Source organism: Pan paniscus, chromosome 18 (assembly GCF_029289425.2).
Source record: "Pan paniscus chromosome 18, NHGRI_mPanPan1-v2.0_pri, whole genome shotgun sequence".
Taxonomy (NCBI): Eukaryota; Metazoa; Chordata; class Mammalia; order Primates; family Hominidae; genus Pan; species Pan paniscus.
In genome coordinates, this window is record NC_073267.2 from 37,660,081 (window position 1) to 37,732,169 (window position 72,089).

The 72,089-nt window shown below is 43.7% G+C and overlaps 2 protein-coding genes and 1 non-coding gene across 4 annotated transcripts; all 3 read right to left on the reverse strand.

Moving 5' to 3' along the window:
- Positions 1-6,226: 6,226 nt before the first annotated feature.
- LOC129394284 (centrosomal protein 20-like) lies at positions 6,227-29,382 on the reverse strand. 2 transcript variants are annotated; one of them, XM_063597583.1, is made up of 6 exons: positions 27,293-29,382; positions 23,378-23,575; positions 22,317-22,388; positions 19,188-19,272; positions 12,875-13,011; positions 6,227-6,952 (listed from the first exon to the last, which is right to left on the reverse strand). In XM_063597583.1, the coding sequence occupies exons 1-6, from the start codon at positions 27,327-27,329 to the stop codon at positions 6,876-6,878; spliced, it is 606 nt and encodes a 201-aa protein (XP_063453653.1). In that variant the 5' UTR covers positions 27,330-29,382; the 3' UTR covers positions 6,227-6,875. The 2 variants fall into 2 exon arrangements, with proteins under 2 accessions (XP_063453653.1, XP_054956188.2); XM_055100213.2 differs by lacking the exon at positions 22,317-22,388 and having other exon boundaries at positions 6,837-6,952; positions 27,293-29,295.
- Positions 16,543-16,646, reverse strand: LOC129394355 (U6 spliceosomal RNA). Its single transcript, XR_008621558.1, has one exon. It is a non-coding gene; the product is annotated as a U6 spliceosomal RNA (small nuclear RNA).
- A 24,065-nt stretch (positions 29,383-53,447) lies between the features above and the next one.
- LOC117978603 (large ribosomal subunit protein eL15-like) lies at positions 53,448-60,675 on the reverse strand. Its single transcript, XM_055100214.2, is given in 1 exon segment — positions 53,448-60,675. A coding segment is annotated over 1 exon segment (600 nt). The 5' UTR covers positions 58,459-60,675; the 3' UTR covers positions 53,448-57,858.
- Positions 60,676-72,089: the final 11,414 nt, after the last annotated feature.

Genomic DNA, 72,089 nt, shown 5'->3' on the forward strand with positions numbered 1-72,089 from the left:
GGGAGGCTGAGGTAGGAGGATCTCTTGAGCTTGGAAGGTTGAGACTGCAGTGAACTATGATTGCACCAGTGTACTCTAGCCTGGGCGACAGAGCAAGATGTTGTCTGTAAAAAATAAGGTATGTACTTTAATTCCCTCCCTACCCCCATTTTATTATTGAGAATCTAGGTTTGGAGAGGTTAAATAACACAGCAGTGGTGGAACAGGAATTCCAACCCCAGTCTTTCTGACACAGGCCATAGTAGACAGAAGTCTGAGGTTTTAAACCCAGATCTCTTAAGCACCAACCAAGCACCTTTGGGATTGTCAGTAAACCTCTCTGAGCTCATTTTCTCCAGGAAAAACAAAGATGATCAGATTCTTTGCCTCAAGTACCTTTCTGATTGTTAAATATGACAGCACATGTGAAGGCCTTTATGAACCATCTCCGACCTCTCTAGTACCCTCTGGAAGCAGGCAGGGACAGTATGTTCACTTAAGAGTCATTCAATAGATATGTGTCCAATGCATGAAGTTCCGATGTTTGAATCTTCAGAAGTGCATTGTTATGATTCGATCAGATGCCTCTGTTTCATTTCTCATGGCTCAAAAGGTCAGTTCTTTTAAGATGGAGGAGGCAATAGTCTCTTTTTAAAATGTCACTTTGACTGAGTGCTGTCAAGTAATTTTCCTTGGCATATCTCTTTTTGTGACAGGCTGTTTAATGGGAGTTTCCATGAATCCATGAAACAAGACGGCCAAGGGGAAATTTCTCTCTTATAGTCTTTTTTTGCTGTTGGCTTAAAAAAGCCCCAAAGTGGCTGGGCATGCCTGTAATCCTAGCACTTTGAGAGGCTGCAGCGGAAGGATCGCTTGAGCCCAGGAGTTCAAGAACAGCCTAGGCAACATAGCAAGATGCCTGTCTCTACAAAATAATAATAATAATAATAATAATAATAATAATAATAATAATAATTACTCGAGCACAGCAGTGTGTGCCTGTAGTCCCAACTAGAGAGTGAAGTAGGAGGATTGTTTGAGCCCCAGAGTTTAAGGCTGCAGTGAACTGTGATCGTACCAGTGCACTCCAGCCTGGGCAACAGAGCAAGACCCTGTCTCAAAAAAACAAAACAAAACAAAACCATGAAGTGTGATCCCCTCCAATTTTTAGTAACATCGAAGATTGGGTCTGAGCATGGTTTACTCCTGCATGTGCCTCAAGATTTAATATTTTTTGGCCGGGCACAGTGGCTCACACCTGTAATCCCAGCACTTTGGGAGGCCAAGGTGGAGGGAACACTTGAGGTCAGGAGTTTGAGACCAGCCTGGCCAACATGGTAAAACCCTGTCACTACTAAAAATACAAAAACTAATCGGGTGTGATTGTGCACGCCTGTAGTCCCAGCTACTTGGGAGGCTGAGACAGGAGAATCACTTGAAGGGAGGTGGAGGTTGCAGTGAGCCAAGATCACACCATTGCACTCTAGCCTAGGCTAGAGAGAGAGGCTCCATCTCAAAAAAAAAAAAAAGATTTAATAATTTTAAAGTGTTATCAGCCTTGATCTACTTGACTCATATAGAATCAGGTAGATCTGGCCCAAGATCTGTGAATAAAGGAACATCGTTCCTGACCACAAGCAGGGCCATGCTCCAACTCTTGCACAAAAGCACTTTTGTTTCACTCATGGTGGCCCCCATGATGGACCTCACACTTCTCCCGATACTAGACTGCATTGCATAGTAACCTGCAATGCTCTTTCCTTCATCATCAGTTTCCCATTCTGATGTCACAATTTGGTTCATGACATTCCTGATAGATTCTCTATGTCTATCAGGAAGGGTCCTAAAACTCTCAATAAAAGTAGTTCTACAGTTTTTTAAAAATGAAACACACCGGGCACGGTTGCTCACGCCTGTAATCCCAGCACTTTGGGAGGCTGAGGCAGGTGGATCTCCTGAGGTCAGGAGTTTGAGACCAGCCTGGCCAACATGGTGAAACCCCATCTGTACTAAAAGTACAAAAATTAGCCAGGCATGGTGGCGGGCGCCTGATCCCAGCTACTCAGGAGGCTGAGGCGGGAGAATCGCTTGAACCTGAGAGGCAGAGGTCACAGTGAGCCAAGATCACGCCATTGCACTCTAGCCTGGGCGACAAAAGTGAAACTCCGTCTCAATAAAAAAACAAAAACAAACAAACAAACAGAAACAAAAACAAACACGCTCTTACCATATAATCCAGAAAATTCTTCTTAGGATTTGCCCAAAAGAGTTGAAAACTTTTGTCCATACAAAACCCTGCACACACATGAAGTTTATAACGGCTTTACTCACTATCGCCAAAACTTGGAAGCAGCCAAGATGTCCCTCAGTAGGTGAATGGATACATAACAATGGAATATTATTCAGTGCTAAAAACAAATGAGCTATCAAGGCATGAAAAGACGAAGGAAAATTACAGCTGGGCATTGTGGCTCACGCCTGTAATCCCAGCACTTTGGGAGGTCAAGGCAGATGGATCAGCTGAGGTCAGGGGTTCGAGTTCAGCCTGGCCAACATGGTGAAACCCTGTCTCTGCTAAAAATACAAAAATTAACCAGGTGTGGTGGTGGGCACCTGTAATCTGAGCTACTCAGGAGGCTGAGGCAGGAGAATCACTTGAATCAGGGAGATGGAGGTTGCTGTGAGCCGAGATCATACCACTGCACTCCAGCCTGGGTGACAGAGCGAGACTCTGTCTAAAAAAAAAAAAAAAAAAAAAAAAAAAAGACAGGAAGAAAACTTAAATGCTTGTTACTAAATGAAAGATGCTAATCTGAAAAGGCCATGTACTGTACAATTCCAACTATACAACATTCTGGAAAAGACAGGAATAGGTGGAGTAGAGAGGATTTTTTAGGGCAGTGACACTCCTCTGCATGATACTAAAATGGTGAATACATGTCACTAGACATCTGTCCAAAACCATGGAATGTGCAGGCAGTCCCCAACTTATAATGGTTAAACTTAACGATTTTTCAACTTTATGAAGGTGGGAAAATGGTGCATTCAGTGAAACCGTACTTTGAATACCAACAAAACCATGTTTTTTCACTTTCAATACAGCATTCAATAAATTACATGAGATGGTCAACACTTTATTATAAAATAGGATTTGTGTTTGATAATTTTGCCCAACGGTAGGCTAATCTAAGTGACCTGAACATGTTAAGTAGGCTAGGCTAAGCTATGATGCTCGGTAGGTGAGGTGTATTAAATACATTTTGGGCTGGGCATGGTGGCTCACATCTGTAATCCCAGTACTTCGTGAGGCTAAGATGGGCAGATCACTTGGATTCAGGAGTTCGAGACCAGCCTGGGCAACATAGTGAGATCCTGTCTCTACAAAAAATACAAAAATTCACCAGGTGTGGTGGCATGTGCCTATAGTCCCAGCTATTCAGGAGACTGAGGTGAAGGATCACTTGAGCCTTGGAGGCGGAGGTTGCAGTGAGCCCAGATCGCACAACTGCACTGTAGCCTGGGTGCTAGAGTGAGACCCTATCCAATAAATAAATAAATGCATTTTGACTTATTTTCAACTTGTGATAGTTTTGAGATGTAATCCCATGAGTCAAAGAGCATCTGTACAATACCAAGAGTGAACCCTAATGTAACTATGGACTTTTTGTGATAATAATGTGTCAAAATAGATCCACCCATTGGAATACATGTGCCACTCAATGCCGGATCTTGACAGTGGGAGAAGCTAGACATGCATGGGTGCAGGGGGCAGTCAGGAGCTCTGTGCTTCCAGTCCATTTAGCCATGAACCTAAAACTGCTCTAAAAAACGAGAGTCTACTTTTATAAAAGTAGTTTTGTTTTGTTTTGTTTTTCCAGAGAATAGTCTCACTCTGTCGCCCAGGCTGGAGTGCAATGGCGTGATCTCAGCTCACTGCAACCTCCGCCTCCTGGGTTCAAGCGATTCTCCTGCCTCAGCCTCCCCAGTAGCTGGGATTACAGGCACATGCCACCACGCCTGGCTAATTTTTGTATTTTTTGTAGAAATAGGGTTTTGCGATGTTTGCCAGGCTGCTCTCGATCTCCTGACCTCAGGTGATACGCCCGCCTTGGCCTCCCAAATTGCCAGGATTACAGGCGTGAGCCACCATGCCCCGCCTAAAGGTAGCTTTTATTTTTTATTTTTTGAGACGGAATTTCACTCGTTGCCCAGGCTGGAGTGCGATGGCTCGATCTTGGCTCACTGCAACCCCCGCCTCCACGGTTCAAGTGATTCTCCTGTCTCAGCCTCCTGAGTAACTGGGATTACAGGCACATGCCACCGCGCCTGGCTAATTTTTTAATTTTTAGTAGAGATGGGGTTTCATCATATTGGTCAGGCTGGTCTCAAACTCCTGACCTCAGGTGATCCGCCCGCTTCGGCCTCCCAAAGTGCTGGGATTACAGGCCTGAGTCACCAAGCCCGGCCAGCAGTTTTATTTCACTTTTATTTTAATAAGATTCCTGAACACCACACAATCCTCGAATCGTGGTTGTTACCAAAAAATCAAGTACCAAGTGGCTGGGAAGCATTGTCCCAAATGCCTTTAAAGGCATATTCTCACAAATGTTCATCTTTCATGTACACTTGGCTTTAAAAGAACACATCAAATTTTACATCATCATAAAGGTATGTGAGTGATACACAAATGTGTTCTTGCACATCATCATAAGGCTATTAGTTTGTTCTGTGCAAGCATATACGCTAAGCTTCCATTTATCTTCTTCAAAAGCCACCTCTGCTCCTGCTATGAGGTTTTAGATCACCCAAGTTGTACATTTCCTAAATCCCTCTTCAGTTCCCATTCCCATCCTGTTTTTGTGTAAATCCAAGTTTTCTCCTAAAACTTCTGTAGCATCTCTAGAAGATAAGTTCTCCCAACAATTCCAAGAAACCCACGAGTAAGGTACTTAACATAACACGTTTATGAGAAGGGTTGGCTTGTCCTCTGTGCTTTTCCTTCCTTCCTATAAACATGTACAGATGGCAGGAAAATACCCCCGCCTCCACCCCTCGACAGCGAAGCTTCTGAAGATCCCGACGGAAGGCCTGGCAGCCATCTCCAATCATTCTTCTGTTTTTGATGTGTGGCTTTTGATGAGAGAACAGTGATATGAACACCCTTTGCACCAAAGTGACTTGCTTATTTTTTTTATTAAATGATACATTGAAAGTATAAAAAGTTGCCGCAGTACAAACAAATTACAGAATAATGCATATAAAAGTGCTATGGACTACACGTGACAATTCTGTTTAACTTCCATCTTGATGATTTTATATCAGTATCCAAAATTATATACACCAGCATTTTTTCCCAATATAGTCTTACATGATTGCAATTCCTGAGGTAAACTAAGTGTCCGCTGCCAACATCCTTGGACGAAAACCAAGTCCCCCGGGAGAATTCAGATATTTATATTCACACATACAATACAACGGAATTCATCAATGTAATCAGATATTGCAGATTTAAAAATGGAAAATGGACTCTTGCAATACTTCTGCATCCATATATAATTTTACCAGCAGGGCCTCCCGAAATGTTGTGTAAGTATAGTTTAAATGGATTTCATTAATAAGTTTCTGCATTTAGATAAAAATTCTTGGCTAATCTGTAAGAAGTGAACACTGACTAGCATTGCCGAATAGAAAATCAAAAGTTTCAACAATTTGCAAAGCAGCACAGAATTGACACCCTAAAGAGGATGCCAATTTTGCTAACTACAGCTCTTACCACTCTTCTCCATGGAAAACCTTTAAGCTGAATGTTGTCAGTGTTTAGGTGCGCAGGCAAAATTTAATTCTGAATATACCATCGAACTTTTGCCAATCAGGAGCTGTCTATCATCATAGTCAGTTGTTTTCAATGAAATGAGCCTGTGGACACTACATTAAAAATACTTCTTTAATAAATATCGAAGTAGCGTATTAGAGATAGCACATACTATTTTTCTATCCCAAGAATAAAAATTGATGTTTGATAAGAGTTTCGGAGCCCAAACAAGTAGGGGGCTGGCCCTCTTCTGGCTCATCTGTGATTGCACAACCGAGGGCCACACGGAGATTAAACAATGCCATCTTTGAAAAATCCCTTTCTGGTATTTCTTCCAAAGCCTGTCTCTTCATGCTTACTTCACATTCTTTATCTAATAAAATAAACTCTTTGTTTTATTTACAGCAAAATTACTACAGCAAATTTACTTCTTCTCTACCTTTTAATTAAATCTTCCAGTAAGCCAAAGTCTAAGGAAAGAAAAAGTACATTGTTGCCTATTGAAAAGGTAATACAAAGCCCTTTCATTTCCTTACAAACTTTAAGGGCCTTTATAATACTTCCTAAATGGCTGGGCTCAGTGGCTCACACCTGTAATCCCAGCGCTTTGGGAGGCTGGGGCACACAGATCACCTGAGGTCAGGAGTTCAAGACCAGCCTGGCCAGCATGGTGAAACCCCATCTCTACTAAAAATACAAAAACTACTCCGGTGTGGTGGCACAGGCCTGTTTTCCCAGCTACTTGGGAGGCTGAGGCAGGAGAATCACTTGAATCCAGGAGGCGGAGATTGCAGTGAGCCGAGATCGTGCCACTGCACTCCAGTCTGGGTGACAGAGCGAGACTCCATCTCAAAAAAACAAAAAATACTTCGTAAAAACAATACTTTTTTTTTCCAAGTCAAATCCAATAAGCTAGATGACAAGAGTTAGCTTTTATTCACCAATGTAGTTAAACATGAGGGGTGTTTTGTAGAAACTCAAATTTCTACAAACATTAGTGGTGCATTTTGGTAACATTGGGACAATAAATAAGTTATTTAATTAATAATGCAATTTTAAGACGAAAGATACCCCAAACAAAGCATTATCTGTTGACTGCCTGAGAAACATGAAGATCTTCAATGTTAGTACTTTTCTGCTCCTCCTTTCTTAGGTGGTCATCTGAAATGCACAGAAACCAATGTTAATACTTATCCCAAGTCAAAACACACAGATAGGTAGACATAGCTACAAATATCTTAGGATGTTAGATATTTAATATTCTATGAGTACTTTAGATGGTTTAGGACAATGAAAAAAACCCATTATTTTTTAAACACTGTTGAAGAAATCAGAGGCCAAGTGTTGTGGCTCACGCCTGTAATCCCAGTACTTTGGGAGGCCGAGGTGGGTGGATCACCTGAGGTCAAGAGTTATAGACTAGTCTGGCCAACATGGTGAAACCCCGTGTCTCCTCAAAATACAAAAATTAGCCGGGCATGGTGGCAGGCGCCTGTAATCCCAGCTACTCGGGAGGCTGAGGCAGGAGAATTGCTTGAACCCGGGAGGCAGAAGTTGCAGTGAGCCAAGATCGTGCCATTTCACTCCAGCCTGGGCAACAAGAGTGAAACTCGGTCTCAAAAAAAAAAAAAAAAAAGAAAGAAAGAAATCAGAAATGTCTGGCATTAGGGACTCTAATTATTCAAAAGAGTTTCTTGACTTTTTTTTTTGAGTAGAGTACAACCTGCAGTAAACCCATGCATAAGTAGTTACAAACCTCTCTCTTACATGTAAGGAATGAAATTTGCAACAAAGGACAAGGTGTTCAATCAGCATTTTGAGGGTTGCCAAAGCTCTTCAATTACAACACAATGAAAACCACTTCAAATAGGATCACCTGAGGTCAGGAGATAGAGACCCTGTCTCTACTAAAAATATAAAAATTAGCCAGGCGTGGTGGCGGGCACCTACAATCCCAGCTACTTGGGAGGCTGAGGGCAGGAGAATCGCTTGAACTCAGAAGTGGAGGTTGCAGTGAGCCGAGATCGTGCCACTGCACTCCAGCCTGGGCGACAGAGCAAGACTCTTGTCTCGAGAAGAAAAAAAAAGAACCTAGAGACTTAATATCCTAATGCAACAAAAATGTAATGCAAAAACTAGATTCTTGAGAATATATGAACCCCAAACACTTTCTACAACTGACAAAACATCTTTCTTGCAACAATTTTGATAATAGGAAAAAAATATATACATAAATTTAGATAAGCTGCTAGAAAATGCAATTTTATCACTGGGTTTTCTAATTCTACAATGTGATTATACACACGCTTTATTAGTTCTCAGCTGCTTATTCTCAGTGCCAATACTACTTTAAGGGTCTGGCAAACAGATGGAAATCTCTCTCCCTTTATTTTAGGTAACTTTGCTGGACAGAAAAAAATTAACAATTTCCTCAGAAGGCAACAATTTTAGGTCTTCTAGAAAAGTGTTATAAAAAATGAAGTCTAGTATGCTTGATAGATGTGCAATAAAGTTAAGCTGATGACTGTCCCTATTATAAAAATCTGGTCTTTCATTTACAATAAAAATCTTCGCCAGGAATGTAGTCCCAGCTACTTGGGAGGCTGAGGTGGGAGGATCACCTGGGCCTGTGAGGTCAAGGCTGCAGAGAGCCATGATTGTGTCACTGCACTCCAGCCTGGGAGACAGAGTGAGACCCCATCTCTTAAAAAAAAAAAAAAAGAAAAAAATGTGTGTGTGTGTATGTATATATAAAGTTGAATAGCAAAAACTACTTTGCCTTCAAGATTACAAGCACTAACAGCAGCAGTACAAATGCACTGGCTGTCATTTCAAAGGTGGGTGTGCCTACATAAACCCTCTTCATTTTTTTTCAGCACTGAAAACTTGGATGAGAGAAGCACTTTTTCATCTTGGCATGCTTTGGACTTACTTCTTTCTTTCCTTTTTTTTTTTTTTTTTTTGAGACAGAGTCTCGCTCTGTCGCCCAGGCTGGAGTGTAGTGGCGCAATCTCGGCTCACTGCAACCTCCACCTCCTGGGTTCAAGCGATTTTCCTGCCTCGGCCTCCCGAGTAGCTGGGACTACAGGTGTACACCACCACGCCCAGCTAATTTTTGTATTTTCAGTAGAGACAGGGTTTCACCATGTTGGCTAGGCTGGTCTCGAACTCCTGACCTCAGGTGATCTGCCCACCTAGGCCTCCCAAGGTGCTGGGATTACAGGGGTGAGCTGCCGTGGCCTGGCCTGAACTTATTTTCAAGTAAAAGCCAATTTAGTTTCAGGGTTTGATATTTCTGTTGAATGAGCTTCTGTGGAGACAAGGTGCTGTGATGTAGAGAATAAGGATTTTAGTATCTTCATAACCTTTTCAATGCTGTCAAATAAGAGTTACGGAGACAGTGAGCTAGAGTTGAGGAAGTAAATGGAAAGCTTAAGTGTGTTACTGAAACATGATGCAATTCTGGCTGACAACTTTCAAGGCACTACACAAAGAGGTTGTGTCAATAAAATTTTTGATGACCAAGAAAATAATTTGCAAAATCACTGTTCTTCCCCGATTCATTCAGCAGTCATCCTCATTTCTGAGCTGTCTGCAGAGCTTTCCACAGAACAGGCACCCAAGGTGGCTTTACTGACTTGAACTCGATTCTGATGTTCCTGGCACTTTAGTGGTGTACAGGTCGTGTGTCTAGGTGTCTCTTTCCCTCCCTCCCTCCATAAATACCTTTCTCTCTATGGTGTATGCGTAATCTACCGCTTTCATCTCAGAAGAACAGAAATTGGTTAGGAAATAGTGTTCCTTATAACTTTCTTACTAGTCATGAGCCGTGAGTATTAACAAGGCTGATTATGAAACTTACAAACCAGAAAGTTATTTCTCAAGCGGTTATTTTTCTTTATGGGACTGATAGTATCAATGACTTGGGGTTGCTGTGTTAAGAAGTGTTAAGGTGTACAATATCCACTGGTGACAACTGAACTCAGAAACCCATATTGTCATATATTCTTGGTAAGTGTATAGACTGATAAAGCCTTTTTGGAGGGGAATTAGACAATATCTACTACATTTTTAAATATGCATATCCTGTGAACCAACAACTCTACTTTAGGCATCCACACAAGAGAAACGTGTAGACAAAGATACAATGTTACATCACAATACTGTAATGTGTGGACAAAGATACAATGTTACATCACAATACCGTAAAAGCAAAATATTTAAAACTAAATAAGAGTGATTATAAGATGGGAGACTAGCCTGGGCAACAGGACAAGACCCTGACTGCAAAAAATTAAAAAATAAGCGAGGTGCAGTGGTGCACCCCTATAGTCCCGGCTACTTGGGATGCTGATGTGGAAAGACTGACCCCAGGAGTTTGAGGCTACAGTGAGCTATGATTGTGCCACTGCACTCCAACCTGGATGACAGAGTAAGACCTCATCTCTAAAATTAAAAAAAGGATGATTGTAATAATACTCTGGAATATGAAACAAAGTTAAAAACGAGATCTACACGTATCAACAAGTGAAAAAAAGCAAATTGCAGGATAACGTGCACCATAACAATGTATATATATTTAAATACACAGAAATGAGTCCCGAAGGGGCTGGGCATGGCCAGATGCAGTGGCTCATGCCTGTAATCCCAGCACTTTGGGAGGCCAAGGGGGGTGGATTGCCTGAGGTCATGAGTTGGAGACCAGCCTGGCCAACACAGTGAAACCTCATCTCTACTAAAAATACAAAAATTAGGCGGGTGTGGTAGCACATGCCTGCAGCCCCAGCTACTTGGGAGGCAGGAGAATCACTTGAACCTGGGAGGCGGAGGTTGCAGTGAGGTGAGATTGTGCCATTGCACTCCAGCCTGGGTGACAGAGTGACAGTCCATCTAAAATTTAAATAATAATAATAAAATAAAATAAAATAAATAAAATAAAATAGAAATGAGTCCCAAAGAATACCCTGCAAACTGCTAACAGGGACACCTTCTATAAAAAGGGAGAAGAATTGAGGAGTTAGGGAGAGGCAAGAAGGAAGAAAGGAAAGTTAAAGGGAACTTTTTACTATTTAAAAAATTTAGAGATTTACTCATGTACTTGCACTATTAATGTTTTATTTTGCTCGTTAAGTACTTGCCAATTAGTAGGCAGTAATGTCAGTTCCTTACCAATCCCTAAAAAGAGAATTTGGAAAACTTCTCCATAATCTATATGTGGAAAGGTATACGGGAACAGCAATCAAATGTGCTGATTCTGCTACTAATTATCTGCTACAGGCCTTAGATGAGTTACTTAACCTCTTAGTATTGGAACCTTCTTAAAGTTTTCTCAACTATGAAATAAGTAGGTGGGAATGACTTATTTTCCAACATTCCATCCAGTTCAGCATTCTAACATATATAGAAAGATATCTCCTAGTGCAGTCAGAAACCACCTCCAAAATAGGTTATCCTGATTCACTGTTTACTTTCAGACCTCAAGAGACACCAAGCATCTAACATGGTCACTACTGGTCATAGCAGTTTAGGAAACTACAAAGGCAATCCACATTTTAGGCGTTTCCTAAAAGTTCGTGTCAACATTCAAGATTTACATTTGTTCTGATAATTGGCAGCCTAAACCCCACCTTTAACTGTCCTTAAAAATTGACCAGCTCTTGGCTGGGCGCGGTGGCTCAAGCCTGTAATCCCAGCACTTTGGGAGGCCAAGGTGGGTGGATCATGAGGTCAGGAGATCAAGACTATCCTGGCTAACACAGGGAAACCCTGTCTCCACTAAAGATACAAAAAATTAGCCGAGTGTGGTGATGGGCCCCTGTAGTCCCAGCTACTTGGGAGGCTGAGGCAGGGGAATGGCATGAACCCAGGAGGCAGAGCTTACAGTGAGACGAGATCACACCACTACACTCTAGCCTGGGCGACAGAGCGAGACTCTGTCTCAAAAAAAAAAAAAAAAAATTGATCAGCTCTCTACCACAACTGCAAACACTGAGCTATAACCCACTCAATTCAAATGGTGAAAATGGGATCCCATTGCTGGGATAATCAAAATAAGTCAGGGCCAGGTACAGGCTCGTGCCTGTAACCCCCACACTCTGAGAGGCCGAGGTGGGAAATCACTTAAGACCGAGTTCAAGACCAGCCTACTGAACACGGTTGAGACTTCCATGTCCACAAAAATTAAAAAATTAGCTGGGTGTGGTGCCTGAAGTCCTAGCTACTTGGGAAGCTGAGGCAAGAAGGTGAGAGGATTGCTTGAGCCCGGCAGTTCAAGGTTACGGTGAGCTATAATAGCACCACTGCACTCTAGTCAGGCGACAGAGTGACTAGAAAAAATACATAAAAATTTATGTATTTTTATGTCTCAAAAAAATACATAAAAATTTAAAAGCTACCAAAAGCTCATTTAAAAAACAGGCAATCTGAAAGAAATGTGGGCGATTCTCCTAACAATCTGTAACTTGTAGGTAACTTCCACTGTAACATAAACAGTATCCTAAAAATGCAAATGACTTCTCTATCTGTATTTAGCAATCTTACCTTTTATTTTGCAGTCATGGAGAGGAAAAAAAATAATCACTTGATAAAAAGCTATTTATTCAGTATACCAAGGATCTAAGCTGCTCCAAATACTTACAATTTACATGAAAATTGGAGTTTTCAGTATTTTTTTATTTTTTTAAAATTTAATTAATATAATTTTTTAATTAAAAAAAATAGAGATGGGGTTTCACCATGTCACTTAGGCTAGTCTCAAACTCCTGGCCTCAAGCGATCCACCTGCCTCGGCCTCCCAAACTGCTGGAATTACAGGCATGAGCCACTGTGCCTGGCCCAGAGTTTTAAATACTTCTATAAAGAAATGACATCTAAGAATTCTGCCCAGTTATGCCTCCCACCCTTCCCTGTCCAAGATTCTTTACAAAAAGCATTCTGTTTCTTGGAGTAACATAGGCTAGCCATATTAGATATAAGCAGAATTAAACTATGACTCAAAAGCTCAGTAAAGACTCCAAAAGAAAAATATATAGGAAGAAAACATATTTGCTGACAGCTAAATGATGAATCTTGGAAAACTCATACCCATTGGCTTTCTTCTACTAGGTTGTCTGCCAAGACTTGGGTCTGAAGGCTGAAGTGAAGGCCCTTTCAGAAATGCATTCTGGATGCCATCCTTAGTTCCACGCAAGAAATGGGCTAAAATCCCATATAAAAGAGGTCTATAGCAGGAAGAAAACAAAACAAAACCAAAAGCTAATAAATCTGCATAAACGGGAAAAGCTTAAAACATTTATTCTTTAAAAGGTAACCTCTGACATCAAAAAGACCAAGTGATTCACTAGACTTTAAAAAGCTGCATGATTATCCAAAATGCAAATTGTTCATACTTTTAAATTTAAGAGTACCACTTAATTTCACGACAATTTTAAAACCCAGAGAAAACATGTTAACAACTTAAACCTCATCTACACTGAAATATCATTTCTATCAATCCACAGGAATCTATCTTTTAAACTCCAAAGTCCAGTAGAGTATTTCCCAATACCTAACCCCATCTAATACACAACAGGTATTCAATAAACACCTCTTGATTAATAAGTCCTTGCCCTGAAAAAGTCTTAGGTCCTGAGAGCCAGGTGACCTGAGTTCAAATCCTGGCTTTGCCATTTGCTAGCTGTGGGACTCTGTGTAAGATTCTTAACCTCTCCAGCCTCATAAATGTTTCTTCCTTTATAAATTAGGATAAGCACCGTCCCTCCCTTATAGGGCTGTTATGCACTAAATGAGTTAATAAATGTCAAGTGTTTTTTACTGTGCCTGGCACATATGAAATGGTATATAAATGTTAGCTCCTGGGTAGCTAACATTTATTTAGATTAATATTTATATTACCTAATATTTTAAAATCTTCTTTATAGTTTACAGAACATATACCTCTTCTCATCTAATCCTCATCGTGTAATGTCAAGATCATCAACCGCAATTTATAAAGGAGAAAACCACAGCCAGGAGATTTGCTAGAGATTCCCCCAGATAGTAAACAAAGTTTACACTTGAACCCCAAATCCCATATTGTTTTCCTTACAGTGTGCTGCCTGGGAATTTATATTAGTACTCCTGCATCAAGGAAAGCTGCTCTGCTGACAATCAAGAGTGGTACAATGGAAATGTTTTCCTTTGTTTCCAATCTCAAGTTTGAAAACACAATTAAAAGGATTTAATCTTTATTTTTAATTTTTGTGGGTACATAGTAGGTGTATATATTTGTGGGGAGGATTTATTTTTTGAGATATGTATCTATTTACTAGCTGGTATAATGGTTTACAGTACGACACTCCCTTCCAAAGATGGAATCTCATTGCCCTCTGAGTGTGAGCTGAACTCACTTCTAACTGGCACAAAGCTGACTTCAGAGGCCACGTGGTAATGGCCCTGCAGCTTCCTCCTTGCTTTCTCTCTTGGATTGCTGCCTTTGGGAGAAGTCAGATGCCTCAGGACACTTCAGCAGCCCTGGAAAATTACATGCACTAAGGAATTGAGGCCGCCTGTCAATATCATTATGAGTTTGGAAGCAGATAGTTCAGCCACATTCAAGGCTTCCGACTACAACCCTGGCTGGCATCTTGACTCCAACCTCAAGGGGGAGCCTGAGCTAGACTTACGTGACTAAGCCAATCCCAAATCCCTGAATATTCCACAAATAATCTATGTTGTTGTTTTAAGCTACCAAATTCTGGAATAATATCACACTAATTTTTCCATGCCACAGGGAAACCAGGAAAGTAAGTTTTTTAATTTAATAAGATGCCGCAACTCTTATGAAAGCGTCACCTAGTAATATAAAACAGGTCTCTTTGTTTACTTTAATCTTCTCCAAAGTGTTAACTGGTTCAAGATGATTTTTAAATGTTAAAAGTTTTATTTTTTAAATAAATATTCAAAAAAATTTACTTGTGATTAAAATTTTGGGTTGGACATGGGGGCTCAGGCCTGTAATCCCAGGACTTTGGGGGGCCAGCCTGGCCTCAAACAGGAGTTTGAGACAGCCTGAACAACATAGCGAGTCCCCTAGCTCTACAGCAATTTTATTTTAAATTAGCCACAGAAGGTAATATGCACCTGTGGTCCCAGCTACTTGGGAGGCTGAGGTGAGAGGATCGCTTGAGTGCAGAAGGGAGAGGCAACTTGCAAATTCATGGATTAAGGTTTATCTTTTAAAATAAGTTTCAAAAAGATAAAGAAAAGTGCGGCCTCACAATAACTTGCCTGTAATTCTGAAATGCAAAATTCTGAAAACTGGATTCTCTTCATATATCTGGCAAAAAATCATCAGATGGCAAGGGTTGACCTAACAAGGCTATTACAGACTTTATCTTACTTTGTGTGAAAACATTAATGTGCTGGGTGTGGTGGCTCAAGCCTGTAATCCCAGCACTTTGGGAGGCCAAGGCAGGAGGATCACCTGAGGTCGGGAGTTCAAGACCAGCCTGACCAACATGGAGAAACCCCATATCTACTAAAAATACAAAATTAGCCGGGTGTGGTGGCATGCTCCTGTAATCCCAGCTACTCAGGAGGCTGAGGCAGAAGAGTCACTTGAACCCAAGAGGCAGAGGTTGCAGTGAGCTGAGATCATGTCATTGCACTCAAAAAAAAAAAGAGAAAGAAAATATTAATGTGATTGTGGAATACTACTTTAGGACTCCCTGGCACATACATGTAGTATTTGGTAGATGTACCATATTACTTTTTTTTTTTTTTTTTAAAGAATTGAAGTCTCGGGCTGATGGCTCACACCTGTAATCCTAGCACTTTGGGAGGCCGAGGCAGGAGGATCATGAGGTCAGGAGATCGAGACCATCCTGGCTAACACGGTGAAACCCTGTCTCTACTAAAAATACAAAAAATTAGCCAGGCGTGGTGGCATGCGTCTATAGTCCCAGCTACTTGGGAGGCTGAGGCAGGAGAATCGCTTGAACCTGGGAGGCGGCACTTGCCGTGAGCCGAGATCACGCCACTGCACTCCAGCCTGGACGACAGAGCGAGACTCTGTCTCAAAAAAAAAAAAAAAAAAAGAACTCTCGCTGTGTGGCCCACACTGGAGTGCAGCAGCAAGATCATGGCTCACTGCAGCCTCAATCTCCTGGATTTAAGTAATCTTCTTGCCTCACCCTCCTAAGTAGCTAGGACTACAGGCATGTCATTTTAAAACCCGAAAGCATTTGGATTTTCAAACATGTATCTGGCCTCAGTGGTTTCAGATGCAGCACTGCAGATCTGTAAGTAAATAATATGAGTAATATGTGACTATGGCAAACTCTGTGAATGCCAATCACTGAAGTGTGAGAAACAAGGGCTTAAAGAAGTTACCTAACTTTTAAAAAATAAAGCCGTTTTAGCACCTTTTTTTTTTTTTTGCTTCCTCATCCTCTCTCAAACTTACTTCTTTTTTTTTTTGAAACGGAGTCTCGCTTCTGTCGCCCAGGCTGAGTGCAGTGGCACGATCTCGGCTCACTGCAAGCTCCACCTCCCCGTTTGATGCCCATTCTCCTGCCTCGGCCTCCCAAGTAGCTGGGACTACAGGCATCCGCCACCTTGCCCGGCTAATTTTTTGTATGTTTAGCAGAGACGGGGTTTCACCGTGTTAGCCAGGATGGTCTCCATTTCCTGACCTCGTGATCCGCCCGCCTCGGCCTCCCAAAGTGCTGAGATTACAGGTGTGAGCCAATGCACCCGGCCTTCTTTTTTAAAAAAATATGAAACATTTCACGAATTTGCGTGTCATCCCTTTGCCGGTGCCATGCTAATCTCTGTACCGCTCCAATTTTAGTTTATGTGCTGTTAAAGTGAGCACAAACTTCTTAATACTTTCATCTGAAGTAGGTATCTCAAAAGCTACCAAGAAGCCAGTAGGAGTATAGTCATTGCTTATTTCCATCAACTGCTAAATGTAAAATGATGTCTTGTATTAAATGATGTAATAACTCACTGCTCATCCTAAGTCACGCTTAGATTCCCCCAATTTTTTTTCCCACTGTTCTCAATTATACAATTTTTATACTTTTCAAAACACTTGTTACCAGGTGCAGTGGCTCATGCCTGTAATCCCAACACTTTGGAAGGCCAAGGTAGGTGGATAACTTGAGCTGAGGAATTGGAGACCAGCCTGGCTAACATGGTAAAAAAAATACAAAAATTGGCCAGGCATGATGGTGCATGCCAGCGTATGCCTGTAATTCCAGCTACATGGGAGGCTGAGGTGGGAGAATCGCTTGAGCCCAGGAGTTCGAGGCTGCAGTGAGCCATGATCAAGCCGCTGCACTCTAGAGACCTGGGCAACAGAGTGAAACCCTGCCTTGAAAAAACAAACAAAAAAACCTCACAGCACTTTGGGAGGTGGAGGTGGGCAGATCACTTGAGGCCAGGAGTTCGAGACCGGCCTGGCCAACATGGTGAAACCCCATCTCTACAAAAAAATATGAAAAAAAATTAGCTGGGCATGGTGGTGCACACCTGTAATCCCAGCTACTCAGGAGGCTGAGGCAGAATCGGTTGAACCCAGGAGGAGATTGCGGTGAGCTGAGATGGGGCCACTGCACTCCAGCATGGGCGACAGAGCGAGACCCTATCTCACAAAAAGGAAAAAAGAAAAAAAAAGAAACACGGGAAGATGAGAGGAAGAGAAAGAGGAAAATGCCATAAAGGAGTTACTATCTGAACAGGGCCAAAAGAAAGGAAAGATGCTCCAATAGAAGTTAAGATGCTCCAATAGAAGTTAAGAGGGAGAAAGGTGATGTAGGGTTTCTAGGATAAGGGAATGGTTTACAAGGCAAAGCAGCATAAAGTTGCAAAGTGTCTTCCAGACACAATCAGAAATCAGGTGTGAGCAGATACAACAACAGACGGGTAGAAAGAGGTGTAAAGTGCTACGCTAAGCAATAGGGACTTCACTATACACACAATGACAAAGGTAGTATATGATCCTGGAACATTAATTTTACACAAGGATTTGTGGGAGAGTTAGATTTAACTGGAATGTCATTTAAAACATTTATATAGTAAAGCAAACAACTTTCAGAACTTTTTTTTTTTTTTTGAGACAGGGTCTGATTCTGTCACCTAGGCTAGAGTGCAGTGGTGTGATCTTGGCTCACTGCAACCTCTGCTGCCCAGGTTAAAGCGATTATCATGCCTGAGCCTCCCTAGCAGCTGGGACTACAGGCACACGCCACCATGCCTTGCTAATCTTTTTGTTATTTTTAGTAGAGATGGAGTTTCGCCATGTTGACCAGGCTGGTCTCAAACTCCTGACCTCAGGTGATCCGCTTGCCTCAGCCTCTGAAGTGCTGGGACTACAGGCATGAACCACCGCGTCTGGCTAGAGATGGGGTTTCCCCATGTTGTCCAGGCTGGTCTTGAACTCCTGAGCTCAAGTGATCCATCCACTTCAGCCTTCCAAAGTGCTGGCATTACAGGCACGAGATACCTCACTTGGCCTTAAGAACTTTTAAGATGAGAAAACGTAAGGCTTCAAAGAAAGTTCTAGATTTAAAAAAAGGCTGCTTTAAGCTATGTTCTCAGGTCTCCTATGTACTTTTTTTTTTTTTTTTTTTTTTTGGCTATACAGGGACTCTCCAGAAAAAGTTTAAGAAACACTGAAATAGAAAAAAACTAAGAAAACTAGAAAGTGGTCATCCTCCTTTTCAAGAGCATAGTTGGTGAGAGGAGGTACACAGAGGGCAAAGGACAGAGTAATAGTAACGAAAGCAGTGGGCTGATTCAGTAATCTTGGTAGAAAAAGGTATTCAAGCAGAAGCTTGGGGTTGGAAGTTCATAGTTTTTGTTTTTGTTTTTGTTTTTTTTTAGGAGAGGAGAGATCTGAGTACATTCCTAAGTTGGAGTGAAGGAAGAGTTAAATATGAAGAAAACAACTGACAAGGCAAAGTCTCAGAGGCCAGGCATGGGGGGCTCACGCCTGCAACCCTAGCACTTTGGGAGGCCAAGGCAGGAAGATCACTTGAGGTCAAGAGTTCGAGACCAGCCTGGGCAACAAAGCAAGGCCTTGCCTCTACAAAAATAATTTGAAAATACAAATAAAAGTTGAAATTATGAATTTAAAAACAAACAAACAAAGCCTTAGAAGGACAAAGGATCAAGAAGTCAAAAGGAGCTAACTCCAGAAAGAAGATGCTTTGTCACTCTGAAGCCATGTAATTTTAGCTTCAGCAAACACAGATCTCATCTGACTTATTCACTGCTGCACACCCTGGATTTAGGACAATGCTTGACACACACTAGATCTGAATAAATACTTGAATTAAAATGAAGTAAAACCACCATGGTGCAATTATGACTCAATACAATATGTGGAAACTTCTTTAAAAAAAATTCTTACATTGTATTATCCTTTGATTCTTCAAATGCATTTAGTTCATGGATGAGAAACTGTCTGTCCAATGGAACTACAGGTTGACCAGATTCTGGGAGAAATAAATTCATGAGAACACTGAGTCTATTAAACTAAAAAGCAAATAAGATTTTGAAAAGAATCACATTTACCAGACATACACTTTTTAGATTTTGGAAGAATGATGACAACACACACCAAGACAGATCAAATTGCCTGTGATTTTATGACTTTCAAAATATCTCTTTTGTTAAATGCATGTCTTAATACAGTTTAACATAAATTCACTTTTTAAATTCCCCAGTGTTTGGTTGGAAAAATACCATTTCTATATCCAAATTATAATACTAAATTTTGGAAGTCTGTTTATCAATAACTTATTTTTGAAAAGAATATCCACTTGGTGACAATACTTATAAATAAAAATTAAAGTTAACCTGAAGTGTGGGGCAGCTGGAACTTTCACACTTTGCTGGTGGGAAAGCACAATGGTACAGGCACTTTGGAAAACAGTTGAGCAGTTTTCTTATAAAGGTGAGCGTGCACTTAACCACACAACCCAGCAATCTCACTCTTAGCTTTCTACCCAAGATTAATGAAAACTTATGTTCTCACAAAAACCTGTATGTAAATGTTTATGGCAGCTTGATTCCTAACTGCTAAAACTAGAAACAACTCAGTGCCCATCAACTGGTCATAGATGAGCAAACTAGCACAGCCACACAATAGAACAGTGTTCAAAGGAAAAACAAACATGGCTGAATCTTGAACGTATTACACTAAGTGAAAAAAGGCAGACTCAAAAGGCTACATCATGTACGGTTCCATCTACAGCAGGGGTCCCCAACCCCCGGGCCACAGATTAGAAACTGGGCCACACAGCAGGAGGTGAGGAGTGGGCAAGCAAGTGAGGGAAGCTTGATCTGTGTTTACAGCTGCTGCCCATCACTAGCATCACTGCCTGAGCTCTGCCTCCTGTTGGCAGAATTAGATTCTCATAGAAGTGTGAACCCTATTGTGAACTGCGCATGCGAGGGATCTGGGCTGTGCACTCCTTATGAGAATCTAAGGCCTGATGATCTCTCACTGCCTCCCATCACCCCCAGATGGGACCATCTAGTTGCAGGAAAACAGGCTTAGGGCTCCCACTGATTCTACATTATGGTGAGTTATAATTATTTCATTATATATTACAACATAATCATAGAAATAAAATGCACAATAAATGGAGTATGCTTGAATCATCCCGAACCATCCTCCCAGGTCCATGGAAAAATTGTCTTCCACGAAACCAGTCCCTGGTGCCAAAAAGGCTGGTGATATCTTGATTGTGATCTGGTAGTCATTACACAACTGCAGGCATTTGACTAAAGTATAGAACTGTACAGTTTAAAAGGTAAATTTTATTGTATGTAAATTATATCCCAGTTTTTTTAAAAAAGCCAAACCATTTAATATGAAAACTTGACTAACTGTCACTATATTTCATTCTGGTGAAGCCCAAGTCCCCGCTATTTTCATAATTTCTTCTTTTCTGGGTGTAACTGGTATCATACAGCCATCTATAACAAACAAAGGAAAGCAGAGATGCTGATATCAAAGATCCTTAAACCATAAAAATCATGAGTCTTTATGTAGTTCAGACGTATGTTTAATATTAAATAAAGGATCTGTAATGAAAAATTCTAACTTCACAAAGAATTCATTCTCTCTTGCAAAATCTACTTCCTGGCCTCGCTTCTTTGCTGAGGCATGAAGTAGTCAAAGCAGAGATGGAACCTGAAATGAGGGAATCCGATGACACACATTCAAGGTGCCTCAGACCAACCCCCAGCTGCATCCCCCACCCCACCAAGTCCAGGGGTAACCAGGATTCTGACTTATTTATATCCATCCAGTCTCTCCTCACTTTTTTGAAAGAAGACATTTAAAAAGTCAGCAGAAGATATTAAAAATATTCTCACCACTCAATAACTGTTACACTTGAAGAGCAAATTTATTTCTCAAGAAATAAAATTCAACAGATAAAGGGAATTTATCTTTATCTCCCCACCCCCAACCCCCAATATCATTCTCTGCCTCCTATCACTAGGATGAGTTTGGAGTTTCCCGCTGCTAGAGTCTGGATATTTGTCTCCGCCCAAATCTCATGTTGCAATGCACTCCCCAGTGTTGGAAGTGGGACCTGGCGGGAGTTGTTTGGGTCATGGGGGTGGATCCCTCATGGCCTGGTGCTGTCCTTACCACAGTGAGTGGGTTCTCATGAGAACTGGTCATGTATAAGTGTGTGGCACTAACCTTCCCCACCCTTGGCCCCTGCTTTCACCATGTAACGTGCTTGCCGCAGTGAGCAAAAGCTCCCTGAGGCCTCCCAGAAGCTAAGCAGATGCCAGTGCCATGCTTGTACAATCTGCAGAACCGTGAGCCAAGTAAACCTCTTTTCTTCAACCGGGTGCGGTGGCTCACGCCTGTAATCCCAACATTTTGGGAGGCCGAGGCGGGCGGATCACGAGGTCAGGAGACTGAGACCATCCTGGCTAACGGTGAAACCCTGTCTCTACTAAAAATACAAAAAATTAGCCGGGCATGGCCTGTAGTCCCAGCTACTTGGGAGGCTGAGGCAGGAGAATCACTTGAACCCAGGAGGTAGATGTTGCAGTGAGCCGAGATCAATCCACACTCCAGCCTGGGTGACAGAGCAAGACTCTGTCTCAAAACAAACAAACAAACAAACAAACAAAAAACCCTCTTTTCTTCATAAATTACCCAGTCTCAGGTGTTTATTTATAGCAATCCAAAAACAACCTAATATACCAGCCTAGTCCTTTATAAATACCATGCTTTTAGATACATACATTTGTAAATGTACCTAAGCACTACATAGTAGTAATATTTCAAAGTTTTATCTCTATCTATCTATCTATCTATCTATCTATCTATCTATCTATATAGATACACACACACACACACACAAATAGACATATATCTACATATCTATATATAGACAGGGACAGGTTTTTTTTTTTAAGAGACAGGAGTTGGACCAGCCTGTCCAATATGGTGAAACCCCGTCTCTACTAAAAAATACAAAAATTCTCCGGGCCTGGTAGCACACACCTGTAGTTCCAGGTACTCGGGAGGCTGAGGCAGGAGAACTGCTTGAACCCGGGAGGCGGAGGATGCAGTGAGCTGAGATCACAATAGAGTGAGACTCCGTCTCAAAAAAAAAGAAAGAAAAAGAAAGAGACAGGGGTTGGGTGCAGTGGCTCATGCCTGTAATCCCAGCATTTGGGGAGTGTGAGATAGGTGGATCACCTGAGCCCAGGAGTTCAATACCAGGCTGGGCAACATAGTGAGAGCTCATCTCTATAAATAATTAAAAAATTTAGCTGGGCATGGAGGCATGCACCTGTGGTCCCAGCTACTCGGGAGACTGACGCAGGAAGACTGCTTGAGCCCAGGAGGTGAAAGTTGCAATAAGCCATGATCGCACCACTGCAGTCCAGCCTTTGCAACAGAGCGAGATTCTGTCTCTGGAAAAAGAAAAAAGAGACAGGGTCTCTCTCTGTTGCCCAGACTGGAGTGCAGTGATGCGATCATGGCTCACTAAAGCCCAGAGCAATGGGCTCACATGATCACCCCCTCCCCGACCCCTGCTCAGCCTCAGCTAGGACAACAGACACGTGCCACCATGCATGGCTAATTTTAAAAACTCTTTTCAAGAGATGGGGTCTCCCTGTGTTGCCCAGGCTGGTCGCGAACTCCTGGGCTCAAGTAATCTTGCCTCGGCCTCCCAAAGCACTGAGATTACAGGTGTGAGCCACCTACCCAGCCTATTTTTTAACAAATAATATACTTAATCAGCGTATATTTTTAAAGCTTAATACACAGGAAAAAACTGGTGGCAAACAGGACAAAACGTCAACAATTGTTTATTCTCGGTTACAGGAATTATAGATGATTTTTCCAAGTATATGCCTAGTTTAAGTCATTATTTAGTTATGTATTTTCTCTTGTAAGAATCTGTTTAAGCTACAGAAAGAACCCATGTGATTTTTGTGTCCCAGTCACCCAGATGGCACTATCTGGTAAGGGAATTAGATTTCTAGGATAAACAGTTTCTGAGAATTGGGGAAAGGGGAGAAACAGATTTTATGTGATAAATAATAACCACTTACCTGCTATGAGGACAGATGCTGTATACTTATATTTGTTGAATTCTAAATACTCTCGAATTAATTCATTAATTAGAAGGTTTTCATGAGACAATGATGGTCGGGGTTCACGGTCATCATCTAGGGCATTGAAAACTTCAGCTCGGATCCTTGCTTTTAAATGCCCTAATACCCCCTTTTTTTCCAAGGTGTCCTTTAAAACTGTTCGATATAAAATATTAAGGCTTCAGTTACAGAGTAAATTTGTCATTCTTAGGCATACTTTGAAAAGAAATGTTGAAAAGATAAATGGTACAAAAACAGCTCTCAAGCAGCTCTTAATCTAAACATTGTGACAAATTATTAAACAATTACACTACCACCAGCCATGTTTATACTAAAACATATAGTTCTCATGTTGCAGTGATTTAGTCTTAATATATTTGAGCAAATTCAAGTTTATTCCTACATCATCATCACTGTCAGGGGCTGTAGTCTAATACATATTCTTTTTTATTTTATTTATTTATTTATTTTTTTGAGACACAGTCTCGTTCTTTCACCCAGGATGGAGTGCAGTGGCACGATCTCAGCTCACTGCAACCTCTGCCTCCCAGGTTCAAGCAATTCTCCTGCCTCAGCCTCCAGGGTAGTTGGGACTACAGGCACGTGCCACCACGCCCAACTAATTCTTTTTTGTATTTTTAGTAGAGACGGGGTTTCACTGTGTTGGCCAGGATGGTCTCAATCTCCTGACCTCGTGATCCACCCACCTCAGCCTCCCAAAGTGTTGGGATTACAGGTGTCAGCCACCGTGCCTGGCCAATACATAATTCTTTAGTGAGGGGAAAAGGCAGGGGATAGGATTATAGTTGCTTACTGAGACCTGAACTTAAGCCCCAGTCTCTCATATATTTTCAAGAGTGTCTGCCACTGCACACAGGTTCTGCTTGTCACTAACAACCTCTGGTCTAGAAAGATGATTAAAGAAAACAACTACATTCCATAAAAAAAGTCTGTTGGGTTACTGTGTAAAAACCTTGATGGCAGGGCATGGTGGCTCATGCCTGTAACCCAGCACTTTGGGAGGCTGAGGCGGGCGGATCACGAGATCAGCAGATCGAGACCATCCTGGCTAACAAGGTGAAATCCCCCTCTCTACTAAAAAAATACAAAAAATTAGCCGGGTGTGGTGGCACGCACCTGTAGTCCCAGCAACTTGGGAGGCTGAGGCACAAGAATTACTTGAACCTGGGAGGTGGAGGGTGCAGTGAGCTGAGATGGTGCCACTGCACTCTAGCCTGGGCGAAAGAGTGAGACTCTGTTTAAAACAACCAACCAACCAACCAACCAAAAAAAAAAACACAAACCTTTGATAATCCACAACCCTTTAGGGAGTGAAAAGGTGTTGGGTTTTTCGTTGTTGTTATTTTGAAACAATCTCGCTCTGTCGCCAGGTTGGAGTGCAGTGGCACGATCTCGGCTCACTGCAATCTCCAGGCTCCCTGGTTCAAGCAATTCTCCTGCCTCAGCCTCCCGAATAGCTGGGATTACAGGTGTGCGACACCACGACTGGCTAATTTTTGTATTTTTAGTAGAGACAGGGTTTCACTATGTTGGCCAGGATGGTCTCCATCTCCTGACCTCATGATCCACCCGCCTCAGCCTCCCAAAGTACTGGGATTACAGGCATGAGCCACTGCGCCCACTGGCCTCGTTGTTTTAAAGACAACTATGAGTTAATTCCTTAGAACAGTAGGATTCTGACAGTGGGGTGCTGCTGGCACCTTAGTGCTTAACTTTAGCCAGCTGAGTTTTTCGTTGTCTCTGCAGCCTCAAGTACCAACTGCTAGTAGTTACCACCTATTAACCCTGCGGTTCTCAAACTTGAGCATGAATCCTCATCACCTCCAAGACTTGTTTAAACGGATTGTTTGCTAGTCCTCCCCATAGAGTTTCTGCACGCGCAGCTCCGCCCCACTCACCCTGCGGCGTGGTCTGTAGCCAATAGGCGCACAGCTCTCGCCCCGCCTACTTCCGCCCCTCTCAGTTTATGAGCTCTGCGGTTGAGTGGGTGGTGAATGTCGACCAGAGACTCCACCAATCAGCGAGCGCTCTCGGAAGGCCCAGTTGAGTGAGACGGCAGGGAGGGCGGGGACTGAGGCAGTTGAGAGCCTGGCATCTAACTCCCATTCTCCTCATTATAATGTTGAGGCATTTAGCCCTCAGGAAACAGAATCTCCCTCTCTGATCTTCTCCTGTCCACCTCTGACCTGCCTCAAGCAGGACTCTAATCTGACTGTGGGTCAAAAGACCCTCATTCCAGAAAGGGTTCTGCCCGGTACCCTCACGGAAGAAATGCTGCACAGAGAGGCCAAGAAAAGTCTGAGCAGACAGCCTTTGATGGGTTTAGATCATGCACTTTCTGTCCAATCAGATTTCTTTTTTTTTTTTTTTTAAACGGAGTCTTGCTCTGTCGCCCAGGCTGGAGTGCAGTGGTACAATCTCCGTTCACTGCAACCTCTCCCTCCTGGGTTCAAGCGATTCTCCCGTCTCAACCACCCAAGTAGCTGGGATTACAGGTGTGCACCACCATGCCTGGCTAATTTTTTTCAGAGTTCCACTCTTGTTGCCCAGGTTGGAGTGCAATGGCACGATCTCGGTTCACCGCAACCTCTGCCTCCTGGGCTCAAGCAATTCTCCTGCCTCAGCCTCCCAAGTAGCTGGGATTACAGGCATGTACAACCACACCCAGCTAATTTTGTATTTTTAGTAGAGATGGGGTTTCTCCATGTTGGTCAGGCTGGTGTTGAACTCCCGACCTCAGGTGATCCGCCCACCTTGGCCTCCCAAAGTGCTGGGAATACAGGCGTGAGCCACCACGCCTGGCCTGTCCAATCACATTTCTATACGGTGTTCAATCACACCTATGTAATAAAGTGTCCCATAAAAACCCAAGAGAACTGGGTTGGGAGAACTTCTGGATAGCAGAACACATGGAGGTTCTTGAAGGGTGTTGCATTCAGGGAAAGCATGGAAGCTCCACACCCCTTCCCCTATACTTTGCCCTATGTGTCACTTCATCTGTATAGACAAAATTAAGTTTCCCTGAATTCTTCGAGCCACTCCAGCAAATTAATGGAACCCAAAATGGGGGTTGTGGAAGCTCCAACTTGAAGGCGGTCCATCAGAAGTTTCAGAGGCCCAGACAGACTTGCGACTGGTGTCTGAAGGAGGGCAGTCTTGGGGACTGAGCTCTCACCCTGTGGGAAATGACACTATTTTCAGGTCGAAGATGTCAGACTTAAATTGAAGGACACCCAGCTGGCATCAGCTGCAGAAATGATTGTTTGCTGGCCAGGCGCAATGGCTCAAGTCTGTAATCCCAGCATTTTGGGAGGCAAAGGTGGGTGGATCACTTGAGGTCAAGAGTTCCACACTAGCCTGGTGACATGGTGAAACCTTGTCTCCACTAAAAATACAAAAAATAGCTGGGTGTGGTGGCATGCACCTATAATCCCAGCTACTCAAGAGGCTGAGCCAGGAGAATCGCTTGAACCTGGGAAGCAGAGGTTGCAGTGAGCAGAGATCATGCTATGGGTGACAGAGTGAGGCTAAACCTAAAAAAAAAAATTGTGTGCTTGCTGGTGGGGGGATTTCCCCACACATTTCTGGGGTCCACAGAAGTATTCTGTGTTGATTATTGGTGTGTTGATGTGCGAGCAGAGCAAAAACACGGTTTGAGAAAGTTTATATCCAAAAAACTCCTGAATATGTTGATGAGGAACTCAGAGAGAGAGGCAAATAATAATGTGATTGACTGATTGGCAGTGGTAATCATACGGTAGCTAACATTCATTATACTCTCTGTATGGCAACGACTGCTGTAAAAGCTTTACATTAAGTATTCACTAACAACCCTATGAGATGGATACTTACATGCAATTGTCTCAAGTAAAATTGTATTTAAAAACATACTGGCCAGGTGTGGTGGCTCATGGCTGTCATCCCAGCACTTTGGGAGGCTGAGACAGGCGGATTGCTTGAGGCCAGGAGGAGTTCAAGACCAGCTTGGTCAACATAGTGAAACCCTGTCTCTACTAAAAATACAAAAAATTATTTGGGTGTGGTGGCACACACCTGTAATCCCAGCTACTTGGGAGGCTGTGGCATGAGAAACACTTGAACCTGGGAGGCAGAGGTTTCAGTGAGCTGAGAATGCGCCACTGCACTCCAACCTGGGCGACAGAGAAAGACTCTGTCTCACAAACAAACAAAAAACATGTACTAATGACCAGGCACAGCACTTCATGCCTGTAACCCCAGCACTTTGAGAGGCTGAAGCGACAGGATCAGTTGAAGCCAGGAGTTTGAGACCAGCCAAACCAACAAATCAAGAACCCATGTCTTTAAAAAAAAAAAAAAGTAGCTGGGCATGGTGGCACACGCCTGTGTTCCTAGCTGCTCAGGAGGCTGAGGCAGGTGGATTGCTGGAGTCCAGGAGTTCAAGGCTGTAGTGAGCTATGACTGCACCAGTGGACTCCAGCCTGGGCAGCAGAGCAAGACCCCATCTCTGAAAAAATAAATACCTTTATACATACATTAAAAACATGCACTGACATTGAGTAACACACTGAATTGCTGGGGATATGTCGAAACAGGCACTGCCATACATAATTGGTAGGTAGGCAATCAACACCACCATCCAGAAGGCAGTTTGTCAATATCTAATCAGATTTTCACACCCTTTGACTCATCAAATCTACTTCTAAGAATGTATCTTACAGATATAATCACACCTACTTACAAAGGATATAAGTATAAGAATATTCATTCACTGTTGATAGTAGAAAAAACTATGCACACCTTTCAGAAAGGCTAAAATAAAGACTACTGACAATACTGTTGGCAAACACACATGTACTGCTGGTGGGAAGACAAAGTGGTATAGTCACTTTGGAAAGCAGTTTGGCAATTGCTTATTAAGTCATAGGTACACTTGGCCCAGTAATCCCAAAACTAGGTGTTTGCCCAAGTGAAGTAAAAACTTGTAGACCGGGCGCGGTGGCTCACGTCTGTAATCCCAGCACTTTGGGGGGCCGAGGAGCGTGGATCATTTGAGGTCAGGAGTTTGAGATCAGCCTGAGCAACATGGTGAAACCCCGTCTCTACTAAAAATATAAAAATTAGCCAGGCATGATGGAGCATGCCTATAATCCCAGCTACCCAGGAAAATTAGCCAGGTGTGGTGGCACATGCCTGTAATCCCAGCTACCCAGGAGGCTGAGGCAGGAGAATCACTTGAACCCGGGCAGCAGAGGTTGCAGTGAGCCGAGATCGTTTCACTGCACTCCAGCCTGGGCAACAAGAGCTAAAGTCCATCTCACACACACACAAAAAAAGAACTTGTAGCCAGGCACAATGGCTTATGCCTATAATCCCCACAGTTTATGAGGCCAAAGCGGGATGAACGCTTGAACCCAGAAGTTTGAGACCGGCCTGGGCAACATGGTGAAACCCCATCTCTACAAAAAAAAAAATTACAAAAATTAGACAGGCATGTAGGAGTGAACATGTAGTCCCATCTACTCCAGAGGCTAAGGTGAGAAGACCTGCAGAGCCTGGGAGGTCCAGGTTGCAGTGAGTAGTGATCACACCACTGCACTCCAGTCTGGGCAACATAGTGAAACTGTGTTTCAAAAAAATAAAAAATGTCCTCTGGTGAGGACTTGGTGATTGAGGGTCAGTGTTCAATGGAGACTTACTTTTTTTTTTCTTTTTGAGACAGTCTCTGTTGCCCAGGCTGGAATGCAATAGCACCATCATAGCTCACTACAGCCTCGACCTCCAGGCTCAACTGATCCTTCAGCCTCCCGAGTAGCTGGGACCACAGGCACATGCCGCCACGCCCAGCTATTTTTATTTTTTGTAGAGATGGGGTCTCACCATGTTGCTCAAGCTGATCTCAAATTCTTGGGCTCAAGCAATCCTCCTGCCTCGAACTCCCAAAGGGCTGGGGTTGCGGGCATAAAACACCACACCCAGCCTTACTTTTGTCCATAGACTTATTTTAATTTATTAATTAATTAATTTATTTGAGACTGAGTCTTGCTCTATTGCCCAGGCTGGAGTGCAGTGGCACAATCTGGGCTCATTGCAACCTCTGCCTCCCAGGTTCAAGCAATTCTAGTGCCTCAGCCTCCTGAGCAGCTGGGATTACAGGTGCACACCATCATGCCTGGCTAATTTTTGTATTTTTAGTAGAGACAGGGTTTCACCATGTTGGCCAGGCTGGTTTTGAACTCCTGACCTCAAGTGATCCTCCTGTCTCGGCCTCCCAAAGTGCTGGGATTACAGGTGTGAGCCACCATGCCCAGCCTAATTTTAAATTTTAACTATGTACATGCATTACTGTGCACAACCAGCTGTGGGCAAGTACAGCCCAATAGCCCCTCCTCTTCACTGTCTTGAGTATCTCTTGCTCGTTGTTGAGGGCCCGTCTAGCACCATGCCCCATAGGCTGCCTATAGGAGTCCTTTTGACCCTTCAGGCACCCACACAATTCTGGAAATGTGGCTGGACCAACAAATAGTGGGAGCGAGTGGTAATCCATGTGTGACATGCGAGAGGTGCACATTTTTTTCCTCTCTCTTTTTTTTTCCGTAGAAATATAAAATGTTTGTAGAAATGTAAAATCTTTTGTTTTTCTTTTTTTTTATTTTTCCAGACAGGGGTTAACTCTGTCGCCCAAGTTGGGCTGCAGTGGTGCAGTCACAGCTCACTGCAGCCTCAACATCCCAGTCTAAGGGATCCTCCCACCTCAGCCTCCTGAGTAGCTGGGACTACAGGTGTGTGTCATCACACCTGGCTACTTCTTTTATTTTCTGTAGAAGCAGAGTCTCGCTATGTTGCCCAGGCTAGTCTTGAACTCCTGGTCTCAAACAAATTCTCCCACCTCAGCCTCTCAAATGCTGGGATTACAGGCATGAGCCACTATGCCCAGCCTGTAATCTTATTAGAATACAGCCATGCCCCCCACTTTTTTTTTTTTATTTTTGAGACAGGTTCTCACTCTCACCCAGGCTGGAGTGCAGTGGCATGATAAGGGGTCACTGCAGCTTCAACCTCCCCTGGCTCAGGCAATCCTCCCATCTCATCCTCCCAAGTAGCTGGGACTACTTGTGCATGCCACCATGCCCAGCTAATTTTTTGTATTTTTTGTAGAGATAGGGTTTCGCCATGTTGCTCAGACTGGTCTTGAACTCCTAGATTCAAGCATTCTGCCCACCTCAGCCTCCCAAAGTGCTGGGATTAATTACAGGCGTGAGCCACCGCATCTGGCCGCCTGCCTGTTTCTTAATGCATTGTCTATGGGCGCTTTTACACGGCAACAGAGGAATTGAGAAGCTGCAACAGAACTCACTTAAAATATTTTACCCGGCACTTGAAGAAAACATTTGTCCACTCTTGAGTTCTTTTTCATACTTTTTCTAGGCCACAGGTATATTATTAACAGATTAACCATTATTTTTTTTCAGCTATAGCCAATAATAATAAAAAAGAGCAACTCACATTGATGGTGCCCTTATTGTGTGTGTGTCGTTTCATGGCATCCTGAAGACAGCTGAGAGACAGATGTGATCATGCCTGTTTTACAGATGGAAACTGAGGTTTGGAGGGTTGAAGTTGCTTCTGAGTAAATGGCTGAGTCAGTGCAACTTGACCCCAGTTCTGCTCCACTCACCCAACGTTGCTCAGCCGTTTTCGGTTGTTTCAGTTTCACTGCAGACACTTCTCTGTTCTCCCCCTGCCCTCCTTCTCTCCCCCAAACTCTCTCCCTTCCTTCTCCTCCTTTCTCTTCTTCTGCTCCCCAATCCCCCTCCTCCTCTTTCATCTTCTTCCTCCTCCTCCTTCCTCCACCCAGCCCTCCTCCTCCTCCCAGCCCTCCTCCTCCTCCTCCTCAACCTCCTCCCCTTCTATCTCCTCCCCCTCCTCCTCTTTCTTCTCCCTCGCCCTCCTCTCTTCTTTTCTCTCCCCCAGCCCCCTCTCTACTGGGCCTTTGCATGTGCCCATCCCCCAGCCTGGAAACTTCCTCCTGTTCTGGTTAATTTCTGCTCATTCTCCAGGTCTCAGTCTACCTTTTTGTTGTCGTTGTTGTTGTTGCTGAGACGGAGTCTCGCTCTGTTGCCCAGGCTGGAGTGCAGTGGTGCGATCTCGGCTCACCGCAAGCCCCGCCTCCCAGGTTCACGCCATTCTCCTGCCTCAGCCTCCCGAGTAGCTGGGACTACAGGTGTGCGCCACTGCACCTGGCTAATTTTTCGTATTTTTAGTAGAGATGCGGTTTCACCATGTTGGCCAGGCTGGTCTCAAACTCCTGGGCTCAAGCGATCCACTTGCCTCAGCCTCCCAAAGTGCTGGGATTACAGGCATGAGCCACCGTGCCTGGTCTCCAGGTCTGTTTAAATGTCATTTCTTCCTAAAGCTTTCCTGGCTAATTCGATTCTTCTTCTCAAATATATCTTGGGGGGTGGAAGGTCTGAGAAGAGGGAGGGGCATAGAGATAAAGGAAGCTTCCAACAGAGGTGCATCATCAATGCCCTTCTCCCAGGTCCAAGGTCATACCCCTGGCTCGAGGGGAGGCCGCTTCCGATGCCTGGTCCATGCTGGGGTATCAAGTTCCAGCCCTCTCACCCCAGTTTGGGACAATTCTGTAGGATCGCCTCAATGGCAGAGCTTGCTGAGGGATTAAGCTGAGGCCTTTGTAGGCCGCAAGTTTGAGACCAGCCTGAGCATCATAGTAGGACCTTGTTTCTATGAAAACATTTTTTTAAAAAATGAAACTTCCCACATGACAATTTTTTTTTTTTGAGACGGAGTCTCACTCTGTCACCCAGGCTGGAGTGCAATGGTGCGATCTCAGCTCACTGCCACTTCCGCCTCCCAGGTTCAAGTGATTCTCATCTCAGCCTCTCGAGTAGCTGAGATTACAGGTGCCCACCACCACGCCTGGCTAATTTTTATATATTTTAGTAGAGATGGGGTCTCGCCATGTTGGCCAGGCTGGTCTTGAACTCCTGACTTCAAGTGATCCGCTCATCTCTGCCTCCCAAAGTGCTGGGATTACAGCCATGAGCCACAGCGCCCGGCTTCCCCATGACAATTTTAAACATGAGAACTATGTACATGCCACAGCCTGGAACTTGGGATCTCACATAATCTTGGATTCCTTGTTCTCAGTCCCCATACAGAAGGGAGGAGGGCTGGCCTTTGGACTCCCCCAAATCTGGGTTCGAATCCCAGCTCCACCACTGCAGGTCTGGTTGCTCTGGACCAGTTACTTAACGTTCTCTAAATGTCAGTTACATCCGTGAGATAAGCTACCTCGCGGGACTTCATTCAGTCCTTCTTCAAATATCTGTAGAATATTTGTAGGCTGAGGCCTTTGCTGGGACCGTGGAGAAGCCCAACTTCCTCCTCCCTTTCCCCCACTTCCTAGGCTTTGATCCAGCCCAGGAGCCTTGATCGAATTGATCTCTCTTTCAAGTCTTCCAGGGAGGCTGTGACTCAATTGTAGAAACCAGGGGCAGGTCCGGGCTGCCTGTGGTCTACTTGCTCCACTTCCTCAGGTGCTCAAGGGTGACTCATCACTCAGTAAGTTCAGAGCAGAGGGTGTTCTCCTCAATGTGTGCCAGGAGCACAGCAGGAATGTAGGCACCCTCAGAGCTCCCCAGAATTCCCTGACCCTGGACCACACTGTGGCATTGCAGCCTATGTGGGGCTGAGGCTCTGTTTCACAATGGGTGCCCAATGGACTGCTTTACAGGACAGATGCCTTGTTATCCCGCTCTGCTCCGGTAGAACAAATATTTGTAGAAGGACCGAATGAAGTCCTGCAAGGTAGCTCATCTCACAGACGAAACTGATGTTTAGAGAACATTAAATAACTGGCCCAGAGCAACCAGACTTAAAGTGGTGGAGCTGGGATTCAAACCCAGATTTGGGGGAGTCCAAAGGCCAGCCCTCCTCCCTTCTGTATGGGGACTGAGAACACGGAATCCATGACCATTTGAGATCCCAAGTTCCAGACTGTGGCATGTACATAGTTCTCATGATTAAAATTGTCACGTGAGAAGTTTCATTAAATTTTTTTTTTTTTTTTTTTTTTGTAGAGACAAGGTCTCACTATGTTGTCCAGGCTGGTCTCAAGCTCCTGACCTCAAGCGATCCTCCTGCCTCAGCCTACCAAATTGTTGGGATTGTAGGTGTGAACCACTGTACTCTGCCCAGAGGTTTCAAAGTGGACTTTTTTTCTTTAATCGAGATGGGGTCTCGCTATGTTGCCCAGACTGGTCTCAAACTCCTGAGCTCAAGCGATCCTCCCGCCTTGGCATCCCAAATTGCTGGGCTTACAGGCATGAGCCACTGCACCTGGCCTCAAAGTGGAATGTTTTTAGTGGGGGGAAGGTGCTGGATATTACTGTCAGTCCTTTAGAGGAAGTAAAATAAATCCTACAGGTACATTGACATTCTCAGGTCACTTTCAGAGGGATGAGCAATAAATTCATTCAATGCCTTCTTTACTAAAAGCATTAGAAATAAAGAAATTCTGGAAGTAAATCTTGCTGAAATGCATTTTGTCAGGGGAACTCAGTTGAACAAAAACTAAAGGTTGAGTTCAGAAAAGGTAAATGTCTTTTACCAAGATTTAGTTCTTTTCTTCCAGGTAGATATGCCTTTTCTTAGGATCTGGAGTGAGAGGCTGTTGGAAAATAAGGGTTGGGGAAAGCCACAGATGGAATTTGACAAATTGGAGACAGCTACTTAATAGAAACGGCATCTCATCAGACAAGTCAAGGCAACTGTTGAAAATATGACATGTCTCTCTATCAGCCATTCATGGCCCAGGACACTATGGCAACCAAATCCAAACTGCTGGTTCAAAGAGATTAGTCTGAATCCCAAAAGAATCCTAATTCTCTCCTGATTTATTAAGGAAGAAAACAACAACCGCCTTTATTTGCAATATTATTGCATTGCATGCAATCCTAGGAAAAGGTGTGGCTGTTATTTTTGAAGAAGTACTCACCCTATACTAGATACAGTATGAAACATTATTCATGCATCATTGCATTTATTTCTCATGCGATCTCAAGAGGTAGACGCTACTGTCATCCTGATTTTAAGATGAAGAAAGCAAGCCTTAGGGAGTTAAAGGGAACTGCCCAAGGTCAAACAGCTGGAAAGAGACTTGGCCAGATGCAAAAACAGTCTGATGCCCGGTTCAAGGTCCTTTAGTTTCATCTGTCCAGCAAGTAGACAGAGTATTTGATACTTGGGCTGGACTAGACAAATCTATGATGTGTAGTTGTTCTATGAACTCACAGATCCTAGCGTGAAGAGTTTTTTGTTTTGTTTTGTTTTGTTTTTTTTAGATGCAGTTTCGCTCTTCTTGCCTAGGCTGGAGTGCAATGGCGTGATCTTGGCTCACTGCAACCTCCACCTTCCGGGTACAAGTGATTCTCCTGCCTCAGCCTCCTGTGTAGCTGGGACTACAGGCACCCACCACCACGCCCGGCTAATTTTTTGTATTTTTAGTAGAGATGGGGTTTCACTATGTTGGCCAGGCTGGTCTCAAACTCCTGACCTCAAGTGATCCACCCGCCTCAGCCTCTCAAAGTGCTGGGATTACAGGCGTGAGCCACTGTGCCTGGCCTTTTTTTTTTTTTTTTTTAGACAGGGTCTTGCTCTGTCGCCCAGGCTAGAGTGCAGTGGTACAATCATAGCTCACTGTAGCCTTGAATTCCTGGGCTCAAGCGATTCTCCCACCTCAACCTCCCTGAGTGGCTGGGACTACAGGTGCATACCATTACAACACCTGGCTAATTTTTTTTTATTTTTTAATGTTTTGTAGAGACAAATTGTTGTTATGTTACCCAAGGTGGTATTGAACTCCTGGCCTCAAGTGATCCTCCCACCTTGTCCTCCCAAAGTTCTGAGATTACAGGTGTGAGCCACTGTGCTTAACCAAGTGAAGACTTTTTTGGCTAGCTCAACGCTGTAATTCCAGCACTTTGGGAGGCCGAGGTGGGTGGATCACCTGAGGTCAGGAGTTCGACACCAGCACGGCCAACATGGCAAAACCCTGTCTCTACTAAAAATACAAAAATTAGCTGGGCATGGTGGTGGGCGCCTGTAGTCCGAGCTACTCAGGAGGCTGAGGCAGGAGAATTGCTGGAACCTGGGAGGCGGAGGCTGCAGTGAGCCGAGATCACACCACTGCACTCCAGCCTGGACGACAGAGCAAGACTCTGTCTCAAAAAAACCCCAAAAACAAAAAACAAAAATCAAAACAAACAAAAAGCCCAAAGGAGGACTTTTTCATACTGATAAAGAATGTAGGATAAACCTGATACCCTCTCCAAAATCTCTTCCAATTTTCCTAACCTCTGTACCAATGAGGACTTCCTTTCCTTTCTGACTTTTGATCAATGTAACAAAAATAAAATTGAAGCAGAGAAGGGTTAAGTATGTTGCTCAAGGTCTTGCAGGTGATTTGGGTTAGAGCCAATCTTGAACTCAGCCAGGTGAGGTGGCACCTGGTTCCATGACTGGACCCTCCCTGCTGCACTGGTTCGTGAGAAGATTCTTACACACATGTCCCTGATCTTGAAGCTTTGATTTTCCACCTAGAGCCCCACTGCAGCATCCTGGTTATCTGCGCAAGCTCTGTTGTTACACTGAACTGGATGGTGAATCCTGGGTACCTGTGTGGCCTTGGGCAAAAAAAAAAAAAAAAAAAGCACCTCTCTGAGCTTCCATTTCTTTCATTCTTTCTTTCCCTTTCCCCTCTCCTCCCCTCCCCTTCTCTCTCTCTCTCTCTCTCTCTCTCTCTCTCTCCCTCTCTCTCTCTCTCTCTCTCTCTTTCTTTGTTGGAGTCTCCGTCTGTTGTGCAGGCTGGAGTGCAGTGGTGCAATCTTGGCTTGCTACAACCTCTGCCTCCTGGTTTCAAGTGATTCTCCTGCCTTGGCCCCCCGACCAGCTGGGATTACAGGCATGCACCACCATGCCAGCTAATGTTTGTATTTTTGTAGAGATGGGGTTTTGCCATGTTGGCCAGGCTGGTCTCAAATTTCTGACCTCAAGTAATACGCCCATTTTGGCCTCCCAAAGTGCTGGGATTACAGGTGTGAGCCACCACACACGTCCTTGAGCCTCCATTTCTACAGCTATTAAAAGGAGGCCATAATAGTACCTAACTCCTGGGATATTATCGTGGCTAAAATGAACTAATGGGCCAAGTGCGGTGGCTCACATCTGTAATCCCAGTACTTTCGGAGGCCGAGGCGGGTGGATTACCTGAGGTCAGGAGTTCGAGATCAGCCTGGCCAACATGGCGAAAGCCCATCTCTACTAAAAATACAAAAATTAGCCAGGTGTGGTGGCTTGCACCTGTAGTCCCAGCTACTCGGGAGTCTGGGGCAAGAGAATCGCTTGAACCCAGGAGGTGGAGGTTGCAGTGAGCTGAGATTGTGCCACTGCACTCCAGCCTGAGTGACAGAGCTAGACTCCATCTCAATATAATTATATATTATATTATTATATAATAATAATAATGATAATAATAATAAGATGGGCCGGGCGCAGTGGCCCAGATTGTGTGATCCAGCACCTGGCCTCCTAAAGTTCTGGGATTACAGGCGTTGGCCACCATGCCTGGTCAGTTTGGCAGGTTTAAGGGTTGACTTATGCCTGTGACTGTGGCTATCTTTCTTTATATTCTCATGGCTTACCCCAGGCTGGCCACTTGTAATATATGGTCATCTTAACCAAATTAGAAAAAGGTATTCCAGTTGATGTGGTGGCTCACGCCTGTAGTCCCAGCACTTTGGGAGACCAAGGTGGGTAGGTCTCTTGAGCCCAGGAGTTTGAGATCAGCCTGGGCAACATAACAAGACCTCGTCTCTACAAAAAATACAAAAATTAGCTGGGCATGATTGTGCATGCCTGTAGTCACAGCTACCCAAGAGGCTGAGGTGGATCCCAGAAGGCAGAGGTTGTAGTGAGCCAAGATGGGACCACTGCACCCCAGCCTGGGCAACAGAGCCAACCTGTCTTAAAAAACAAAAAACAAAAAACCTGACATGGGACTTTGAATATTCTAGTATTGAATGAATGAGGAATAAAGAGATGGATGGGTGGATGGATGGATGGACAGATGAATGAATTGATAGATGGATGAGTTGAATGGGTGATGGAAGGATGGATGGATGGACAGGTGGATGAATGGATGGATGGGTGGTGGATGAATGGATGGACAACTGAATGAATGAATGAATGAATAGATTGACAAGTGGATGGGTGATGGGTGGAAGGATAGATGGTCAGATGGATGGGCCATGGACGGATGAACGGACAGATGGATGAGAGAGAGAGAGAGATTCCTCTGGGCAGCAGACAATTTCCTTAAAAACAAACAAAAAAAATCTCCTTTTTCGGGAAGATACAACCACACATACGGGCTGAATGTCAGCCCCCAATCATCTACTCGGCACTTCCATAGCACAGGGCACAATTTTGGGCAAGTGCCCATTTCATGAGGACCACAGACAGGCACCATTTTTTTAAGGGTTGGTGGGATGATCACCACTGTTTGAGGCCTTATATTCAAGGATTACAATGTTCAGAGGAGAAAATAGAATGACTTCCAGGATCTCTGCCAGAGCGCCAGGAAGAACTTCCTCGGAAACATTTAACAAAACTCTCCTCGTATCTCATTAGCCTGATTTGAGTTACATTTCCTTTCTTTTCTTTCTTTTTTCTCTTTCTTTCTTTCTTTCTTTCTCTCTCTCTCTCTTTTTTCTTTCCTTCCTTCTTTTTTCTTTTCTTTTTTTTTGAGACAGGGTCTAGCTTTGTCGTTCAGGCTGGAGTGCAGTGGCACAATCTTGGCTCACTGCAACCTCCGCCTCTGGGTTCAAGCAATTTTCCCTGCCTCAGCCTCCTAAGTAGCTGGGATTACAGGCACCCATCACCACGCCTGGCTGATTTTTGTATTTTTTAGTAGAGATGGGGTTTTACCATTTTGGCCAGGCTGGTCTTGAACCCCTGACCTTAGGCGATCCACCTACCTCGGCCTCCGAAAGTGTTGGGATTACAGGCGTGAGCCACCGCGCCCGGCCTTCTTTCTTTTTTTGAGGTAAGATTCACAAAACATTTTTAAAAATCACCCTTTGGGGCCAGGCATGGTGGTGTGTGCCTGTAGTTCCAGCCACTAGGGAGGCTGAGGCAGGAGGATCACTTGGGCCCAGGAGGCTGAAGTGCGCTATGATCACTGTACTTCAGCGTGGGTGACAGAGTGATACCCTGTCTCAAAAAAAAAAAATCACCATTTAAAATGAATAGTTCACTGTTTTTTGTCACATTCACAATGTTCCACAGCTATCATCACTATCTAGAACATTTTTACCACAGCAAAACAAAAGAAAAAAACAAAAAGCAAAACAAAAAACAAAAAACCATAACCATTAAGCAAACATTCTCCATTCCGCCCCTCCTCCTAGGCCCTGAGAACCACAATCTACTTCCTGTCTCTCCGGCTTTGCTTATTCCGTGTGTTTCATCACATATAAATATATTCATAAAATATGTGGTCTTTTGTGTCTGTGTCTGTTTCCTTCCTCTCCCTTTCTTTCTTTCTTTCTTTCTTTCTTTCTTTCTTTCTTTCTTTCTTTCTTTCTTTCTTTTTCTTTCTTTCTTTCTACTTTCTTTTCTTTCTTCCTTTCTTTTTCTTTTTCTTTCCTCTTTTCTTTCATATCATGGCTCACTACAGCCTTGACCTCCCAGGTTGAAGAGATCCTGCCACCTCAGCCTCCCAAGTAGCTGGGACTACAGGTGTGCACCAGCACCCCTGGCTAATTTTTGTATTCTTTTTGTAGAAACGTGCTGTTGCCATGGTGCCTGGGCTGGTCTGGAACTCCTGAGCTCAAGCAATCTGCCCAACTCGGCCTCCCAAAGTGCTAGGATTACCGGTATGAGCCACTGCGCCTGACTGGGGTTCTTTTTTGTAGCATGATGTTTTCAAGGTTCATCCCAGTTGTAGCATGCATCAGTATTTTCTTCCTTTTCATGTCTGAATGATATTCCATTGCATAGATAAACTAAATATTATTTATCCAGTCGTTAATTGATGGGCATTTGATTTGTTTCCACTTTATGGACCGTTACGAATAGTGCTGCTATGAGCATTTGTGTGCCAGTTAATGTTTGAACACCTGTATACTAGTATACACCCAGGCATTAAATTGCTGGGTCATATTGTAATTCTATGTTCAACTTTTTGAGGAACTGCCAAACTGTTTTCCATAGAGGCTGTACCATTTTACATTCCTAGCAGCAATGTACAAGGCTTCCAGTTTCTCCATATCCCCATCAGGCTTGTAATTTTCCTTTTTTTTTTTTTTTTTTTTGACACAGAGTCTCACTCTGTCGCCCACGCTGGAGTGCAGTGGTGTGATCTCGGCTCATTGCAACCTCTGCCCCCCGGGTTCAAGCGATTCTCCTGCCTCAGCCTCCTGAGTAGCTGGGATTACAGGGGCCTGCCACTGTGCCTGGATGATTTTTTTGTATTTGTAGTAGAGATGGGGTTTCACCATCTTGGCCAGGCTTGTCTTGAACTCCTGACCTCGTGAGCCATGGCGCCTGGCTGTAATTTTCCATTTTTAAAAATTATAACCATTCTATTGTGTGTGAAGTGGCATCTCTTTGTGGTTTTTATTTGCATTTCCCTAATAACGAATGACGTTGAGCATCTATTCACGTGCTTGTTGGCCATTTGTATATCTTCTTTGGAGAAATGTCTTCAAATCTGGGGCCCATTTTTAAAAACTGGGTGCTTTGTTTTTTTTGTTGTTGAGTTGTAAAGTTCTTTACATATTCCAGATAGTAGAGCCTTATCAAATATGTGATTTGCAAATATTTTCTCTCATTCTGTGAACTGCCTTTTCTGTCCTTCGATACTGTTCTTTGATGTATAAAAGGTTTTAATTTTGATGAAGTCTAGTTTCTCAACCTTTGCTGTTGTCACTTGTGTTTTTGGTGTCATATTTAAGAAACCATTGCCAAGCCAAAGATAATGAAGATTTCCCTCTAGGCTCTCTTTTAAGTATTTTATAGTTTTAACTTTTATAATTTAGATGTTAATATTATGGCATGAGTTCAAAGTCCAATTTCATTCTTTTGCATGTGGATATCTCATGGTCCCAGGGTCATTTGTTGAAGAGACTGTTCTATGAAATTATGTCTTTTAGGCTGGGCACGATGGCTCATGCCTGTAATCCTAGCACTTTGGGAGGCCAAGGTGGGTGGATCACCAGAAGTCAGGAGTTCAAGACCAGCCTGGCCAACATGGCGAGACCCTGTCTCTATTAAAAGTGTAAAAATTAGCCAGGCATGGTGGTGTGCACCTGTAGTCCCAGCTACTTGGGAGGCCAAGACAGGAGAATTGCCTGAACCCGGGAGGTGGAGGTTGCGTGCGCTGAGATTATGCCACTGCACTCCAGCCTGGATGACAGAACAAGACTCCATCTCAAAAAAAAGAAAAAAAAATATGTCTTTTTCAGCAACTTGGATGGAGCTGGAGGCCATTAATCTAAGTGAAGTAACTCAGGAATGGAAAACCAAATATTGTATGTCCTCACTTATAAGTAGGAGCTAAGCTATGAGTACCCAAAGGCATACAGAGTGATATAAAGGACTTTGGAGTCTCAGAAGGGGGGGGATGAGAGGAGGGTATGGATGAAGACTACATGTTGGGTACATGTGTAACTACTTGGGTGATGATGGGTGCATTAAAATCTCAAAATTTACCACTATATAATTCATCTATGTAACCAAAACCCACTTGTACCCCAAAATCTATTGAAATTTAAAAAAAAAGAGAGAGAGGGAAACTGTTCTTTCGCCTATTGAATGGCCGTGGCACGCTTGTCAAAAGCCAATTCACTGGCTGGGCATGGTGGCTCACACCTGTAATCCCAGCACTTTGAGAGGCCGAGGTGGGTGGATCACCTGAGGTCAGGAGTTCAAGATCAGACTGGCCAACAGGGTGAAAGCCCATCTGTACTAAAAATACAAAACTTAACCAGGCGTGGTGGTGGGTGCCTGTAGTTCCAGCTACTTGAGAGGCTGAAGCAGGAGAATTGCTTGAATCCAGGAAGTGGAGGTTGCAGTGAGCCAAGAATTCGACACTGCACTCCAGCCTAGGTGACAGAGCAAGACTCCATCTCGAAAACAAACGAACAAACAACAACAAAAAGCCAACTGACCACACTGGGTGCAGTGGGTCACAACTGTAATCCCAGCACTTTGGGAGGTCAAGGTGAGAGGATTGCTTGAGCCCAGGAGTTTGAGACCAGCCTCAGCAACATGGCGAGTCTTCATCTCTACTAAAAACAAAAAACATTAGCCAGGTGTGGTGGCACGTGCCTATACTCCCAGCTACTAGCTATGTGGGAGGCTGAGGTGGGAGGATTGCTTGAGCCCAGGAGGTAGTGGTTACAATGAACTGTGATTGCGCCACTGCACTCCAGCCAGGGCAACAGAGAAAATGCTGTCTCAAAAGAAAAAATCAATTGACTATAGATGTATGGGTCATTTCCAGACTTTCAATTCTATTCCACTAATCTATATGCCTATCCTCATACCAGTATCACACCTTTTGATTATTGTGGCTTTGTAGTAAATTCTGAAATCACCAAGTGTGAGTCTTCCAACTCTGCTCATTTTTCAAGATTGGCTCTTGGGTGCAATACCATGTGAATATTAGGTTTGAATTTTCCAGGTCTGCAAACAAGGACGTTGGGATTTTCACAGGGATTATATCAAGTCCATAGATCACTTTGGGATAGTATTATCATCTTAACAATATTAAGTCTTCTAATTCATAAACACGTGTATTAGTCTGTTTTCATGCTGCTGATAAAGACATAACCAAGACTGGGGAGTTTACAAAAGAAAGCGGTTTAATGGTCTTACAGTTCCACGTGGCTAGGGAGGCCTCACAATCATGGTGGAAGGCGAAAGGCATTTCCTACATGGTGGTGGCAAGAGAGAGAATGAGAGCCAAGTGAAACGGGTTTCTCCTTATAAAACCATCAGATCTTGTCAGACTTATTCACTACCACAAGAACAGTACGGGAAAAACTGCCCCCGTGATTCAACTATCTCCCACTGGGTCCCTTCCACAACACGTGGGAATCATGGGAGTACAATTCAAGATGAGATTTGGGTGGGGACAAAGAGCCAAACCATATCAACATGTGACGTCGTCTTTCTATTTATTTAGGTCTTCGTAATTGCTTTCAGCCACGTTTTGTAGTTTTCAGGGCACTAGTGTTACTCCTACTTGGTTAAATTTATTTATTTTTATTCTATTGGAAGTGAAATTGTTTTCTTAATTTTACTTTCTGATTGTTTATTGCTAGCTTATGGAAATGTGGCTGATGTTTGTGCGTTGATCTTCTTTTTTTTTTTTTTTTTTTTTTGAGATGGAGTCTTGCTGTCGCCCAGGCTGGAGTGCAGTGGCATGCTCTTGGCTCACAGCAACCTCTACCTCCTGGGTTCAAGTGATTCTCCTGCCTCAGCCTCCCAAGTACCTGGAACTACAGGTGCCCCCACCACGCCCAGCTAATTTTTGTATTTTTTACTAGAGATGGGCTTTCACCATGTTGGCCAGGCTGGTCTAGAACTCATGACCTCAAGTGATCCACCCACCTCGGCCTCCCAAGGTGCTGGGATTACAGGCATGAGCAACCACGCTCAGCTGCAAACTACCTTTTCAATGACAGTTGTCTCCTAATTTGTTGGCCTCAGCATAGGTAGATAATAATAAAACCTACAATTTAAAACATTAAAGGGCAATGTTCAGCCAGGCACAGTGGCTCACGCCTGTAATTTCAGCACTTTGGGAAGCTGAGGTGGACAGATCACCTGAGGTGAGGAGTTCGAGACCAGCCTGGCCAAAATGGTGAAACCCTGTGTCTACTAAAAATACAAAAATTACCTGGGCATGGTGGCCGACACCTGTAGTCCCAGCTATTTGGGAGGCTGAGGCAGGAGAATTGCTTGAACCCAGGAGGCAGAGGCCACAGTGAGCCAAGATCGTGCCACTGCATTCTAGCTTGGGTGACAGAAAGAGAAGCGGTCTCCAAAAATAAATAAATAAAAATAGATGAGTCACTTCCAAGATGGCTAAATAGGAGCAGCTCCGGTCTGTAGCTCCCAGCGAGATCCACACAGAAGACAGGTGATTTCTGCATTTCCAGCTGAGGTACCTGGTTCATCTCATTGGGACTGGTTGGACAGTGGGTGCAGCCCACAGAGGTGAGCTGAAGCAGGGCAGGGTGTCGCCTCTCCCAGGAAGTGCAAGGGTTCAGGGGATTTCCCTTTCCTAGGCAAGGGAAGCAGTGACAGACTGCACCTGGAGGAATGGTACACTTCCATCCAAATACTGTGCTTTTCCCACAGTCTTAGCAACTGGCAGACCAGGAGATTCTCTCCCGTTCCTGGCTCGGCAGGTCGCACGCCCACAGAGCCTTGGTCACTGCTAGCGAAGCAGTCCAAGATCAACCTGTGATGCTGCATCCTGGTCAGCAACTATCATCAGACTGAACAGGCAATCTACAGATTGGGAGAAAACTTTTGCAATCTGCCCATCTGACAAAGGGCTAGTATTCAGAATCTACAAAGAACTTAAACAAATTTACAAGAAAAAAACAAACAACCCCATCAAAAAGTGGGCAAAGGATATGAACAGACACTTCTCAAAAGAAGACATTTATGCAGCCAACAGACACATGAAAAAATACTCATCATCACTGGTCATCAGAGAAATGCATATCAAAACCACAATGAGATACCATCTCACGCCAGTTCGAACGGCGATCATTAAAAAGTGAGGAAACGACAGATGCTGGAGAGGGTGTGGAGAAATAGGATGCTTTTACACTGTTGGTGGGAGTGTAAATTAGTTCAACCATTCTGCTCAATAGCCACACACTGTGTGGCTATTCCTCAAGGATCTAGAACCAGAAATACCATTTGACCCAGCAATCCCTGCACTGGGTATATACCCAAAGGATTATAAATCATGCTACTATAAGGACACATGCACACATATGTTTATTGTGCCACTATTCACAATAGCAAAGACTTGGAGCCACCCAAATGTCCATTAATGATAGACTGGATTAAGAGAATGTGGCACATCTACACCACGGAATACTATGCAGCCATAAAAAAGGATGAGTTCATGTCCTTTGCAAGGACATGGATGCAGCTGGAAACCGTCATTCTTAGCAAACTATCACAAGGTCAGAAAACCAACCACCACATGTTTCACTCATAGGTGGGAACTGAACAATGAAAACACATGGACACAGGGCAGGGAACTTCACATACTGGGGCCTGTTGGGGGTAGTGGGGGTGGGGAGGGAGAGCATTAGGACAAATACCTAATGTAAATGTCGAGTTGATGGGTGCAGCAAACCAACATAGCACATGTATACCTATGTAACAAACCTGCACGTCGTGCACATGTATCGTAGAAGTTAAAGTATAATAAAAAAAGAAAAAAAATCCATTCATATATCAATAAAAATAGATCAATCAATCAATAAAACATTAAAGTGCAATGTTGACAAGAGGTGGTAAAAGCAGGCATCCTTGTGTTGTTCCTCGTCTTTGTGGGGAAATCTTTAAATTTGTAAGCCTTTCACTGTTGCATATGGTGTAAGTCTCTTCCTTTCTTTCTTTCTCCTTCCTTCCTTCTTTCTTTCCTTCCTTCCTTCCTTCTTTCTCTCTTTCTTCTTTTTCTTTCTTTCTATAAATAGAAACAGCAGGCCGGGCACGCTGGCTCAGCCTGTAATCCCAGCACTTTGGGAGGCCGAGGCAGGCGGATCACGAGGTCAAGGAGATAGAGACCATCCTGGTTAACACAGTGAAATCCCATCTCTACTAAAATACAAAAAAAAAATTAGCCAGGCGTGGTGGCGGGCGCCTGTAGTCCCAGATACTCGGGAGGCTGAGGCAGGAGAATGGCCTGAACCCAGGAGGCAGAGCTTGCAGTGAGAGGAGATCATGCCACCGCACTCCAGCCTGAGCGACAGAGTGAGACTCTGTCTCAAAAAATAAATAAATAAAAATAAATAAATAGAGCCAGCATCCCACTATGTTGCCCAGGCTGGTCTCAAACTTCTAGGCTCAAGGAATCTTCCCAAAGTACTGGGGTTACAGGAGTGAGTCACCATGCCTGGCCTGGTGTAAGTTTTTTATATATGCCCTTTATCCTGTTGAAGAAGTTCTCTTCTGGTCTTTATTATTTCAGTATTCTTTGTTGTTGTTGTTGTTGTTTTGTTTTGTTTTGTTTTTTTTGTTTTTAAATCCTGAAAAGGTGTTGGGTTTTGTCAAAGGCTGTTTTCTACATTATCCCTTAATTCTATTAATGTTGTGAATAATATTTATTTATTTATTTATTTATTTATTTATTTATTTATTTATTTATTTTGAGATGGAGACTCAGTCTCCCAGGCAGTGGCTCACTGCAACCTCCATCTCCTGGGTTCAAGCAATTTTCCTACCTCAGCCTCCTTAACACCTGGCATTACAGGCGTGTGTCACCACGCCCAGCTAATTTATTTTTATTTTTTGTATTTTTAGTAGAGATGGGGTTTCACCGTGTTGGCCAGGCTGATCTTGAACTCTTTACCTCAAATGGTCCACCTGCCTCAGCCTGCCAAAAGTGCTGGGAATACAGGCGTGCACCACCGTGCCTGGCTGAGTTTTTTCTTTTTTGAGACAGGGTCTCACTTTGTCACCCAGGGTGGGGTGCAGTGGCACAAACATGGTTCACCGCAGCCTCAACCTCCCCAGCTCAAGCGATTCTCTCACCTCAGCATGCCAAGTAGCTGGGACTACAGTTGTGAGCCACTGCGCCCTGCCCTGATTTTCTTATAATGAATCACCCTTACATTCTTGGGATAAGTCTCATCTGTTAACACATATGTATAATATGTTTCTATGGTGCTGGATTTGATTTGCTAGTATTTTCTTTAGGATTTCTGCATCTATATTTATAAGGGACATTGGTCTATAGTTTCCTTTTCCTGTAATGTCATTGTGTGGCTTTGGTATCAGGGTAATGCTGGCCTCATAGAGTGGGTCAGAAATGTTGCCTCCTCTTCTAGTTTTGGGAAGATTTTAATAAGAATTGGCCTTAATTATTCAAATACCTGGTAGAATTCACCAATGGAGCCATCGGGTCCTGAGCTTTTCCTTACAGAACTTTAAAAAATTGTTACCAATTCCATCTCTTTCCTTGTTATAGATCTATTCTGACTTCCTAGTTTTTCTTGGGTTAGTCTTGATAATTTGTGTGTTTCTAGAAATTTGTACATTTCATCCAGGTGTATTCAATTAATTGACATGTCATTGTTTATAGTATTCTCTTATAATCTTTAATTTTTGTAAGGGTTGTAGTAATCTTTGGTTCCTGATTTTAGTGGTTTGGGTCATCTCCATTCTTCTTTTGGGGGGATCGGTATTTCCAAAAGTTTAGCAATTTTGCTGATTTGTAAAAGAACCAGTTTTTGGTTTTGATGACTCTATTGCTTTTATAGAATACTATATTTTATTTATCTTCACTGTAGTTTTTATTGTTTTTTTGCTGCTGCTTGCTTTCAGCATAGTTTGATCTTTTTCTAATCATATAAGTTGGAAGAATGTATTATTTATTTGAGATCTGTCTTTCTTTTTTTTGCTTGAGACAAGGTCTTGGTCTGTTGTCCAACCTGGAGTGTAGTGGTGCAATCATGGCTCACTGTAGCCTCAAACTCCTGGGCTCAAGTGATCCTCCTGCCTCAGCCTCCCAAGTAGCTGAGATCACAGGCATGTGCCATGATGCCTGGCTAGATTTTTTATTTGTATTTTTCATACAGATAGGTCTCGCTATATTACTGAGGCTGGTCTCAAACTCCTGGCCTCAAGTGTTCATTTTTTTTTTTTTTGAGATGGAGTTTCACTCTTGTTGCCTAGGCTGGAGTGCAATGGCACGATCTCAGCTCACCACAACCTTCGCCTCACAGGTTCGAGTGATCCACCTGCCTCAGCCTCCTAAGTAGCAAGGACTACAGGCATGTGCCACCATGCCCAGCTAATTTTGTCTTTTTAGTGGAGATGGGGTTTCTCCATGTTGGTCAGGCTGGTCTTGAACTCCCAACCTCAGGTGATCCACCCGCCACAGCCTCCCAAAATGCTGGAATTACAGGCGTGAGCCACCGCGCCCGCCCTCTTTCATTTTTGATGTAGGTGTTTACAGCTATAAATTTCCCTCTGAGCATTGTCTTTGCTGCATCTCATAAGTTTTGGTAAGTCGTACTGCTTTTTCATTCATCTCAAAATATTAAAAAAATTTTTTATGATGTCTTATTTTACTCATTGTTTATGTTAATTTCTACATAATCGTATATTTGTGAATCTAAAAATTTTCTTTCTCTTGTTGATTTCTAGTTTTATTCCGTTGTGGTTGAAGAAATTCCCTTTTTTTTTTTTTTTTTTTTTTTGCGGGGTCTCTCTCTGTCGCCCAGGCTGGAGTGCAATGGTGTGATCTCAGCTCACTGCAACCTCCGCCTCCCGGGTTCAAGCAATTCTCCTGCCTCAGTCTCCCAAGTAGCTGGGATTATAGACAGCCGCCACCACACCCAGCTACTTTTTGTATTTTTAGTAGAGATGGGGTTTCACCATGTTGGCCAGGCTGGTCTCAAACTCCTGACCTCAGGTGATCCGCCTGCCTCGGCCTCCCAAAGTGCTGGGATTACAGGCGTGAGCCACCGCACCCGGCCAAAAGTACTTTGTATAATTTCAACTTTTTTTTTTTTTTTTTTGAGACAGGGTCTCTCTCTGTCGCTCAGTCTGGAGTACAGTGGCGTGATCGTGGCTCACTGCAACCTCCACCTCCTGGGTTCAAGCAATCCTCCTGCCTCAGCCTCCTGAGTAGCTGGAATTACAGGTGCCCACAACCATGCCCAGCAAATTATTGTACTTTTAGTAGAGATGGGGTTTCACTATGTTGGCCAGGGTGGTCTCGAACTCCCGACCTCAAGGGACCCACCTGCCTTGGCCTCCCAAAGTGTTGGGATTACAGGCGTGAGCCACTGCGCCTAGCCGATAACTCAAAAATTTTCAAGAGGCAAAGACTTATTTTTCAACAGATGTGAGACTCAGTGTTTTAAACAAGACCCAATAAAGACAGTATGAGGCTAACTGAATCTGTCTCTCCTGCAAAGAAAAATTTTTTTACTATTTTTTAATATTACATGAAAATTTTGTTTAAAAAACTAAATTTTACCTTTGTATGTAAAATTGTTCCTTTAGTAGTTTTAATTACATATATTATAATGTTAACTCTTAGGCAGTCTCTGCCTCTCGGGTTCAAGCAATTCTCTTGCCTCAGCCTCCCGAGTACCTCAGACTACAGGTGTGCACCACCATGCATGCCCAGCTAATTTTTGTATTTTTTGTAGAGACAGGGTTTCGCCATGTTGGCCGGGCTGGTCTCAAACTGCTGACCTCAGGTGATCTGTCCGCCTTGGCCTCCCAAAATGCTGGGATTACAGGTGTGACCCACTGCACCCAGCCATTACTAACTTTTATTTTTAATGAAAAACTAAGGAGGTAGGCAATTTTAATTATGTACCAGGTACAGAGTCTAGGACAGTAATAATATATGTCAATAATATATGATGCTTTTTAGGATAGGCAGGGGACATGGTTAATTCTACACATCCCCAGGCCTTATCTACAATCTAAGGGCTTTAAAATAGACAAGTCCAACAATTATTTAAAATATTATAGAAGGGCCAGGCACGGTGGCTCATGCTTATAATTCTAGCACTTTGGGAGCAGAGGCTGGTGGATGCCTTGAACCTAGGAGTTAGAGACCAGCCTGGCCAACATGGTAAAACCCGATCTCCACTAAAAATACACAAATGAGCCAGACATGGTGGTACGTGCTTATAGTCCCAACTGCTTGGAAGGCTGAGGTGGAAGGATCACCTGAGCCCAGGGAGGTTGAGGCTGCAGTGAGCATGCCACTGTACTCCAGCCTGGGCAACAGAGTGAGTCCCAGTCTAAGAAAAAAATTTATAAAAGTAGTTTAGGACCTGAAAGGTCTTAGTAAAGACAATACCAGACTTGTCTAATTTACACCAAATGTTCACATTCTGAAGATGTTTTTATTTTACTAATAATTGAAAAACTGTCTTTATTTACTAAAGATTATTAAAGTCATGTGAACTAAAAGATATTTAAATTAAAGTTTTTATTTTTTGATAAAATATTCAATTTAAGTGGTTAAGTCAACTGATTAGAGCTTTTAAAAATATATTTCAATAGTGAAATATTATATATTCATGGCACATATAAACATAGACATAACAGACAGTAGATCTTATAGACTTGTAAGACTTTCTTTCAATTTTAAAATTTTTATTAATTAATTAATTTATTAGAGACAAGGTCTCACTCTGTCACCCAGACTGGAATGCAATGGTATAATCATAGCTCACTGTAGCCTCAAATTCCTGAGCTTAACTGATCCTCTCGCTTCAGCCTCCTGAGTTGCTGGGACTACAGGCATGCACCACCATGCCCAGCTAATTTTAAAAATTTTTTATAGAGATGGTGTCTCACTTTGTTGCCCAGGCAGGACTCGAACTCCTGGCCTCAAGTGATCCTCATACCTCAGCCTCCCAAAGTGTTGGAATTACAGGCTTAAGCCACCACATCTGGCTGGTTTTAATTATTAAACAATAACAAAAAAATTCATTTTCTAAAAAAAAAGAGTACTGTGGCCTCTATACAAAAATAAAGAAAAACAATTTAGCATAGTGAAAACAAGATAGAGTCAATAATATTAAATTTGTATTTTTGAGACAGAGTCTCGCTCTGTTGCCCAGGCTTGAGTGCAGTGGCTTGATCTCAGCTCACTGCAGCCTCTGCCCCCATGGTTCAAGCAATTCTAGTGCCTCAGCCTCCGGAGTAGCTGGAACTACAGGCGTGCACCACCATGCTTGGCTTATTTTTCTATTTTTAGTAGAGACAGGGTTTCACCATGTTGGCCAGGTTGGTCTTGAACCCCTGACCTCAAGTGATCCGCCCGCCTCAGCCTCCCAAAGTGTTGAGATTACAGGCGTGAGCCACTGTGCCCAGCCAATTGTGTTAAATTACCCTTATTACTATGATTTTTATAAAAGTGGTCTCAGGCATATAAAGAATGTTTGTTATTACTATTATGTATTATTTTCTTTATCATGATACTTCAGACAAAAGGAACTGCTTAGGACAGCTTGAATATGTCCCATAGTTACAGCCTGCAAGCCTTTTTCTTTGCTGTGCCATGTGCCTAAGACACCATCCTTCGTTTGTGTGTGTCAAAACCCCACTAGTCTGTCCTCTAATCCCAACACCAATGTCCTGGGCGCCAATAAAGGCTTTCCTCACCTCCAAATTGAGACTTTATTGACCTCTCTTGGGGTGCTTATACTGGCTTTGGGTTGAAATCTATTTTTTCTCCTCTCCCCTTGAAGAAGCACGTCTCTTTGCTTAAGGGAACGTAGAAGCCACAGCAGATCCTAGCCGATATCTGTTACCCTGAAGAAGAGGTCAGGGCCCAGGCATGGTGGCTCATGCCTGTAATCCCAGCATTTGGGGAGGTCGAGGTGGGCGGATCGCTTGAGCCCAGGAGTTCGAGCCCAGCTTGGGCAATATGGCAAGACACCGCCCCCCGACTCTACAAAAAATACAAAAATTAGCCAGGTGTGGTGGTGAGTGCCTGTAGTACCAGCTACTTGAAAGGCTGAGTTGGGAGAATCAGCTGAGCCCAGGAAGTTGAGGCTGCAGAGAGCCGTGATCGCACCACTGCACTCCAGCCTGTGCAACGTGGCAAAACCAGAGTGGGGCCTTGTCTCATTTTAAAAAGTAATAAGAGACCGAGCACGGGAACTCAGGCCTGTAATCCCAGCACTTTTGGAGGCTGAGGCGGCCAGATCACTTGAGGCCAGAGAGTTGGAGACCAGCCTGGCCAATATGGCAAAACCCTGTCTCTACTAAAAATACAGAAATTAGCCGGGTGTGGTGGCAGGCACCTGTAATCGCAGCTACTGGGAAGCTGAGGCAGGAGAATCGCTTGAATCTGGGAGGCGGAGGTTGCAATGAGCAGAGATCGAGTCACTGCACTCCAGCCTGGGCCACAGAGCAAGACCCTGTCTCAAAAATAAATAAATAAATAAATAAATAAATAATAATTTAATAAATAAGAAGAAAGGGTCAGGGCCATTTTTAAAAGGCACTAGATAAGGCCTGGTTGCAATCAGGGAGTGCGGGCAACTGATTTCTTTGAAGCCTCCTCTTGTTCTGTTTCCGTGACATTGACAGGGACCAGCTCCCATGGTTCAGGAGCTGCTGTTAACATCCTGTCCCAGGAGGGATCTAACCACACCAATGGCTTTATCATTGCCTAATCGGGGAGGCCCTGTGGGGGATTTTTCAAGGACTGAGAGTGCAGAGGAGCCTCCCACATGCAGTTACGCTGATGGAAACACAATGGGTGGGTTGCCACAGGGGCCGGCAGGCTGGCTGGCAAACAGGATGCACAGGTGGAAACCTTCCCCGCTGACCAGATACTTTGTTTCCTTTCTGGGGAGGCACATAAAACAGTTACCATAACCCAAACCCTGCCCACTCTTCATTTGCAAACTGCAATGCTCTTAGACATCTTCCTTAGGTAAGCGCTTTGAGAGCTCCTGTTCATTTCAGAACTAAAATGAACAATAATAGCGACCGTCCTTCAGAGCCTGCTGGATGCCAGGCCCCTCACAAGTGTCTCCCAGTGCTGGGTGCAGTGATTCACACCTGTAATCCCAGCACTTTGGGAGGCTGAGGTGGGTGGATCGCTTGAGCTCAGGAGATCAAGACCAGCCTGGGCAACATAGTGAGAACTCTGCCTCTAGAACAAAGAAAAAGGAAAAAGTAACTCCTGGTGAATTTCCAACTTAGAACAAGAGTGGGAGGTGTCCTATTCATGATCTTTAATGCTTTGCTCAAATATCACCTTCTCCATGAGGCCTACCCTGACCACTCTGCTTAAAATTGCAACCCTCCTTCACCTCCACCCCGCATCGCAAGTTCTCGTCACTGCCTTTCTCACCTGCTACACACTCCATGATTTACTTATTAAGTATGTTTGTTAGGCCGTGTGCAGTGGCTCATGCCTATAATCCCAGCACTTTGGGAGGCTGAAGCAGGTGGATCACCTGAGGTCAGGAGTTCAAGACCAGCCTGGCCAACGTGGCGAAACCCCATCTTTACAAAAATACAAAAAAGTTAGCCAGGTGTGGTGGTGCATGCCTGTAGTCCCAGCTACTCAGGAGGCTGAGGCAGGGGATTTGCTTGAACCTGGGAGGGAAGGTTGTAGTGAGCTGAGATTGCACCATCGTACTCCAGCCTGGGCGGTAGAGCAAGACTCCGTTTCAAAAAAAAAAAAAAAGTATTGCTAAGTCAAAAAGTATAAACAGTTTAAATTTTTTTTTTTTTGAGACAAAGTCTTGCTCTGTTGCCCATGCTAGAGGGCAATGGCACGGTTTCGGCTCACTGCAACCTCTGCCTCCTGGGTTCAAGCGATTCTCCTGCCTCAGCCTCCCGAGTAGCTGGGATTACAGGCATATACCACCATGCCCAGCTAACTTTTTGTATTTTTAGTATAGATAGGGTTTCACCATATTGGCCAGGCTGGTCTCGAACTTCTGACCTCGTGATCCGCCCGCCTTGGCCTCCCAAAGTGCTGGGACTACAGGCAAGAACCACCGTGCCCTGCCTGAAGAGTCGACATTTTTTTTTTTTTAAACAGTTTCACTCTGTCGCCCAGGCTGAAATGCAATGGCACATTCTCAGCCCACTACAACCTCCGCCTCCCAGGTTGTAGCCATTCTCCTGCCTCAGCCTCCCAAGTAGCTGGGATTATAGGCACCCACCACCATGCCTGGCTACATTTTGTAGTTTTTTTTTTTTTTCTTTTCTTTTTGAGACGGAGTTTTGCTCTTGCTTCCCAGGCTGTAGTACAATGGCGCCATCTCTGCTCACCACAACCTCCGCTTCCCAGATTCAGGTAATCCTCCTGCCTCAGCCTCCCGAATAGCTGGGATTACAGGTATGTGCCACCACGCCCAGCTAATTTTGTATTTTTAGTAGAGACGGGGTTTCTCCATGTTGGCCAGGCTGGTCTCGAACAACCGACCTCAGGTGATCTGCCCGCCTCAGCCTCCCAAAGTGCTGGAATTACAGGTGTGAGCCACCACGCCTGGCTCTACTTTTTGTAGTTTTTAGTAGAGACAGAGTTTCACCATGTTGGTCAGGCTGGTCTCGAACTCCTGACCTTAGTTGATCTGCCCGCCTCAGCCTCCCAAAGTACTGGGATCACAGGCGTGAGCCACTGTGCCCGGCCCAAACAGTCTAAATTTTAATAAATACTGCCAAATAACACTTTCAAAAGAGTATCCATTCATACTCCCACCAATGGTACATAAAAAGGCTCAATAACAATTGGTAAAATTGGTTTGGTGGGGAATTCAACTCTACACTGCTGAGCTGCTGCTATTTGCAACCATAGTTTTTTTTTTTTTTTTTTTTTTTTTCTGAGAGAGAGTCTCGCTTTGTCACCCAGACTGGAGTGCAATGGCGCTATCCAGGCTCACTGCAACCCTTGCCTCCCGGCTTTAAGTGATCCTCCTGCCTCAGCTTCCCGACTAGCTGGGATTACAGGAGTACGCCACCATGCCCAGCTAATTTTGTATTTTTAGTAGAGACGGGGTTTCACCATGTTGGCCAAGATGGTCTCGAATTCCTGACCTCAGGTGATCTGCCCGCCTTGGCTTCCCAAAGTGCTGGGATTACAGGCGTGAGCCACCGTGCTGGGCCCTGCAAACATAGAATCTTAGAGTTGAAAGGGACATAAAAATTCATCAAATTCTTGTCCAGCTCCCCTCCCAAGGGAGCAATCCCCTGCAATACAGCCTTGTTTACAATGCTCTTGTCTGTGACTGGGGTCAAACTCCACATCTTTGATCTTAAGAATAAACCACCACTGACAGTGGGCTTATCACATCCAGTAAGTTTGTTATATCACTGGGCCAAAATCTACTTTCCTGGTGGGGCCCGGTGGCTCACGCCTGTGATCCCAGGACTTTGGGAGGCTGAGTAGGGCGGATCGCCTAAGGTCAGGAGCCAGAGACCAGCCTGGCCAGCATTGCGAAACCCCATCTCTACTATAAATACAAAAACTAGCTGGGTGTGGTAGTGCCTGCCTGTAGTCCCAGCTACTCGGGAGGCTGAGGCAGGAGAATCACTTGAACCCAGGAGGCGGAGGTTGCAGTGAGTGGTGATCACTGCACTGCACTCCAGTCTGGGTAACAGAGCGAGACACACGCACACGCACACGCACACGCGCGCACACACACACACACACACACACACACACACCCTACCTTTCCTGCAACACACCCCACCTATCCTAGCTCAGCCCTGGGAAGTAACACAAAAGAGCTAATCCTTTTCCACATGACAGCCCTTAAAATATGTGAAGACTGTATCACATTTCCCCAGAGCCTTCTTTTTGTGGGGTACAACTTCCCAGTTGTGACCAAACACGTCCCTTCCATAGGAAAGTGCTGACTGGAGTCTCTTCAGCTGAGTGGCCCAGCATAAGAGCTTTAGAGTCACTAGGCTTGGGTTCAAGTCCGTGTTCCCACCCCTTCCAGCCACCTGACCTGGGCTAAATCACTTCTCAGACTTTAGTTTCCTCCCTTGGATAAACTGCATAGCAATAGTACCCATGTCATAGGGTTGCTGGTTTGGCCACATTATGATTTTTTGTTTCTTTTTTTTTTTCTTTTTGAGACAGAGTTTTGCTCTTATTGCCCAGGCTGGAGTACAGTGGCACAGTCTTGGTTCACTACAACCTCCGCCTCCTGGGTTCAAATGATTTTTCCTGCTTCAGCCTCCCGAGTAGCTGGGATTACAGGCACCCGCCACCATGCCCAGCTAATTTTTTGTATTTTTAGTAGAGTCAGGGTTTCACCATGTTGGCCAGGCTGGTCTCGAACTCCTGACCTCAGGTGGTCCACCCGTCTTGGTCTCCCAAAGTGCTGGGATTACAAGTGTGAGCCACTGCTGGCCTTTTTTTTTTTTTTTTTTTTTTGAGACAGAGTCTTACTCTGTCACCCAGGCTGAAGTGCAGTGGCATGATCTTGGCTCACTGCAACCTCCGCTTCCCAGGTTCAAGTGATTCTCCTGCCTCAGCCTCCTGGTAGCTGGGACTACAGGCACCCGGCACCACACTCAGTCACATGGATTTTTTTGGTGGGTTCCTTCCTCCATAAGAAAAAAGTGTTTTAAATCATATTTTATGACCGTGTTAGTACAAGGATGAATATAACAAGGCCTGGTGCAGTGGATCATGCCTGAAATCCCAGCACTTTGGGAGGCCAAGGTGGGAGAATTACTTCATCCCAAGAGTTCAAGAACAGCCTGGGCAACATGGCAAGACCCTTTCTCTACAAAAAATAAAAAAAATAAAAATTAGCCAGAAGTGGTGGCATGTACCTGTGGTCCCAGCTCCTCGGGAGGCTGAGGTGGGAAGACTGCCTGAGCCCAGGGGGTCAAGGCTGCAGTGAACCATGATTGTGCCACTGTACTCCAGCCTGGGCGCCAGAGCTCCTGCTCAAAAATACCAAAAACTAAAAACTAAAGATAATATATATATGTAATAAAGGCAGGGTTATGTTTATTTTTTCTTCTGATTTTAAAAGAAGTAAAACATTTTCATGGGGCCCTAAAAGTATTGTGGGCCTTGGGCACCATGCCTTCTGTAAGTTCATAGGCCCTGGCTGCTGGAAGGAGTAAAAAAGAGAAAACATGCCAAATATGTAAAGTGCTTAGCGCAGCACTGGGCCTGGCTCTTTGTAACTTAATAAATGGTGATCAAAAATTAAAAAGGGCAATGCAGGCCGGGTGCAGTGGCTCACGCTTGTAATCCCAGCACTTTGGGAGGCGAGGCGTGCGGATCATGAGGTCAGGAGTTTGAGACCAGCCTGGCCAACATGGTGAAACCCTGTCTGTACTAAAAAACACAAAATTAACCAGGCGTGGTGGCACACACCTGTAATCCCAGCTACTCGGGAGGCTGAGGCAGGAGAATTGCTTGAACCTGGGAGGTGGAGGTTGCGGTGAGCCGAGATCACACCATTGCATTCCAGCCTGGGCAACAAGAGTGAAACTCCGTCTCAAAAACCAAAAAAAAAAAAGTTGGGGGTGTAGTGCAGAGAACAGAGTGTAACCTTGGAGAACTCTGCAGAGCTTTCCTTTTTTTTTTTTTTTTTTGAGACGGAGTCTTGCTCTGTCGCCTAGGCTAGCACAATCTCGACTCACTGAAACCTCCGCCTCCCGGGTTCAAGTGATTCTCCTGCCTCAGCCTCCTGAGTAGCTGGGATTACAGGTGCATGCCACCACTCCCAGCTAATTTTTTGTATTTTTAGTAGAGACATGGTTTCACCATATTGGCCAGGCTGGTCTTGAACTCCTGACCTCAGTTGATCTGCCCACCTTGACCTCCCAAAGTGGTGGGATTACAGGCATGGGCCGCCACACCTGGCCTGCAGAACTTTCTTTATTGGCATGCATTGGGACTTGCAGACTCAGCTCCAGCTGAATGTAAGGAACACAGTTCCTGGGTCCATGTTTTCTCACTGTGTTCACAGAGTCTTGCAAGAGATTCTGCAAAAAGACACACAGTCTATGGCATTTATCTTCAGACGAGAGAAAGTATACATTTAAGGACATGTGCGTGAAGAATTCTGGAAGGATAAAGAAGATATTAATTTATAGCCATTACCTATTGAGAAGGAAGGATTGGGAATATTGTGAATAGGTCCAGGAGTGGGAGAGAGACTTTCCACTGCATGCCTACTTACAGTTTTGATGTATAAAGAATGATAATAGAATGCTGATTCAAAAATGTTAATAATTTATTTTCGTTTTTTCTTTTTTTTTTTGTGATGGAGTCTGACTCTATCACCCAGGCTGGAGTGCAGTGGCGCAATCTCAGCTCACTTCAACATCTGCCTCCCGGGTTCAAGCGGTTCTCCTGCCTCCACCTCCTGAGTAGCTGGAATAACACTTGTGCACCACCACACCCAGCTAATTTTTGTATTTTTAGTAGAGACAGGGTTTCGCCATGTTGGCCAGGCTGGTCTCGAAATCCTGACCTCAGGTGATCTGCCAGCCTCGGCCTCCCAAAGTGCTGGGATTACAGGCTTGAGCCACTGCACCTGGCTCAAAAATCTTAGTAATTTTTTTGACTGTCCTAAATTGTTTATTAGGTATGAGTTTTACAAACTTTACTTATATTAGTGGTAACAGTGGAGATTGAGAGTATTGCGCCTTCTCCAAGCTGCCCAGCAAGAACCACCAATAGTGTGGTGGAACTTACGGCCCTTTCCAAGGTCATGGCTCTTTTGGCCTGCACATGCCAGGCCACGCATCTCCTTGTGCTTGTGGACTGGTTTGGTGATCCACTGGGTGTCAGGATTTCTTCCGATAGCTTTATGGAATGGATCAACGAGGATAACCTCAAAAAATTTGTGTGTGGAATCTTCACCCATCCAGTAAGAATTCAGGACTCTTAGAGCCCCACAGTGGCGTCCAACTCACTCCTCTGCAATCAACTGTAGGCTTCAGTTAATACCATGATGGACAGGATTGCCGTAAGTTGCACCCTTAGGAACTGAGCATTTTCGGCCATCACGGAGAATACGAATCCCGTATATAACATAATCTTGCTTGATCTTGTAGCCCAGTTGGTGCACTTTATCGGGCCGGGTGGGGCGGGGAGCCCTGTGGAGAGCAGAGAGCTGGCGGTACTGCCAGCAGCGGACCCTCAGAAGAAAGCTCATGACATCAGACTGCTTCTTCCTCCACAGCTCGTGGATGTACTTGTATGCACCCATCTTGGCTTACCTGATTGCTGCCGCCAGACAGAAGGGCCAAAAATCTTAATAATTTTTATTTTGAAAAATATATGCATGCGGTTAGAAAAAACTTCAAACAGTTCAAAAGGGTGAAAAGCAACTCTCCCTCTTGTACCCAGGGAGTACCTGGTAAGATATAACATCTCATACAGGACTTACAGAACCTCTATAAAAACTATTAAAAAATTTTGTTGAGAGACAGTAAAGAAGACCTAAATAAATGGAGAGATATACATGTTCATTGATTGGAAGAGCCTAGATTTGAAGGCGCCAACTCTTGTATTGATTCATAGATCAAATGTAATCCCAATGAAAAGCTCAGCTATTTTTTTTTTTTTTTTTGTAGAACTTGACAATCTGATTCCAAAACTGATAGGGGAATAAAAGGGAGTCAAAGTACCCAAGACACTCTTGGGAGGAAGAAACAAAACCAAAAATGAACTGTGGGCTGGGCACAGTGGCTCACGCCTGTAATCTCAACACTTTGGGAGGCCGAGGCAGGTGGATCATCTGAGATCAGGAGTTTGAGACCAGCCTGGCCAACATGGTGAAACCCCGTCTCTAATAAAAATACAAAAATCAGCTGGGCATGGTGGTGGGTGCCTGTAGTCCCAGCTACTTGGGAGGCTGAGGGAAGAGAATCGCTTGAACCCAGGAGGCAATCGTTGCAGTGAGTCGAGATTGTGCCACTTCACTCCAACCTGGCAACAGAGCGAGACTCCATCTCAAAGAAAAAAAAAAAGCTAGACATGAAGTTAGGGAGAGGAAGACAAACCAGAACCCACATTCCTTTTTGACGCTGTTGTTTACTTTTCCATTATAGCCATTCTAGCACAATTAGAGTAATATCTTATTGTGGTCTGTTGAAATACTTTAAAGGAAGTTACACAGATCATGATAGATTACTTTAAATGCCATGCTATATATCTCTAAAAATACACGTTTATGTATTAGAAGACTCAATATTGTTAAGATGGCAATACTACTCCAAAGTGATCTATAGACTTGATGTAATCTCTATGAAAATCCCAATGTCCTTGTTTGCAGACCTGGAAAATTCAAACCTAAAATTCACATGGTATTGCACCCAACAGCCAATCTTGAAAAATGAGCAGAGTTGGAAGACTCACACTTAGTGACTTCAGAATTTACTACAAAGCAACAATAATCAAAAAGTTTGGTATTGTTAGGAAGATAGGCATATAGATTAGTGGAACAGAATTGAGAGTCTGGAAATAACCCATACATCTATGGTCAATTGTTTTGTTTTGTTTTGTTTTCTTGACAGAGTCTCACTCTGTCACCCAGGCTGGAGTGCAAAATTATCACACCTGTAAGTTCTGAAATTTTTTCTCTTATTATTTCATCTACAGTTTTTTTTCCCGTGTTTTGTCAGTTTTATTTTTCTGAAATGCTTATTATTTAGATGTGGGATCTTTTTGTGTGACCTTCTAATGTTCTCCATTTTCTCTGATCTCTGCAAGATTTCAGCAATTTTTTCTTCCCTTTTCTTTTTTTACTTCTTGCTTTCTTAATTTCTGAGAGCTCCTTTTTGTTCCCTGAATGTTTCTTTTAAAAGATATACTGGTCGGGTGCAGTGGCTTACACCCGTAATACCAGCACTTTGGGAAGCCAGTAGGAGGATCATTTGAAGCCAGGAATTTCAGAGAAGAATTCTGCAATCTCCTCATTGAAGGTTGTGGTAGTCATACCTGACCCTGTGAATAATTCTAACCAAGGCTGGGCATGGTAGCTTATGCCTGTAACCCCAGCACTTTGGATGCTGAGGCAGGTGGATCACCTGAAGTCAGGAGTTTGAGACCAGCCTGGCCAACATGGCAAAACCCCATTTCTACTAAAAATATGAAAATTAGCTGGGCATGGCAGTGCATGCCTGTAATCCCAGCTACTTGGGAGGCTGAGGGAGGCGAATCGCTTGAACCCGGAGCCGAGATCATGCCATTGCACTCCAGACTGGGCAACAAAAGTGAAATTCCATCTCAAAAAGAAAATGAAATAAAAATAAAAAAATTCTAACCAATGAGGTATGATTGAAAATGACACACATCTTTGCCAATCATACTTCATTGGTTAGAATTATTATTATTATTGGAGACAGAGTCTCACTCTGTTGCCCAGGCTGGAGTGCAGTGTTATGATCTCGGCTCACTGCAGCCTCTGCCTCCGTGGATCAAGTGATTCTTCTGTCTCGGCCTCCCAAGTAGCTGGGATTACAGGTATGTACCATCATGCCCAGTTAATTTTTTGTACTTTTAGTAGAAATGGGGCTTCACTATGTTGGCCAGGCTTGTCTTGGACTCCTCATCTCAGTTATCCACCTGCCTTGGCCTCCCAAAGTGCTGGGATTACAGGCATGGGCCCACATGCCTGGCCTGGTTAGAATTATTCAGAGAATAATTGAACAATTATTCTGTGAACAACCTGTAAACGAACAACCTGAAAATTAAACTAAGAAAAGAAAATTAAGACAATCCACTTGCAACAGCACCAAAAACAATAAAAATACTTGGTAATAAATTTAACAAAAGATGTTCAAAATTTGTACACTGAAAGCCATGAAACATTGCTGAAAGACATTAAGGAAGACCTAAACAAATAGAAAAACATCCCATGTTCATGGATTAGAAGACTCAATATTGTTAAGATGTCAATACTACCCAAAGCAATCAACAGATTTAATGCAATTTCAGTGGTCTTTTCTGCAGAAATGGAAAGGCTGATTCTCAAATTCATATGGAATCGTAAAAGACTCCAAATAGCCACAACATTCTTGAAAAAGAAGAACAAAGTTGGAGGACTCATATTTCTTGATTTTAAAGCTTACTACAAAGCTACAGTAATCAAAACAGTGTGGTATTATCTTAAGAACAGACATATAAACCAATGAAATAGAATTGAGAGTCCACAAATAAACCTATACAATTATGGTCAATTGATTTTTGACAGGTGTGCTAAGACAATTCAATGGGAGAAAGAATAGCCTTTTAAAAAAATTGTCCTAGGACCACTGGATAAACATGTACAAAAGGATGAAGTTGGACCCTAACCTTGCAATTACCTTAAAAATTATTATAAATATAAGAACTAAAACTATAAAACTCTTAGAAGAAAACACAAGGATGAATTTTCATGATCTTGGACTTGGCAATGAATTCTTAGATATGACACCAAAAGTACAAGCCAAAAAAGAAAAATAGACAAATTAGACTTCATCAAATTAAAAACTTTTGTGCATTGAAGGATATTATTAAGAAAGTAAAAAGACGATGTACAGAATGGGAAAAAATATGTGCACACCATGTATCTGATAAAAGTCTATGTTTTAATGTAATTAAAACATGAACAAAGTTAATTTGTGTGGCAGCAATAAAAAAGGGAAACAAATATGAACAAAGGACTTGAATAGGCATTCCTAGAAGATACGTAAATCACCAACAGGTGCATAAAAAGATGTTCAACATCATTAGTCTTTAGAGAAACACAGACAAAAACCACAGTGAGGTCTCAATTCACACACACTAGGACAGCTACAATTTTTTAAAAAAGTGTGTGTGTTGGAGGGTGCAGCTGGGAACAGTGACTCATGCCAGCACTCTGGGATGCCAAGGCAGGAGGATCACTTAAGTCTGGGAGTTTGAGACCAGCCTGGGCGACATAGCAAGACTGCCATCTCTCCAAAAAATTAAAAAATTAGCTGGGAGTGGTGGCACACCCCTGTGGTTCTAGCTACTTGGGAAACTGAGTCGGGAGGATTGAACCCAGGAGTTTGAGGTTGTAGTGAGCTATGATCATGCCACTGCATTCTAGCCAGAGCAATAGGGTGAGATCCTATCTCTAAACTACATAAATAAATAAATAAATAAATAAGTAAATATGCAGAAAATAACAAATGCTAGCAGGAATGTGGAGATATTGGAACACTCATGCATTGCTGGTGGAAATGCAAAATGGTTCAGCTGCTGAGAAAAACTGTTTAATGATTCGTCAAAAAGTTAAACACAGAATTACCATATATCTCAGCAATTCTACTGCTAGAATATTCACAAAATAAATGAAAACATGCACTCACATAGATGCACATACACACGTCGACAGAGGCACTATTCACCGCGCCGGGCCCAAAACATGTATTTTCTTAGGAACACCAGTGCTATGCTTGGGGGCCATTTCAAACAGCAAAATCAATAATAAATACCTGCCCATCCACTGAGTGTACCAACCTAGGAAATGGGGGAGATCAAAGTGTGTGTTTACTGTGTCTCATGATGCATGTTCCATGAGATGGAAGATGGTCTGGGCAGCGATTTTCAACCATTATGAACCAAGCAGGCTCCCGGGCTCCACTCTTCTCAAGATGATAGGGCAGCATCTTGTTTTTCTAGGTTTCATAGTTAGACCTCCCTCTGCAACATTTGATTTTTTTTTTTTAAAACGGGTGCCAAGGATCAAGAAGGCTGAAAACTGCTAGTCTAAAGCATCATTTTTGAGCCAATGGGCCATATTTCGACCTTTCTTTCTCAAGGTGCCATTAGAACAAGAAGGAATTGCCTTTTAGGACAGTGAACTAAGTACTGGAGTTCCTGTTTACACAGAGGTGATTGAACAACCTTAATAATTCTTGCGTTAATAATCTATTGCTGGCCGGGCGTGGAAGATCATGCCTGTTATCCCAGAATTTTGGGAGGCTGAGGTGGGTGGATCGCCTGAGCTCAGTAGTTTGAGATCAGCCTGGGCAACATGGCAAAACCCCGTCTCTACCAAAAACAATAAAAATAAAAAATAAAAAAAATTAGCCGGATATGGTAGTGCTCACCTGTGGTCCCAGCTACTCGGGAGGCTGAGGTGGGAGGATTGCTTGAGCTGGGGAGGTGGAGACTGCAATGAGCCCAGATTGCACTACTGTACTCCACCGTGGGTGACTGAATGAGACCCTATCCCAAAAAAATAAAAACAAAAAAATCTATTGCTGCATAACAAATTACCCCAAAAGTTAATACCTACAAACATCAATGTTTATTATCTCACAGTTTCCACAAGTGAGGCACAGATTTGCTGGGTCCTTTCACAGTTTCCAACAAGGCGGTAGCCAAGGTATCTGCCGAGGTTGCAGGCTCAACTGGGAAGAACTCACTTCCTGGATCACTCTTGTGGCCGTCGGCAGGAATTAGTTTCTTTGGGGTTGTGGGACTGAGGGCCTCAGATCTTCTCTCGCTGTTGGCCAGAGGCTGCCCTCGGTTCCTTGACACGCACATCTCTCCACTGAGCAGCTCATGACGTAGCATCTGGCTGCCATTAGAGGAGGCAAGCAAGAAAAGAGCGCGGGCAAGATGGAAGTCAAGGTCTTTTGGAAACCTAATCTTGGAAGTGACGTACCGTCCCCTTTGCTGTGTTGAGTTCATCAGAGGCAAGACGCTAGGCCCAGCCCATACTCGAGGGGAGGAAATCGTATATAGACATGAATACCAGGGGACCAGTGGGAGCTCTTCTTTTTTTTTCTTTGAGACGGAGTCTTGCTCTGGTGCCTGGCTGGAGTACAGTGGCCCAATCTCTGCTCACTGCAATCTCTGCCTCCCGGGTTCAAGCAAATTTCCCTGCCTCAGCCTCCCCAGGAGCTGGGACTACAGGCGTGCACCACCATGCCCAGCTAAGTTTTTGTATTTTAGTAGAGGCGGGGTTTCACCATGTTGGCCAGGATGGTCTCGATCTCCTGGCCTCACGATCCACCCACCTCGGCCTCCCAAAGTGCTGGGATTACAGGCGTGAGCCACCGCACCCGGCCAGGAGCTCTTCTAAAAGATGTCCACTGCACCTTCAAATCTTAGCTGTCAGGTAATCCTCGGAAGTATGGGATATGATGTGGTCAGCCACACCTGGGTTCAAATCTTGACCCTGCTACTTACTAGTACCACTACTGTTCATAATAACAACAACCACTCCTGCTATTCCTTGTTAGGTACTGTGCACATCTTCACAAGTGTCATTTCATTTGACCCCCCCAAAGCATCCCCTTGAGAAAGTCCTTTGACTATCCCCAGAGCATGAATAAGGAAACTAAAGATTAGGGGAATTCAGCAACTCACCAGACATCTCAGAGCTACCTCTATAAGCAGAAAAGGCCAGATTCCAGCCACAACGCCTCTGGTTCTGTGACTCTGAAGCTATACTCTGACCACTGGTGTAATTCCTTTGACCTCAACCAACCGTGAAACAGAGATGCTAACACTGGTCTTCAAGGGCTAGTGCAGAGGATGAAGTAAGTGAATAAAATAGTGGCCCATAGTCAGAAATCAGTAAAGGGTAGGTATTTTGTTTAACAAACATTTGCCAAGCACTTTATCTGAGCCAAGCTTTGTGCTGATCCTGACTTTTCTTTTCTTTTCTTTTCTTTTCTTTTTGAGACGGAGTCTCGCTCTTTCGCCAAGACTGGAGTGCAGTGGCGCGATCTCGGCTCACTGCAAGCTCCACCTCCCGGGTTCACGCCATTCTCCTGCCTCAGCCTCTCCAGTAGCTGGGACTACAGGCGCCTGCCACCACGCCCAGCTAATTTTTTTTTTTTTTTTTTTTTTTTGTATTTTTTAGTAGAGACGGGGTTTCACTATGTTAGCCAGGTTGGTCTTGATCTCCTGACTTTGTGATCCACCCGCCTCGGCTTCCCAAAGTGCTTGGATTACAGGCGTGAGCCACAGCACCCGGCGATCCTGACTTTTCTCATACAATCCTGTTCAGTTTCCACGCCAACCCCATGATGTAGCTAGAGGCAAGTTCTTACATTGACTTACTCAAGCCAGGCTCTGTTTGAGTGCTTTGTAAAATTCACTCATTGAGCCCTCAAAATGACCTTAGGAGGCAGGTGCTTGGAGCAGATGCCACAGGTGTCGCCACAGGTGTCCTCACCCGTGTCACTGCAGGGCACACAGGTTCAACTTCCAGTCTCCAGCACCTGCATTTCTTTGCCAGGGCTCTCTCGGGCTGGTGAAACTTGCTTTATCCTCATGTGACAAGCTGTGCCACCCCTGCTCCGGGGACATCCTTCAACAGATGACCAGTGCCCCAGGTCACTCGTCTCTCCTGAAGAACTATGAGTTGTGAGTTACACAATAGCTACCAGAGCTGCCCAGAGAAATTCCTGCCTGTGTTTCCTCTGTGGGGGCTGGCTTCATAGCACATCCTTCGTGCCTGCCTTCTCCCTACGTGTCCCCGCTCCTCTACCCATGTTCTCTGAACCTTCCAAATAAATTACTTGCCCCCAAATCCTTGTCTCAGTGTCTGCTTCTGAAGAAATCCAAATGAAGGCAGTGTTATCATCATCATTATCCCCATTTTCAAATAAGCAAAGTGTAGCACAAAGAGGTTAATTAACTTACCCAAGGTCACACAGCTGGGAAGCAGTGAAGTCAGGATTCAAACTCAGGCAGTCTGACCCTTAACATTATGCATAGTGATTACATTTTTAAAAAATTCAACTTTTATTTTAGCCACAGGAGGTACATGTGCAGGTTTTTTACATGGGTATATTATACCCGGATAACAAGCACAGTACTCAATAGGTCACTTCACAAGCCATGCCCCCTTCCCTCTTTCCCCTCTCTGGTAGTTTTCAGTGTCTATTGCACCCATGCTTAAGTCCATGTGTGCTCAATGTTTGTCTCCTACTTATAAGCATTTTTCTTTCTGACTGAGCTGGGTAAATGGAGGAGAAGAGTTACCTTATGGTGCCAAGGAAAAACTGTCTACACCAAAGCTCTGTGTGTTACCAGTGGCCGGGCATGCAAATGGTTCCATGTATTACTGCAAAGACCAGCCCTCTTCTCTAATGAAAATGTCAGCTCCCCAACACAGCCAGCTGTGATTCCATTGAAAAATGTGATTACGGAAGCCATGCTAATGGTGTTAACATGTTGCAAGGATTTCTGGTGTGCGTGTAAACCTAAAACTGTAATTGCCAAAGAGAACTCGTCTCCCACAAATCAAACCCCTCTGTATTGACAATTACATCCGGTGTTGCACGGAATTTAATGCCTAAATAATGAAGTCGAAGAACAATGCTGGAGCCTGAGCATTTGAATATATTTGATTGATTCATTTCTCACTCCCATTTAATAACCCACTTAGTCAGTGACGGTTAAGTGCACCAGAGAGAAAACATTTCACAGATTAATAACTAGATGTGGGTACAAGCTGGCGCTCCCCTAATAGCAGCACAAAAATAGGTTATCGTCAAAAATCTGGATTTAATGTTCCAAAATGGGGATTTGTGCTTTTCTTTTATACGGTTCCATACTTATTACCACAGGCTAATGAAACAGAAATCAGAAATCAGGAGCTAATAAATGCAATTCCAGGGGAGTATTTTTTTTTTATTTAATACCTTCCAAGACCGTGATCTTTGTTCAAGATCTTTAATGCTCAAATTACAATGTGTGAATATTAAGCATATTCGATTATGATTGAACTCTCTGAAAAGCTAATTTATGAACCCTGCAGCCTAACACATTCGTGCCATTTAAAAAAGGAATATGACCAGAGTTCATTTATACCAATTTCTCCAGTACAGAGATAAACACTCCTAAACTGCCTATATGAATAAAGTTATGTGACTGTAACTTTATTATAGGCTGGGATGTGTGATTTCTGTGGAGAGATATATAATTAAATGATATTGACTCCGTGTGTAAAGCAACTTTGGCAGAAATTTTGCATTGGGGAATGTTCTCTTAAGTTCCTTTCTTGCTGTTCTAGTGAAAAAAAAAAAAAAGTGGTCAGACAAGGGACCTTACTCAGGGCAGACTGAAAAAATGGGGCCTCCTCCCTAGCTGTAATTCTCTTTCTGCAATAATTTCATGACCTCTTGTGGGAAAATATTTTCCCCTAATAAACTCAGTTTTAATACAAGTTTAACAAATCCTTATCCCTTTATTTGTTATGAGCTTTACTATCTTTTATTATGTTTACCATGGAATGCCCAAGCCATCAGGTATAATGAGAACTGCTTTGTGTCTTTCCACGTGTCCAGCCAGCCTGGAAGGACACATCGATGACACTGTGAGGAAGAATAAGGAACACGTTTCTCATGTGCTGTGAAATACTCTGGCCTGGAGAGGTCCTGGTCCATTCATTCTCTGGGTTATTGACTTTTGCCACAGCCTAATTTAAAAAAAAAAATGATTGGCCAGGCACGGTGGCTCACGCCTGTAATCCCAGCACTTTGGGGGGCCAAGGAGGGTGGATGACTTGAGGTCAGGAGTTTGAGACCAGGCTGGCCAACATGATGAAACCCTATCTCTACTAAAAATACAAAAATTAGCCGGGCATGGTGGCAGGAACTCGTAATGCCAGCTACTCAGGAGGCTGAGGCAGGAGAATTATTTGAACCCGGGAGGCAGTTTGCAGTGAGCCGAGATTGCATCACTGCACTACAGCCTGGGCGACAGAGGGAGATTCTGTCTCAAAAGAAAAAAAAAATTATTGCAAAGTGTATATATGATACCAATTTGGTAAAACTGAAATGAAAAATTAAAACTCAGGCCCCAGTAAATATTAGGGCAAGACTGGGTAAAATGTAATGCGGAGATTTACTTCTCTAGACCCTACACATTTATTCCAGTGAAGGTTTTTGACTCAGCCCCCTGGCAGTCAAGATACAAAGGGACACTGCATCCATTATATGGGTTCCCCAGGCAAAGCAGACATTGCCTGGCCCTGAGCACATATTGCCACTAAGCTATAAAGTGCAGGTCAGGGACCTAGTAACTACTCTCCCTGCCCCTACTCTGCCACACACACACACCCACACACCCACACACACATATACACACACACACACACACACACATACACACACACACATACACACACACTCCATGGGCAGGTTCCCCTTGAGCTCGCACTGTCTCTATGCAATTCAGTAATAAATTTATTTATTACTAAACAAATGGTGCCTTCACACAAGGAAGAAGACATCTCTTCCCCTAGAGGACACAGCCAGAGAAAACAGCTTGGCAAACAAATCCTGGCTTGATCTCAGCCTCTGTGTACTCCTTTGGCTGGATGGTGCGCAAGGACTCGGATTTAATTCTAAAACTTTGTCATGCAAATCTTGAATGAATGGAACCACAGAGAGATGGGATGGACATAGTTTTCAACAATGAGAACAATATTAGATTCCCTGAGGGAGTGTTTCAGTCCTTGGTGGAAGCCAAGATACATGTCTAGGAGAAAACAGTTCTACAGAGGCCAAGATAATGTGGTCCTAAAATCCCTGGTGGGCTAGTTCAAGGCTATCTAATATGGTAGATGAGCTGAGGGTGCTTCACCCAGTCTTCCTAGTTCTACTACTCTCAGCAAGTTCATAATACTTCAGGATAGATCACAGATGCTGGGAAACCGTTCAGCAAAGCCATGGTGCAAGAGGAACCATTAATAGATCAACGTCTGGCCCAGGAGCAGATCTACCAGGACCTATGAGAGTTTTCTTTTCTTTTCCTTTCTTCTTTTCTTTTCTTTGTTTTTTTTTTTTTTGTTTTTTTGAGACCAAGTCTCACATTATCACCCGGGCTGGAGTGCAATGGCACGATCTCAGCTCACTGCACTCTCCGCCTCCAGGTTCAAGCGATTCTTTTGCCTCAGCCTCCCGAGTAGCTGAGATTACAGGCACACGCCACCACGCCTGGCTAATTTTTGTATTTTTAGTAGAGATGGGGTTTCACCATATTGGCCAGGCTGGTGTCGAACTCCTGACCTCGTGATCTGCCCGCCTCAGCCTCCCAAAGTGCTGGGATTACAGGCATGAGCCACCGTGCCCGGCCCTCTGAGAGATTTCTACCCAGGGGCAAGAATGGAAGACTGGAGGCCTGAGATATTGGAACAAATTCTACCTTCTCTCTTTTATTTTCATAAATAAGCCCCTTTTCCCTCATGTTCCCTAGCTTGAGGGGCTTGATTTAAAGAGCCACTCGAGCGAACCCAAGAGCATAGAAACAGGTTATAAATTATCAAGGTATCCTAGAAATCATTTGGTTGTATGGAGTGAAGGATAACATGAGTTGTAGCTGCTTAAAGAGCAATGACAGAGTTGACTTCCTTTGGCATTGGCGGAAAAAAAGAGAACGAGAACAGGGAGAACTCGTTCAAGCCCTGGAACTTGCTTATTTGAAGCAACCCTCCATAATCCTCTGACACTGAAAATCCAACCAGAGACACCAAGTTGGAATATTGAACTATTTTCCAAAAACGTGGTATCACTCAGTGGGAAGGTTCCTTGTTCCTATAAAAGTTCCCCCAAAAAAGATCCGCCCTCTGGAAAAGTCCTTAGGAATATACCAAATCCTAAGGCAGTTACAAGGGAGGAGTCTTTGTTGATATAATTAATGCTGGCCATCCAGGAAGCAGTATGCAAATTATGACTGCACTGAATGGACAGAACCTGGAAACCAGGACAAAATGCCAACCAATGCCTGTGCAATAGGTTTTAATCCTCCCATTCCTATTTTCACTGTTCATCTGGGACTAAAAATGTCTTCACCCTCCCACTCAATAAGCTGGGAGGGAAGGTTTCACCATGAACTAGCTGATACTTGAGCTACAGAAAGTCAGCCTGTGCGAGCAAAGATCAGGCTGAACAGAAGCTAATTCCTGCCCCAATTCCTAGAGTTTTGTTCAAACCTATTGTATTATGGTCAACATCTGGAATGAACAACTAATAATTGCAGCAATGCCTTCAGGGATTTTTGCCTGTTTACATATAAATAGTTCTGACCAGAGCTGGCCACCAGCAATGGTTAATTTAATTTACTATCCCTTGGCAAAAGAATAGTCATTGGATTTCCAGCACTTTTAACCTTGGTAGACCCTTGGGAAATAAAAATTAGATTGAGAGAAAATTACCAGTGGTGGAGAACAGTATAAAAGTGACAATGACATATATAAACCTCCGGCAGGAGTGGAATAAAGTGGCATATTATTGTTCGCTGGCTCCCAAAGTTCAATATTTCTTGTGTGATTTACACTTCTGCCATTGTCTCACCCCCTGGAGTCACTCTGGCCACTCGGAAGTCTCTCCCAAAATGCACACCCTTGTTCCTGTCAGAGAAGGGGCATATTACCTGGCTAAGCAGCAAGAGGTGTTCAGACAGAGAGCCATTAGAAAATGGGTTTCAACAAATAAGAGTTCAAAGAGGTGTCTGGAAATATGAGACTGAAAATATATGGGAAAGAAAAGTCGATAATCCCTGCCTTGCAGTCGTGTGTGTGTGTGTGTGTGTGTGTGTGTGTGTTTAAAGAGGTGTCTGGAATGAGAAGCAGAGGAGTGTCTTGGGTGTTCCAGGCTACTGGTTGCACTTCCTCTATAGAATTATATCAATATAATCTGTATGCAAACTCAGCTCTGATTGGAGGGTCATGATGCTATCTCAGCCTCACTGACCATCAGTTGGTGCTCCCGCTACATGAACCACCTGTGGTACACACACACACACACACACACACACTCCCCACACGCCCCACACACAATTGTTTCTTTTTCCTAAACCTTTGCTCATGTGGTGTTATCTGCCCGGACCACCCTTCCTCCCACCTCTGTTTTGCCTGTCTGGCTCCTAACTTGCCCTTGAATACCTAGCCCAGATATCTCTTCCTCTAGGAAACTTTTCTTGATCACCTCCAGGCCAGATGTGTACTTTCTTTAGTATCAGCCTCCTGAATTTGTCACTCTTATTACTTGCATCAATCTACTTATATGTCTTTTTTCTTTTCTTTTGAGACAGAATCTCACTCTGTTGGCCAGGCTGGAGTGTAATGGTATGATCTTGGCTCACTGCAACCTCCACCTCCCAGGTTCAAGTGACTCTCCTGCCTCAGACTCCCGAGTAGCTGAGAATACAGGCGCCTGCCACCATGCCTGGCTAATTTTTGTGTTTTTAGTAGAGATGGGGTTTCACCATGTTGGCCAGCCTGGTCTCGAACTCCTGACCTCAGGTGATCCATCCTCCTCGGCCTCCCAAAGTGCTGGGTTACAGGCATGAGCCACTGTGTCCGACCCTACTTATGTGTCTTTCTATCCCACCTTCAGAATATGTAATGAGACTACTGTGACCTTCCAAAAGAAAAAAAACAAAAACAAAAAACAGAACATTTAAGCCTGGAGAGAGAGGTCAGAGTATAAAACAAAGAACAGAGGCAAGAAAGTTAGGAAACTCCTAAGTAACATATCCAACTAGATAGGATTCCTGGTACAGGCTTTTCTTTTATTGCACATACCACAGTTGTATTTTTATTATATTTGTGTGATCATCTAATTAATGGACACACACACAACTGTAAAGGAAGAGATTGTGTCTCCCTTCTTTTCTATATCTTCAGTACCTAGCACATAGATGGTACCTTATATTTATGTAATTAATTAGTTTATAAATTAATAAGCAGACATATAATGGATAAGAGAGAAAAAAGTAGACATAAGCTCATAAATGGGGCTAAATTCCAAAGTTCATTTGTATGTGTCTCCATGGCACAAGGATAGACAGGAACGCCACATAGAAATAATGGATATTGAGTTCTACTTCTGATAAACTTATATCCAAGCCTGGGAAGGT

Coding starts and splice junctions, on each gene's coding strand:
- LOC129394284 (XM_063597583.1), bottom strand. CDS start 27,329: ATGTTTTTAAATACAATTTTACTTGAGACAATTGCAT. Junction 19,273..22,316: donor CCGAGTACCTGGAACTACAG/GTGTGTGCTACC, acceptor TATTTCTCCCAG/AATCTGGTCAACCTGTAGTT. Junction 6,953..12,874: donor TAGTAGAAGAAAGCCAATGG/GTATGAGTTTTC, acceptor TGTGCATTTCAG/ATGACCACCTAAGAAAGGAG.